Source organism: Eschscholzia californica, unplaced genomic scaffold (genome assembly GCF_041429995.1).
Source record: "Eschscholzia californica isolate CP2 unplaced genomic scaffold, dmEscCali1.0.p SCAF_2, whole genome shotgun sequence".
In the NCBI taxonomy this organism is placed as follows: Eukaryota; Viridiplantae; Streptophyta; class Magnoliopsida; order Ranunculales; family Papaveraceae; genus Eschscholzia; species Eschscholzia californica.
Genome location: NW_028238309.1, coordinates 6,795,787 through 6,867,875, shown reverse-complemented (window position 1 = coordinate 6,867,875; position 72,089 = coordinate 6,795,787). Strand labels below are relative to the sequence as shown.

The following is a 72,089-nucleotide window of genomic DNA, read 5'->3' as shown; positions in this document are numbered from 1 at the left end:
TATAAGTTTGAAGTCAAAATTTTGAGTTGTGGTGATATGAATGTTTCAATAACCGTAGTTTCTTACAGATTTATCATTTGCTTCGGTCTATTGATCAATTCTAAAAATTTACAACAAGTTAGATTATTTGGTGTAAGAATTATGGTGAATTTCAACTAAATGAAACTAGAGCCAGGTTAAACTATAAGGATTAGTTTTTCCAGCTTCCCAAAAGAAGTGGTTGGAGATACTATTAGTGATACCATTAGTTTATTTGTAAGTATAGATAATCTTAATGGATTGTTAAGACAATAAAAATGAGCTTTCGTGTCTAAAAAAACCACCCCCAAAACGAGTTGAAAGTTTTGCATTTAATCTTGGTGTACTCTAATACAATTAGTTTAAACTTGTATTTGATTATTCTCGCCCTTTATCTTTCTATGAATTTCAGGTTATGGAACTTATCCCTAAGTTACTTAAGCTAAGACATTTTTGGATGGAGAAGCAGAATTATCTGTTAAAACGGCAAAGGTCGTTAGGGAACCAATAGATAAATTCATTCTTCAGTAGATAGTTGTTTTCATTATAAAGAATCTAATGGTAGACTCAGACAACTACATTTATCACCAAATTTTGTTGTGTGAAAATTTGATTACTTGAAGAAAGCATTTTATTGAATGGGTTATTAAATGTATTTACTTCTTTTTTAAATTGGTAAGAAATGTCAAAAGTTGATTATTATTATAAGGTATTATTTTCACGGAAGAGATTTTTAGCTTTCATTTAGTTAATTATTTGTATTTTTGCGCAATTTCGTGCAATGTTTGATAGAGATGCTTGTGCGTTAGACAAAACAATAAGAGTACAATCTAAGTTCATTCAATCATAAACTTTAGTCACATCTATTTTGTGGCCAAAGTAAAATATTTCTGATGTAGCTAATTTGTTGAAAGTGTGATCCATACCAATTTTTCTAAACCTTAGTGATTACCTTGTAAGAAACATTTCATTAAATGATTGATAATCAATCAAAGGATTTGATTCAGTGTTATTTAGTATAGAAACTAGGAGGGTGTTTGATTTTTGCACTTATTAAGTGATTTTCACTTAAGAAGTGCGGACCGACAATTTTAGACCGTTTGTTTTTTCACTTAATAAGTGAATATCACTTGTAAGTGGGGTCAAAGTAAGTGCAAAAAAGTAAGCTCCAACTTGGAGCTTATTATTTTGCACTTACTTTCTAAGTGCTAAAAAAGACATTTCTATCTCTACCGGATATAATAATTACCAATATAATTATAACTAAAAAAAATCTTAAACAATTGATAAGTAAAAAAATCTTTTTATGACTTTATCAATGACTCTTTTTTCCTTCTTCACTCTTCCTTCACCTAAGCTTTTCTCTTAAATTTTTTTCACATCTCTTCCTTCATTAATCACAGAACCACCCAAACTCCGTGATGCAACGTAAGTTCTTTCTCCTTCATAATTTTTAATTACTTAAGTTTAATATTTTCAACATAAAGTATTCATAAATCGTAATTCTCTGTATCCAAATGTGCGAGCATAATTAATTAGTATGAAATGCTAATATGTAAATACTTTAAGGTCAAAATAGACAATTTCTCATTTTTATGACATTTAGAATTAATATAAAAACAAAAATCAATCACTTAGAAGTGATAGAAAACAAATGTCGTATCACTTAGTAAGTGATTATCACTTAGAAAGTGGTAGCACTTATAAGTGCTAAAAAATCAAACACCCTCTTGGTGAAAATTATTTAAACTATGAGCTACTATTTGGAACAAAATTCATTTTGAAATGTAAATGCGTGCTGACAATTATAAATACCCATATTATGTTGCCCTTTATCTTCATCTTCCATCCATCTCTCTCCTCTTTCACATCCTTTAGCTTTATGAAGATGACAAACTATTATCTATTTATGTGGTTTTTATAAAGAAGATGGAGAAACAATTTCTTAATTTAAGGCACCGACCCTTAATTGTGAGAAGGAATTCAAAGTTTCACTTCTTACTCGGACACAAAAGTTCCATTTACAGAAATCCCTTCAAAAGTAGCACAAGAATATGAAGTCGTCGAAACACGAAAACCTATATACAACAATCATTTTTACAGTAACACAAGAAGATGAAATTATCGAAACGTGAAAGCAATAGGAATAGAAAACGTAGTTACCACATGGTCACTCTATCAAAGTATTATCTTGGACTCAATTAAATATTTAATCCCTTCTGAATTTCAATCATTTTTTACTTGCCATGTCGAGTACATTTTTAGATCTGAATTTGTTTCATCAACAATTATGTAATTGTTCTTAAACATTTGATTATGATAGGTTTTAATTAGGGTTGTCATTTTCTCGTGTCATACTAATGGTAGGTTAAATCTCTGGCCCATTCTAATTCTAATCTGATTTTACTTTAAGAAGTACTAGGTTCCCGCCGCGTCATATGGACGCGATAGATTCTTCTTGGCTACGCCGGTAAACCACATTTTATCTTAAGAAAGAAGAAAAAGATAATGATGGTTAAAAAAATCTGGAAAAGAAGACGAAGAAAGATAATATATAAAGGGAGAGTGAGAAGTTATTTAGAAGTTACGTAACAAAAAGAAAAAAGAACGAAGGTAAGAAAGAGAGAGAAAGAGAAATCGTGGAGTGTTGAGAGATATTTTAGGGAAATTTTAACAGATTTAATTGTTCACACTACTTGACGCAGCACGAAGAACAAGCTTAGCAACGTAAGCTTGAAAATAAAGAAACTTACCAGCGTAAGTTTTAGAATTGATAGAATTCTGGAGTCCACCAGAGAATATAGAGTAGAAAATCAAATGATAATTGATAAAATGATAGAAATCCCCAGTACAACTTAGTAGAACTGCTTATATAGCATCAAAGGCACCTAGGGACTAATAGAAAGCAATAACTGACCTAGGGAACTAACAAACAAAACAGAAAACATAAATTCAGACTTTGGATTTGGACAACTAAAACAAAACCTTTCCAACTTCTATTGTTGTCCTACATTAGTCCCTTCCACTTCAAAAGAACTCGTCCTCGAATTATCTTCAGGATATATCGCTCTGATACTAATTGACGCAACACGAAACACAAGCTTAGCAACGTAAGCTTGAAGATAAAGAAACTTACAACGTAAGTTTTAGAATTGATACAATTCTGGAGTCCACCAGAGATTATAGAGTAGATAATCAAATGATAATTAATAAAACGATAAAAATCCCCATTACAACTTACTAGGACTGCTTATATTGCATCAAAGGCACCTAGGGACTACTAGAAAACAATAAATAACCTAGGGAACTAGCAGACAAAAGAGAAAACATAAATTCCGACTTTGGATTTGGACAACTAAAACAAAATCTTTCCAACTTCTATTGTTCTCCTACATCACTACTCCCCTTCTTTTTTCAGTCTATTTACACAAAAAAAGAATATATCATCCGTCAGATGTGGTCTCTATCAAACTCTCACAAAAGATAGACAGTCAGACTTATCCAAAATAAGCGACTCACTTGTTTTTATATTAAATGTTGGCATTGTGTTGGATTTCATTATTTCTTGAAAGTGGGTTTATCCAATCTAAAGTGAGAAATGAGAGAAATTATTGTTACAAATCTAGAATGATATAGTTACAATTTAATTATCTAATAATAGAGTATGACAATGATGAATATAATATCTTTTTTTATCTTATATGTGGTATAAATAGGTTACTGATATCTCGTGTTTTTTTTTTGAGAAATCAATGATATCTCTCTTTTTTTTTGATGAAAAATCAATGATATCTCCTTAGGAGCCCAAAAGTGGATTTTTTTTTTTGTTCCTCGCCGGAAATCAGACTCATCTCTTAGCTGGAAAAAGAATATTTTAATTTTTGCTTCTCACAACAATTTAATTAGGAAAAAATTAAGATTATTTATTACAATTTTATCTTGATTAGAAGAATTTTATTAAAACTGTGAGGATAGCACAAAGATAGCACAAAAGGCCCGAAAGAGAGGTTTTGGGCCTAGAGCTAAAAAAGGTCCTTTTGGGCTCGGATTGGGCTGAAAATTGAAGGGACGGTTCCCCTAATTGGGAAGGTTAGATCTGCCAATTTTGGCTTGGTTTGGATGTCCCCTCATCATGGAATTTAGAAAATAGCAACTAGTTTCTATTTTCGATTATTTCCTTAATCTTATTCAAAAGGGTCTTTTAGGAAACCAAATTTGAGTGGGACTCTTATTAGGGTTCTATATAATGACTCGGCAGTGAATAAGGTGTGGAATTTCTCTAAGAGCTTTCTTACTCTACAACATCAAGTACAGAGGAAAAAGTGAGCTAATTCCCAAAATCTATCAACTAGTCAAATAAAGAAGAAGTAGTTCTTCTTATCATCAAACTACCATTGGAGTTCTAGCTAGCTTACAAGGTGTGAGATTAAGTAGACCATTTGGTGTCCCAAGTAGAGGAACGACAATTGGAGCTCTTGGTCTTCTCAAAGCGATTGGAAAGGTTCGAGGGAAAACTAGCGATTAAGGTAATCTCTAAACTCTTAGTTGATTATTAGTTTATGTATGTGATCCTAGGATGCTAATGTTAGACATGTGATGTCATAGATTCCGCTAACGACATTAGTAGACACCACCAATACCCAACAGTGGCGTCAGGGCCTCTTGCAAATAACTTATTTTTGCTAAGTTTCAGACTAATCCATGATTGATCTTCTCATCAATTATCCTATCCGACAAATTGCTCACATTGCATCTTTGGTTGGAGGTCATCTCCTTCATAAGATTTTAATGGGAAAATGGATTCAAAATCAGTGGTCTTCGACTCTTAACAAGAATAGGAGCAAAAAGTTAGGAGGAGTCCTTAAAGAAAAGAAAAACATCTAGAGCTTGTTGTCTCATCATCCACTTAACATGAACAAGGATGTGAGCAACATAATCCTAGGTTAGCTCTTCTACCCTCCTTTGATTTGAAATAAGGAACAATGAGAACTGCGAAGTATTCTTTGCGGATCGATGATTCTCCAAAAATCGAGGTTAAGAAAAAGAAATGCCCCGAGGGTTAGCACCGCTTCCTTAAACAAACCTCCCATTTAGCACACCTTCCTTGAATGGAACAGTAAACAAGTACCCTTCAAAATCAAACTCGAACAAGGGTTTCATCATGAACCGGAAGAAATCAGAAAGTTGAAGAGAAATAATAACAAAGAAGAGAAACAACTTAGGAAAAGTTGTCCATAGAAAAGAAGGAAGATCAAGCAACTATTTATAGGTAGAAGTTAAAGAACAAAGATCTTACAAACAGACTTAAGGAACAAATGAGAATTCCTTGGAAACTGGCGAAGCAATTCATATGCATAAGGAAATCGCAGAAAATCTCTTACTAGTCAGATATACAATTAATGTGATAAGAAATAATTAAGGCTTCACGCCTATGAAAGAGGGGTGCGTGTACCACGCTTGATAAAAGCGGTTTCGTGATCAGTTATCCAAAGGACAATGAAGAAAGCGTGTGATTAGAAGGTCGGGATCAACCTGACGTCAGGAGATAAAAAAGAAAGAACAATAGCTGTTCTCGAAAAAAGCCTAAGGCGTTCAAGTCTCTCGCATCATAACGCACACGTAAACATCCATGGAAAGAAGCACTCATCAGTTAAAGAAAATAACCTGGTTTCATGAACAACCCTGGTTCAGGTACACCCGAAAAAAACTCAAGATTTATTTACTTAAGTTGAGTATGCATTGTTTTAGTATTTGCATAGATTTATCTATGGAAATCAAAGGGAAGACTATTAAGTTCTTCTACTCATTAGTTTATCTATTTTAACTAAGGGTGGCGGGACTCGTGATGATCCAAAAAATAGTCATTAGTTGACTACGGTCAATAAGTCAATGAAATGCCAAAAACCCAACGGGTGAGCCTATATCAAATCAACGCAGAGGTTAAATCCGAAAGAGGTCTTCTACTCAAGTCCAATACTGGGATGATCGGTATGATTGTCTTAAGAGCCTAAACCCTTCTTTGGCTCAAATACGACTAAGTCTGTCATGGGACTGAAGAGAAAATAACGGGGGTCCGTGTAAAGTGGGGCAGATACCTGAATCTCGAAAAAGAATTTGGGGGTGGGGGGTAGAAGTGTGTGAAATGCTTTACCGTCTTAATCCAAAATTTTATCAAAGAACCAAGTCGATGAGGATCTTAAGTATTTATTAGCCAGGACTACAAAAGTTCCGCAAGGAGGAAACTTCTCGTACAGAATTTACAAGATCTGAAATACGATTTATCCTAAATACCGAGTATCCTTGAATAAGGGAATTTACTTATTTCAAATATAAGGGATAATCTCAAAGAGTACCCCCAATATCACACAACTACAAAATAGTAGTTTCCATCCAATATGGTGGATCTTAAACGCCTCAATCAACATCGCCTAACAATATTCAGTCAAAGAAGTTGAAAGGTAATGAGTTTGTTTCAAAGCAGACAAGCAGCGAGTACAACTACAAAATTCGATTTCATTCAATACTAAATTATTCAACGACAAGGAAAATTTGACTTCCTTGAGCGGCTACGAGGTTTCCGAGTTCCTTGCAGGTTTTGTCACCAAATCAAGAGGTGTGAAGCGGCATTCAGCGTAACAATCTCAACATCTTGAGTGTTAGCGAAAGGACAAATTTTGACATCACCAAGTATCAAACTTAGATTCTTTGAAAATTTATATAAGAAAACTGAACGGAAAAACGCATAATGGGACAAACATCCTTTTTTAATAAAGAATATTGTCTAGAAGTCCTTCCCAAAATTTAAAATGTAGTCCTTCTTAGAAATACATAACTAATTTAAGAAAAAATGAAATAAAAAAAATTGTAAGGGTTAAAAAAAATTGAAATCTCTCTCTTAATAAAATAACTAATTTAAGAAAAAAACGGAAACAAAAGGAAATAAACAATAAGCAGAATACCAAGAAATTAAGGTATCCAGAACATAGCAATAATAAATATGGAAAATCGGGTGGTATGTTTGGGGAGAGCGCCTAAAGCAATACTACGGGCGCCTATAGAAGCATTGGGGTTAAAACTTCGTCAAATTTGAATGATACAACTGTTCGTGCCCTACCCTAATAATCTTAAAATAACATAAATAACACAAAAAACATAAGAAACAACAAATTTGAATATACATTTCCAAAAAAAAATTAAAACTCGCATCATGGTAGGCAGAACTTGAGTGGTCTACCCATATCATTGAAAACACGGGATGTTTTACAGTGTGCGATTTTTAAATCTATTCTGGTCCAGATTTTTTTTATTCCAGCTGAAGAATATTCGGCATAATAGAAGGAGAAGAAGTTTTAGTTTTGCAAATAGAGTTTGCTTGGTTTTGCAAACCCAGTTTGCGGAAAAATGAAAAAAAAAATATTGAAAATGGATTTTATTAAAGAGACAACAAAAATCTATCCTAGATATATATGTGTTATTGAAATCCGGTATCTAATTAGAAAGTTATGTGTTTAAATTTAAAGAGTAAAAAAATAGTTAAACAACAAAGTATGTTAGTCTTTATAAATATTTTGATCTAAATAATAATTATGAAATATTTTTTGTTTTTGTTTTTTACCTATTTCGAATATTATTTTAACTCAAATAGCTAAAACCCCATCTATGATCGTTCACAGGTTAGAGGTGGTTGAGTTTGAGCTTCCTTAATCTATAACATCATCTCCAATGCAAGACTCAATCTTAAGATCTTAAACATACCACTTAGGACTTCAGAGTTTTTCCTTTTTTTCTTTAAACCTCTCCAATACAAAACTCAATTGAGATCATGTGGAAGCATATAATTTTGAGATGTCCCAATTAAAAATTCTATTTTTGAGATCTCATTTGAGTATCTTAAGTATCATAGTCATTTAAAAAAAAAAAAAAAGTATCAGTCATCAAATGTTATTTTGGACCAATACAAAGTTTTTCTCTCTCAACTAGTTTTTCCTATTAAATATATGCGTGACATGTTTAACTAAAAGTGTTTTTGAATGTTGCATTGGAAAACAAATTAAATAAGAGCATCTCCAATGCAATCCTCAACAAAAACTCAATCAATCAAACGTGTCAAGCATATGAGTTTCTCTTTCCTAGGTTGCTTAAGATTCTCAATTCAAAATACTTCTCCAAGCAATACTCAAAAAATTCAACATTTACTTTAGAATTACTCGTGTGTTTTTATTTTAACATATGAAATGATGATGTAGGGCAATTGAGTGCAACAATAAATGTTGAGATACTCTAAAAAAAACTCAATAAGAAAATTCAAAATACTTGTCACATCATATTGAGATTCAAGTTGAGTGTTGCATTGGAGAGTGTTTTTTTTTAGTTTTGCATTGGAGAATCTCAATAGTAAATCTCAAAACAAAATATAAGAATGCTTTCTTATGGAGAAAAAAATCTATAATCACACAATTACAGTCTATAATCAAAACGATCCATCGGAACAAATTGGAGAGTAGCTATTGTATGGGTTGCTCAAGAAAAGAAATGTCATGGTAGGAGCTGCACGTTGCAAAGCTTGTAGTCGTTTAGAAACTTCCATCGTGCCTGGGTCGGAGTAAATTTCTACCATCTCTAGGACTATTGCCTTCTTGAGTACAATCTCAAGAATCGCGACCACATCACAATCTTCTGACCAATTAGGCTCCCGAGAAAAGATCTCAAATTTCTTTAGGTTATATAACATCCGAAGTGATGACAAAGCGTCTCCGTTACTAGTGTCGACTGGGTTACTTGAGTCGTTCTTTAATGGATCCATACATATAGTTGATTTCATATCCACTACAAGTGCCTCTATATTAGGAGAACTCTCAAGTAAGTATGCTATGGCATTGACACAATCTCTTGTAAACAATGCTGCCAACTTCAAACGTTTCAAGTTATGAAACACCAATCCAGTTCCTTGTAACAAGTTATTAGGAGCTTCTAATAAGAGTAACTGAGTAAACCAAGCTGATAATCTTAGAGTTTCCACGTTTTGAAACGCTCTAAGTAACTTATTCATCTCTTTTGAATACGAGTTTTTCGACACTTCATCAAAATCAGGATATTCCTCATATTTCTCACCGAGATCAATTTTAGCTTTAACTAAACAAGGGAAACTACCTAAATCAAACCCTTTGCACGCAAAGCCTTTACAACTGAATGATATGAGATTCGGAGCATATACCTCGATCATATATTTATATTTGTGATCCATAAAACCTAATTTTAAGTACTTAAGGCGAAGAGAAGAAATACCAATAGTGGTGTAGTTAGTTTTGCAGCAGTATACAGACAATGACTCAAGAAGAGGACAACGGGATACCATTTTCTTAAGAACATCACCAACACCACGTAGTTCAACTCCACTAAGACTTAGTTTTTCAAGTCTAGGGAAACTCATTGAATCAGGTATGTGAAGCTTACGACTGTGCGCGAATTTAAATTTTAATATTCTCAATGATTTAAAATCAAAAGGTAAATGTATTCTTGAATGACCTCCCCTAATATATAGTTCTTGAATGTTTCTGGTAATAGCAGCTTCAATCCATTTAACAAGACTCTTTCTTTTAAAATCCCAAGAAGGAAGTTCGCGATGAAGAGCACGAATATCATAAGGAAATTTGAGATGAAAAGTATGAATATCAGAAGAGTGAGACAAAAATACCTTACTCAAAAAATCTTCAAATCTCTTTTTCTTGTCAAGATCGGTAATGTCGAATTTTAGAAAAGGGTGAGATTTCCAGACATCTTTCCATCTTCTTGATAAAACGCTGGTTCGAATTACTTCTTTCATGTCAAGGAAAGAGAGAACTTGATGAAGAACATTATCTGGTAACTGGCTTATTCTACTCTTATCTTTTTGTTTCATCTTCTCTCTTGTTTTTGGTTGCATTTAGCTAGGGTTTGCATTAATATGCTTAAATAGACAAGTAGAGTCCCAAAACCCTAGTTACACTATGTCGGTCTAAAAAACATGCCATTTCAAACAAATGGGCCTCATGACAGACAAATATACCCCCTTTACTGTTTCAACGTCCTTTGTATTTGAATTATCTCTATTAAAAAGCCCAAAATCCAAATCCAATTGAGACCTAACGCCCATTCTGGATCTGCCATTGGCTATTCATATAGTAGTTTAAAATATCTTGAAAGAAGCTTCTGCAGAGAAAGAAATTTAGAGTGGCTAAATAATGTTTATTGTATAAAAAAAAGGTCGAGGCTTATTTGAGATACAAAATTTTAAACGGAAATTGTAGATTTTGTTTAACTTTCCGAGACAATAGAACTTCATCTTCTTCCTTATCTCCTTCCATCTCCTACCACCATATCCAGAACGGCTATTGTCGGCCAGAGCGGAGAAAGAAAGATTGAGTAAAAAAATTAATTTGGGTACTCAGCAATTGTGTTACCAAAATGGTGGCCTAAACAAATGACTAGAAAGCCCAACTTAAAAACACTTGAGATGATTGTTAACTTGCTAAAAACATTTGAAAAACAAAAGCTCAGAGTAAAATTCGTGGACGGCAGGATTGAAACTTGTGCGTACAGAGCCTCCCACATGATTTCTAGTCATGCCCGATAACCACTCCCGCACGTACACTGTCCATGCGCTTAACATTTCTTGTTAACTAGTTATTAGATATCTAAAGCTGATAATGATATCATGGCCTTAGATTTAGAACTCTAGGTTGGGGACTTAGTCGCATTGCTAGCCAAGATATCAGTTTCATACTCCATTACTCTTGTCAAAAGGTATTTTGGTTCTCAAATGAGCATCCGAAATGATAAATATAGTGATCGATTTATGTCATTATCATTCCAATAAGAGTATTTTTCATATGGCTCTCTGGTTTATGATCAGTTTCCTGTCTGACCTCATTTCTTTTACGAAAATACAAGAAATGGCTTTGTTATGTATTTTCAATACATTGGACTATTATGTTATACTTTGGTTTTCCAAAATTCTCTCTTAATTACTTGTCGTGTCTTGTAACTTAAGAAAAGCAAAAATCAGACACCCTCTAAGTCACCAGCCTAGAATTCTAGTTAACGAAGCATGAGTCACAATAGTTGTTGGGTCTTGTACGGTTGTACCAATACACAAGAACTGTGTGGGTCGTTGGACTTGTCAACATTGATAGTTAAGAAAGGACCCATTAACAAGAACTATTAATATCTCAATGATTTAAAATCAAAAGGTAAATGAATTCTTGAACGACCTCCTCCAATATATAGTTCTTGAATATTTCTTTTAGTTGCAGTTTCAATCCATTTAACAAGACTCTTTCTTTTAACATCGTTACGTGGAAGTGTGAGATCAAAAGTATGAATATCAGAAGAGTTAAACAACAATACATTACTCACAAAATCTTCATAGCTCTTTCCCTCGTAGTCAAGATCGGTAAGGTCGAATTTTAGAAAAGGGTGAGATTTCCTGACATCTTTCCATCTTTAAAACAAAATAGAAAAATCTGGAACAAAGAGAAGTAAGACTTAAGGAAATAGGCAAACAGTAGATACTTGAGAATTCTTTATTTCTGCTTGAAGAAATCTGAGAAAACTAACTAGATACATATCATATTTATAGTCATAAAACTAACAATAAACTCCTAAAAAGCTGCAACTACTTAGAGTACTTTCGTAATAATTATGTAACCAATACTTCATGACTTGACTGCTACTAAAAACTAGGAACCAGTTATTTGACTAAGTAAACAGAAACTTTAGTACGTAGATGCACTACTTTTAACAATCCCCCTTAGTGCATCCTTCCGATCAAGAACTCCAAGAGCTGCTCTGAGATGTTCAAACTTAGGCTTTACCAACCAAAGCCTTTGTAAATATATTTGCAACTTGATCATTTGTAAAGACTCCTATTAGCTTAATTTCTTGGTCCAATACTTTCTCTCGGATGTAGTGGTGACGAACTTCAATATGCTTTGTCCGAGCATGAAAAACTGGATTGGAGGCAAGCTTAACAGCACTTTCATTATCCCCCACATGAATGACTATTACATGTTCGAAAATCACAGCAAACTGACTGACCTTACTATGCTATAATGCAGATAGGCAATGGTTATTACGCGGAGTGTCGCTGCATCGGATGAAGGTGACTTTAAAGCTTTGAACCTTCCCTAATGATAACTATCAGGTTTACAAGGACAACAGTGAACTGTTAGTCTTGAACTGAGTCCTGGTAACTGTAAGCCAAATATAATTAACACACAACTGATTCTTTACTTGTTTAAGTTCTCGGTTGTGTGCTTTGCGGTCATGAACGTTCCTAGTTTCGTGTGTGCATTACAGAAGTCAGCCGAATACGACCTTCTTATAGAAATGACACCCCACACATATAGATGTTTCCTACTTAGGTACACTGTTATACCTTCCTTATAGAAAAATTTCTAAACTTTTCGGATACATTAAAAGTTGTAAGCTTAACTTCTGCATTGCAGACAACACTAATTTCATCCTAGGAATGGGTAAGAGAGAAGAACTCTCTTTCAGTGTTATGTTCGAGTCAGGATATAACTTCAGTTTCCCTTTGAACGTAGATCGTGGGATCTCCAGTGTTATAGGTAGGATTTCATCATGCCTTTACTCATTTACTTTAGGCAGTAAACCCATTCTCCTCGATGAAGCAATTACAAGATCTCTAGGCAGTCCCTCAGTGAAAGGATCAGCTAGGTTTTCCTTGGATTTTACATAATCTATTGTAATGACTCCTTCAGAGTGTAATTGCTTTACGGTATTATGTCTTCGATGGATGTATTGAGACTTACCATTATACATTTTACTATGTGCCTGTGCAATTGCAGCTTGATTACTACAATGAATCTTGATTGCAGGCACAGGCTTGGGCCATATTGGTATACGTTCTAAAAATTGTCTAAGCCACTCGGCTTCTTCTGCTGCTTTATCCAAAGCAATGAATTCTGAATCCATCGTTGATCTAGCAATACAGGTTTGCTTAGAAGATTTCCAAGATATGTCATCCCCCCCAGTGTAAATACATAACTGCTGGTTGACCTTATATCATCGGTATCGGATATCCAGTTTGCATCACAATATCCCTCAAGTACTACTGGGTACTTAGTATAATGGACTTCATAATCCTTTATATACCTGAAATACCGTAACAACCTTTTTGTGGCATCCCAGTGAGTTTTACTTGGATTACTAGTAAATCTGCTTAGTTTACTAACCGAGAGAGCTAAGTCCGGTCTAGTACAATTCATTAGATACATAAGACTTCCTATAATCCTTAAGTATCCTAATTGTCTTACTCCAGTCCCTTCGTAAGATGAATACTTGGGTCTAATGGGGTTAATACAGTCTTGAGATCATTTTTACTAAAAAATTTCAATTTTTTTTCAACATAGTGAGTTTGAGATAAACTTATCCCTTTACTTGTCTAAGTAAGTTTGATCCCCAAGATTACTTCTGCTTTTCATAAATCTTTCATATCAAAATTTTTAGAAAGCATTTTCTTAGTAGTGTTGATGACATCTAAGTTATTTCCCATAATTAGCATGTCATCTACATATAGACACAGAATAACACACCCTTTATTTGTGTTCTTAATGTAAACACATTTGTCACATTCTTTTATTTTGAATCCATTTCATAATAATGTATTATCAAATTTAACATGCCATTATTTTGGGCCCTGCTTCAACCCATACAGTGATTTCACTAATCTACAAACTTTCTTTTCTTGGTCAGGAACCACATACCCTTCAGGCTGGTTCATATAGATTTCTTCTTCTAGATGCCCATTTAAAAAAGTTGTTTTCACATCCATCTGGTGAATTTTTAAATTATATAAGGATACTAACATTCTTATAGAGGTTATTCGACTCACAAGAGAGTAGGTACTGAAATAGTCCAATCCTTCTCGTTGTCGAAAACCTTTTGCCACAAGTCTTGCTTTGTACTTGTCAATAGATCCATCAGTTTTTAATTTTTTCTTAAGAATCCTTTTGGAACCTAAAGGCTTACATCCAGGTGGAAGATCTACAATTTCCCATGTATGATTTTGCATAATGGAATCTATTTCACTACTCACAGCTTCCTTCCGTAATGGAGCTTCTGGGGTAACCATTGCTTCTGTGAATGTCTGAGGCTCATTTTCAACCATATAGGTGAGAAAGTCAGGACCAAAAGTCTTAGCTACCTTTATCTTTTTACTTTTTCGAGGTTGAGCCTCATTTTCTTTCTTTCTGAATAGTCTCACAGTGGAGAAGAGGTATCTATCGACCAAGCATATAATTTCTAGGTCTTCTCCACTCATTGTCAATCGATTTTGAGTTGGATGACTACAAAATTAGCGGAGGAGTTAGTCGGGTAGGCTTCTCAAGTTGTAGGTGGATCGAGCTGAGGATTAGTTTTCATAGTCTTCGCCTTTATTTGCGAGTTTCGAAATTGTCACGATCCATCAGATGTCGTACTTCTGGAGGTGTCCTGTTCTAGAAAAAAAAATCTGGGTATATGTTTACGGTTTACCCGTACATAGAATTGCTATGTCATCAACAACTCTTTCATCTGAGACAAACGACTTCAAGATAGAGAATTTTTTCTCACTATCAATGAGAAAAAGTGACGAAAGACATCTCTCCACCACTAATGAAGGGGGTGGTGATGAATCTGCGGTCGAGAGAGATAGTTGACTAATTTCTACAAAAGTCTTTTGTACGTACCCATAACAAAACCTTTTGCCCACAACAAGTCTTTTGTATATACCATCAATACCTTGATCTCTTTTCTTTCTGAATGATTGACTTGATGATCATCTGGTTTCAGGTTACGAACATTCCCGAAGTTGCATAGTCGTTGTAAAGCGTCGAGTTCTATATGGTCTTCCTCACTCATCCAAGTATCTGAAATTTTTTATATCTAAAGTTACTTAGCTAATTGCTTTCCATACTCTGAGTGATTTGATAATATACGACATCATTGACATTTAGAAACTTGAGTTGATACTTCTGATTTCATTATTTTCGTCTAATAACAATGACTTTGAACTTTTGAAATTCTAAACTCGCGAAGGCCTTTTGTGAGACTGGCTTCAACATCTACTACGAGGACAAGAGAAAAAAAATTTATCTTTATTCGTACAATTCAATAATCCAGTATTTGATTTCAATTCATCGACTTTATCGAGGGGTCATTTGCACAGGCAAGTCAATAACTTCGTATTTTTTTTCCTTCATTTCAAGCCATCTCTTGAGTTGCCTCCTCTATTTTTATCTTATAAGATTGAAATGACAAGTTGGTAAAGTGCTCCTTAGCTATTCAACTACCGCGCGATAAGTCTGAGCATGTATAATCGTGAATGTTATGTTTGATTTAAAAATTGTGATTACCGAAGTATTATTGTCTTTCATTAAATTCTAATGATATTTTATATCTCTTGTTACAAAAAAATTTGGAGAAACAAACACTTGTACGAGATTTTTTTTCTTTTTTATTAGTATATAGTACGTTGAACTCTTAGTTAATATAGATGTGCATTAGTCTGATTGTTTACTCGATGTATTACGTTAATATTTTGGTTAGTTCAATTTGAAGAATTTTTACTTTAATATTTGTACGAGAGATTTTTAATTAATGAATTGATGAAACAGATTATTGATGTCATTGTATATGCACTTCAATTTTATATATATACATAAATGAAAGATGCAGCCTGAACGTCATGATTAATTAACGTTAATAGCTATTAGGTCTTAAAATGCAAGAATTTTTGCTATAACAATTTTCGTAGCTTATGGACGTTCAACGGCTGCGAATTATTCCATCACAAATAAACGGTCACGTCAAACTTTTTTGAGCATTTAGTTAGGCCAAAATCCATAGCAGAAAGGTCTAACTAGTTGTTACGGACGAAAGCGTAGCAAACAGTTCGTAGCTAAAACCTTTTGTGACGACAATACCAATTACGAGGCGAGGGTTGTAGCAAAACATCTTTGGTATTGAATTTAGAGTAATTGCTATGGCCTATGTCCATAACTAAAGGTCGTCTGTTTTGTAGTGAATGCCACTTATAACATGTCAAAAAACCCTAACTGAATTGTTACATAGATAGATATATTAGGCCAGCGCTTTGGGGAAAGCTAAATAGTTTCCGGGGTGTGAAGACTTGGTCAAAAATTGGTCAATTTTGTTTGACAATATTATTTTGTAAGTTGCTGGGGGAAAAATAAAAAATCTCCACCTCACCTCTCTCTCTCTCAACCTCACCTCTCTCTCTCTCTCTCCACCGGCGAAGGTCGCCGGCCGGCGACCTTCAAACATAAAAAAAATTTCTCTCTCCTCTCTCTCTCTCTACAAATTTTTTATTTTTTATTTTAAGACCTTGATCTGGTCTGTTCTGTTCGTGAGGAACAGATCTGTTCCTCACGAACAGACCAAGGTCTGGTATGTTCTTCAAGAGTAGACCAAGGTCTGGTATGTTCTTCAAGAACAGACCAGATCTAGGTCTTAAAAACACAAAAAAAAAATTTAGAGAGAGAGGAGAGAGATTTTTTTTTTTCGTCGGTGAAGATGATGAGGTGGCAGAGATAGAAGATGAGATGGAGGAGAGAGGTGAGGTGGAGAGTTTTTTATTTTTATTTTGAAACATATTCCCCATAAAATATGTTTTCCCGGACTTTGCATATTCCTTTTAAAATTTCACACCCGGAAATTATTTAGCTTTCCCCAAAACGCTGGCCATATATTAGTATAACATATATATTTGTTATACATACAATATTACATACAAACACACACAATATACATAGGTATTATTGGATATATTGAGGATATTATTAGCAGGATATGTCTGGCAAATATTAACGTGTCGTGTTCGGGTGGGATGTCGGGTAGCGCGGCCAACCCGTTTATTTCACCGGGTCAACCAGGCTAACCCCGCCTTCGGATTACAAGGTCTTTGTGGGCTTTAACGGACTCGACCGTCCATGACGGATTGGTTTACAGTGAATTCACAACCTCCTTCACTTTGAAGAATTTTGATTTTTGTAGAGAAACGATTATCTACAACAGATTTAAAAATTAAAAATCACTCAATAACTTGGATTTTTATTTTCTTTTGAAAATTATACTTCACAAATGAATAATAATTTTGGCTCAAATAGCTAAAACCCCATCTATAGTCATTCACACGGTAGAGGTTGTTGAGTTTAAGCTTCCTTAATCTGTAAGGGTCAATATCTTCAATAATAAGTCCGACAAGAAAATACAAGATGCCATTTCTTATGGAACTTAATCTTTCTATTTGAGATGAGATACCCCCGAGATCACACAATTATAAGTGCATGTTGAATAGAGAAAAAGCAATCAGAATGATCCATCGGAACAAGTTGGCGAGTAATTACTAGCGCATGAGGTTCCAAAGAAATGAAATGTCATGGTAGAAGCTGCACGTTGCAAAGCTTGTACTAGATTAGAAACTTCCCTCATGTTATCTCTGGAGTGAATTTCAACTGTCTCTAGGACTATTGCCTTCTTGAGTACAATCTCAAGAATAGAAACCACACTGCAATCTTCTGAACTCATACGGTGTCGAGAAAAAATCTTAACTTTCTTTAGGTGATATAACATGCGTTGTAACGACAAAGCTTCTGCGTTACTTGAGTCGTTTCGGTTACTTGAGTGGTCCTCGACCACGACATATGGCATATCTCTTGTTGATTCTATGTCCAGTACAAGTTTCTCTATATTAGGAGAACTCTCAAGTAAGTATGCTATGGCATTGACACGATCTTTTGTAAGCCATGTTCTCAACTTCAAACATTTCAAGTTAGGAAACTCCAATCTAGTTCCTTGTAATAAGTTTGGAGCTTCTAATAAGAGTAATTCATGAGTGAACCAAGCTGATAATCTTAGAGTTTCCACGTTATGAAACGCTCTAAGTAGTTTAATGATCACTTCATCAAACTCTTGATATTTATTACAGATAACAATTCTAGCTTTTACCAAACAAGGAAAGTTACCCATATCAAATCCTTTCAATTCAAAGCCTTTACAACTCAATGATATGAGATTCGGAGCATATAACTCAATCATATATTCATATGTATCGTTCATATTATGTAATTTGAAGTACTTAAGTTGAGGAGAAGAAATGCAAATGGTGGTGCAGTTAGGTTGGCATTCAGTTATAGACAATGACTCAAGAAGAGGACAACGGGATACCAATTTCTTAATCACATCACCAACACCACATAGTTCAACTCTACAAAGAGTTAGTTTTTCAAGTCTAGGTAAACTCATTGAATCAGGTATATGAAGCTTATGAGTATAATAGCCATGACCCTCTAAGTCAAGTTCTAATATTCTCAATGATTTAAAATCAAAAGGTAAATGAATTCTTGAACTACCTCCCCTAATATATAGTTCTTGAATGTTTCTTGTAATAGCAGTTTCAATCCATCTAACAAGACTCTTTCTTTTAACATCGTTATTAGGAAGTGTGAGATCAAAAGTATGAATATCAGAAGAGTTAAACAATAATACATTACTCACAAAATCTTCACAGCTCTTTCCCTCGTTGTAGTCCATATGGGTAAGGTCGATTTTTATAAAAGGGTGAGATTTCCAGACATCTTTCCATCTTCTTGATAAAACGCTTGTTTGAATTACTTCTTTCATGTCAAGGAAAGAGAGAACTTGATGAAGAACATTATCTGGTAATTTGCTAATTCTACTCTTATCTTTTTGTTTCATCTTTTCTTTTTCTTTTGGTTGCATTCTAGGGTTTGAAGCAATAATATGATTAAATAGACTCGCTAAAACCCTAGAACGGAATTGCTTTCACCGCACGGAAAGTAGTACGGTATGATTTTGTAGGACAAGTATGTCCTCATCATTTCTGCAATATAACACTAATACCCTAACTAATTAGCACAGGTCATTGATCTCTTCGCACATGGGAGAGTTATCTTTTATAGGCAGCCTGCTTAGTTAAGGGAGAGGCTAATAGCACTTGTTCAAAGTGTTGTTAGCCCCCTCCCTCTACTAGCCTCCCATACGGAACGCTAGGTGGCACCCCAAGAGTACCCAGAAATTCTGACCCTAAGTCAACACCCATCTCGCGTCCAAATATATATCTCCTTTGTGATTTTTGCCCTAGTTTCAAGGGTAGAGACCGAGAGAGAGAGAGAAAACACCCATTCTTGTACACGATTTCTTTATCTTCTTCCCTAATTTTTTTTCGGGATAATTTGACATACACCCCCACTAATAATTTGACTACACCCCCACTTTTTGAAAACTTTTGATATATACCCCCACGTGGATGGAAACCGTGATATCGCTGTTAACTTCACCGTGTGCGAAAGGCACGCGTGAAGTATGACACTTTTGCCCCGCTCAATCGAACGGATATCATCTCCACAGATCCAACGGTTGGAACTTAAACCTAATTTTTAATAACTTACCGTCAAATCGTTTGTCTTTTCAACTGCTACTTACCCGTTACCCGCGTTTTTCTTCTTGAGGTTTCTCCATCGACAACTAGGGTTTCTTGCTTCTGAAATCGGTCTCCATCGACAACTAGGGTTTTCTCTGCATCACAAGACAAATATGTTGATTTCTTGAGCAAAAGAGTGTATTTTCCCTCTCTAAAGTTAGCAACATTAGGATATTTGGTTGAGTGATTTGGAGTTCCATATTTAGGTTTTCTTGTGAAAATACCATTAATGGCTGAAGGAGGGAGTTCTGGTAGTTATCAGTAAGTTATTCCTAATTTATTTATGTGTAAAGTTAACATAATGATGAACTTTTGATCTAGTTCTGCATATTTAGGGTTTATGATTTGAAATTCAGACCATAAAATCAATTTTTTTGTGTTAATCTTAACCCAATTCTACTTTATCAATGTTTTGTCAATGAAGATTTGATGAAAACTAACCAATGTCTTTTTGCAAGCATTTTAGGGGTTTATTCATTGCATTCAAGCCTTTCTTAGATGGTTTTAAAAAGGGGTGTAGACCAATCATTGGGTTGGATGGTTGTTTTCTCAAAGGAAAGTATGGTGGTGTTTGCTTGTCAGCAACTGCATTAGATGGGAACAATGGCCTGTACCCCCTAGCCATATACATTTGCAAGTCAGAGAACTATGAGAATTGGTTCAAATTTTTGACTCAACTCAGTGACCATGTTAAGCTACACCCAAATTTGCCCACATTCATTTCAGATAGACAAAAGGGCTTGATTCAGGCAGTTGCACAGATTTTTCCTAACAACCATCATAGATTTTTCTTTCGACACATGTACAAGAACTTCAAGAAGAGTCATCCTTCTGATCATCTTAAGAATTTAGCTTGGGGAGCAGCAAAGGCATACAAAAAGGAAGACTATCAGTTATGGGCAGACCAATTGATGAAAGATGACCCAAAAGCATACCATTGGTTACATAGAGTTGAAGTGAGTTCTTGGGCAAGATCCTTCTTTGATGTAAGAACAAAATGTGAGCATATAACCAATAATTTTTCAGAAAGTTTCAACAGTTGGATCACTGATCTAAGGGACATGCCAATATCATCTATGACTGATAAATTTCACTTAATGATGATGTCTTTGCTCTATGAGAGGAAGAAGATAGCAAAGACATTGGATGCAAGTGGAATTGTTCCAATAGCTCAAAGGGTCATTGATGGGTTCAAGAAGGGCATAAGTAATTTCAGAGTGCAAGGGCCAGTGATTTCTTATTCAATATTTATGAAGTGAATAGTACTAATATATGGACTGTGAACATAAGAGATATGACATGTTCTTGCTGTTTTTGGGACATAACAGGAATCCCTTGTATGCATGCTGTTCCAGTCATCTTACCAATGAGGAGAAAATGGACAGAGTAAGTTTTCTTTACTCTATTTAGATGTTATTACCTATATTATGTTTTCTAATGTTCTAATTATGTGAGTTTGTGATTTCATGGCCAGATTTTGCAGTGATTTTCATAAGGTTAGTACATATCTTGAGGCTTATGGAGGGTATATAACACCTATGAAGCATATGAAGGAATGGGGCAATGTAAGTACTCTATTTAGATGTTATTACCTATATTATGTTTTCTTTCGTTCCTTTGTACCTTCTTATTGAGCATTATATATGAATATGACTTATCCATGGTTAAGAATTGAATTATGTTTTGGTATGAATTATGTTTTTAATTTGCTGTGATTGTGATTGTGAATGTTGTATTTTTCTTTTCTTATTGATGCAACCATTATATGAAGTTCTCCCTCCTATAATAGTCAGACCAGCTGGGAGACCAAAGAAACAGAGGAGAAGGGATATGGATGAAGAACCTTCAAATCAAAGAGTTGGAGAAAATGCAAGACTTGTCAAGGGTTTGGCCATAACAGCAGAACTTGCAAAGGTGCTGCACAACCAAAAATTGCTCAAACAAAGCTGCCAAGAAGAAGAAATGGTGCATCTACCTTTACTGTTGCAACCACTCAAGCAGGAAGTTCGATGAATCAACAAAGACCTACAGTGACTCAACCAAGAACTTCCCAACCTCCTCCAATTTTACAACCTGGTACCCAATCTTTCTATGGTAGGTCCCCTATAATCCCACCTAGTCAAGTGTTTAAACCAACCAAATACCAACCAAGAAAACCTAGTAAGAAGTAGGAAAACATAGCTTTTTGGATGAAACTAGACATCTTTTGATCATTTAGTCTTTATTGTTTCTTTTTGTGATGTTTTATGAATGGAAATAGCTCAGTGATGATGTTTGGCTTCTTTTTGTTCTTATTTTGAATGTGAAGATGCTCATTGAGCTGTTTTTTTGATACTTGATGATAGATTCTGTTTTGTTAAGGAATAGAGTTATAAACATTAACTATATTTTGTTAATATGCTTTGTTTTGTTATGGATGATCTTTTTGTCATGCAATCTGAATTGTGACAGGAAATAGGAGCATTTCATTGATGTTTAGGTACATAGATGGATAGTTAAAACCAGACAAGAAGAAAGTGTTACAGAAACTTTCCAATGCTATTTTTCATTACATATTTGGTTATTAGAAATTCATCTAGTTAATGCTATTTTTACTAAAAGTTTTACAGAAATCTTCCAATGTAGTCTTGATTACAATATGAGGTTGAGAATTATCCCTTTCATTGGTTCCGGATTTTATCTCTTTTGGACAATCTTTCTTCCAATGGCCAGGCTGACCACAACCGAAACATCCTAGCGTACGATGTTGTCTTATCCATTGTTTCTCACCTGTCAAGACCTCTGAAATGGCAGCCATTGAAAACTCTCACAACTCAGATACTGACATTTCAAAAACTTTCGTCCAGAATTTCTTGAGGTGTTAGACACCATTACTTTCCGAATTCCGTTGCACTTTCCATTCTTACAAGATGAATATAAAAAAAGGACATTTGATAGCCAAATGTGTCTCCAATTCACAAATTTGGCAACTCATTTCCTGCCAAAAAAGTAATACAACTTAGAGTATGAAATAAGAACCTATTAACGAAAAAAAAGAGTATAAAATAAGATGTAATTTACAAACCAAACTAAGATAAATACCCCCACTGTTTTTCTATAATTAGGGAAGGACCCCCAACTGTAGATCAATTAAAACAAGCAAGACAAGACGAAAACCTGACCAATTGATCCCTTGTTAGCACCTCCTCCCATCTTTCCAAAAATTTGAACTCCCAAATACCATTTTCTTTCAATGGAAAAGGTACCTTATAAAGGCAACAAATCTGGAGATGACCGTTGGAGGATAAAATTGGGAAAAAAATTTCAACAGCTGTTAAAGGGGCAAAAGTGTCATACTTCACGCGTGCCTTTCACACAGGGTGAAGTTAACGGCGATATCACGATTTCCGTCCACGTGGGGGTATATATCAAAAGTTTTCAAAAAGTGGGGGTGTAGTCCTAATATCGAATTATTAGTGGGGGTGTATGTCAAATTATCCCTTTTTTTTCTCGAAGAAGAAAATCCTTCACATCTAGACATTTCTCTTGCACACCTTGCTTTTTTTTTGTTTGGATTTGTCTACGGGTTAAGGGCCCGACCCGAACAAAGAATACTAAATCAAATAAAAAACAAATAAATAACTCTCGGAACTAAGAAACTAGAATAAAAAACTCTAACAATCAAGAAATTAAGCATGCCGCACTCCAATGACACCCCTTTTATCATCCTGCACAATCTTCTCTAACTCAGCTGGTAACGTGTTCAATCTCATTTCTCTGTAGCCTGATATTGGTTTCATCTTTGATAGAAAATTCGTTGCCTTGTTTATTTCGCAATAGATATGAGAACAAGACCATTCTTCCAATTGCGACAATAATTCCCGAATTTCACGAACGATTCTGACTATCTGCCACGGTGGACTCTTACCCTCCGTTGTCAATATAGAGACTGCTCTTAATTAAGGAATCAGTTGCAATTCTCACCCTCATCTGACTCGAAGTAGTTGTTAACTGTAGACCTAATTTGATCCCTTGCATTTCATGAAACAACATCGACTTCCTCGGCATTTTGGACGTTGCAGCTATAATTGTATCTCCCCAATTGTCTCTTAAGATTGCTCCAAAACCCCCTGAATCAGCATCATAGGCCCCATCGGTATTAATTAGGATCTGATTTATCGATGGGCCAGACCATCTACACGTTTTGGCTACCTTTACCCGAAGTGGGATAGACAAATTCTACCGGTCCAGGATTTGTTGAGACCCATCCAGCCCATTGGGTTTCCGTTTCCATGTCAGCACTTTGATTTTGATTTCGCTAACGACCCACCTGGAATAGTTCTTGGACTGCCCTGACCTTCCCTCGAAACACTCGGTAATTTCGCTCGGACCATATATGATATATGAACCCGCAAAAAACTAGACCTCGGAGCCTGCCTAGTATTGAATTACAATGAAATTGGGTGATACACCACTCTATTTCGTCCAACCAACAACCTATGTGATTCCTGCTAATACCGAGTAGGACTAGCAAATCTGACCAGATTTCTAACGAATACGAGCACGGGAAAAAGATATGTTCATCCGTTTCCGGTTGTCCCTGACATAATGGACAGATTTCATCAATGTTAAGACCCCAACCCTCAACTTAGTTTTTTTCTTTGAACCTCGCACTGTCCAGGCAATAAAAGATTGCTTAGGAATCCCCTCTGGACACCAAACAAGTTTCCACCACTCTACTTGCCTCCCTTTCCTCCGAATAAAATTATAGGTATCCTTCACTGTGTAATTTCCTGAAGTAGTAATCTTCCAAACCACCGTATCCTTATCCAGACCCCTACTTCAATCCCATTTAGGTTATTAAATACTTCACCGAATGCATACCTATTCTCTTATGAGAAAACCCACTGTCCATTTACAAGAAAATCTGAAACCTGTGCATCCTCCCTCATACTTGAATCGAGACTCCGATTAGAGTTGAAATAGTCAATGATCGACCCCATCGGATGTCAAGGGTCACGCCAAAAGAATATATCAGCACCATCCTTTATTAGATATTGAACCATACCTTTTGCTAAGTCCCGACACCAAAGAATTCGACGCCAACACCAAGAACAGCTAGTTGGTGTATTCGTCGTCCAGAAATTTTGTCCCCTGATAAGATACCTCTTAACCCATCACACCCAAAGTGTACTCTTCTCGCTGATGATTTTCCATACATGTCTTAGATTCATAGCAATATTCATGGTTTCGATATCCCGTAAGTCAAACCCTCCTTCACTTTTAGGTAAGCAAACGTCACACCAATTTACTGATGGTCTATTACTGCCTTCCTCGAACCCTTTCTAGAGAAACCGATTAAAGATGCTGTTAATTTCTCTATAAGTTAACCCTTTTGGGGAGGACAAAGACCGAAGCCCAAAAGACAAGCATGCTGTCCAAAACTATTTTAATAAGGAGAAGTCGTCCTGCATAAGATAAAAATCGAACTTTCCATGATTGCACTCTGACCTGAATTTGGTTGATTAGCGGTATGCAGTCAGTATACGCCAATCTAGATGTTAACAAAGGAAACCCGAGATAACGAATCGGAAAGACCCCAATTGGAAGCCAAGTATAATCTGGATGACCTCCTTTTGATTCTCATTCACACCTGCACAATCAATAGAGTTCTTTCCCACATTTACTGCAAGTCCAGTACCCTTGTACAAATTACATAAGGTTGTCTGAAGTGCGTTGAATGAACCGGTATCGCCTCTCATAAATACCATGTGGTCATCTGCAAAACAAAGATGAGTAATAAAAGAGTCCTTACAACGAGGGGTGTAGTTTAATTGGGGGTTATTCGTTCAGAAATTTTATCAAATATTCAAAGTTCTTAAGACCTTTGAAGTTTGGCGTTATTGGTTTCGACCTTTTTTTTAAGAGTTATTCATTATTTACGAAAAATTAAGAACTTTTAATCAAAGGTCTGGCCTAAGGACTTTTCAAGACAAATTTACTCATAAATTAGTCAAATTCAAAGATCCACACCTAAACAGGTGGATCTTTGAAATTCGTACTTTGAGTGTACCTAAAAATTATTGTCAAGCCCGTTTGTTGGGGGTGCGGGGCTTTCTCATTAGTGTTTTTTCTGGATTGATTCCTTATCTCGCTTCACATAAATGTTGTTAGTTTCTCCTTATCTCAAATATCTCTTTTTTCCCCTCGAACTCCTAATCCAATTTGTCTGTCTCCGTAGCATCCACCTCTTATGAAAAAAATGATTTTTTCATATAAATAATCGATTTTTTCCTTTTAATTCTTTTTACGCGAGTCGAATAAGTGTATGTGTTTAGTATTTATTTTGGGAGTCTACCTTTTTATTTTCTTCTTAAATTCTAAAATGACACTTTGTACATAGAAATTAAGTTTTATTTATTGGAAAATTATACGCCAATGATATAGGAACGTCCCGAGCTTTCATTCTAAAATAGTACTTTAAAGTTTAGCTCTTAAAATAATATAACGTTCGTTGTAATCTCAACCATTAGTTTGGACGACTTAGATTTGAAATAATATAAGTTTGATTTTAACAAAAATTATGGATTTTCAAAGTTTCAATAAAAAGGTTCCGAACTTAATGATCAACGACATTAATGTCCCGGGCCTTTAAAAGTTTCAAACTTTAAAGTTTTCGAACCTTTAAAGTTTTGAACATTTATGTGCCAGAACACTTAAAAGTTCTGAGATCTTTGGAAGTCCTGAACAAAAAAGATCTAGTAAAATGGTCTTAACGAATAACAGGCCCTAAAAGCTCCAGTTAGTTGTTGTTTGCCAATAAGAACCGAAGAAACTTCCATGACCATCACAAAGAGATAGGGAGAAAGAGGGCAGCCTTGCCTCATACCTTTCTTTCCTGCAAAATAACTGTGGGAACCACTATTTACCATAACAGAAAACCGAGGGGTGTACATTCTTCAACCCACTTGACAAATCTAACTGGAAGGCCAAATTTCTTGAGACTCTTTAACGATGCCGACCAACGAACCGTATCATACGCCTTCCGTAGATCAATCTTCATTGTGCACCTGTCTGTGCCTCGTTTTCTGCCATAATCTCTGACTAATTCATGTCCAAGCATAATATTATCCTGATGTAGACGCAGCGGAAATATAAAAACGATAAATAAAGTAAACGAAGAACGGTAAAATAGCTTAAGAAACTTAATAAACTATAAACTTTGATTTGGTTTTCTCTTCAATATGTCATAAACAAAGACTGGACTCCCTTTTATAGATTACTAGACTTTCCTAGATAGACACAAACTGGACTTTCCTAAATAATAGAAACACTAAAATAATGAAACTTCCTAAACCTAGATTCATTATGAATCATACTTAAATTAGGACTCTTATTAAACTGCTAATATTTGACCGACTAGGACATGTTCGTGTGGGCTTGTGGGGCCGTTTGGGATGCGCCTGCATCAGCTCCCCTTTCCCCAGAAGGTTCGTCCCGAACCTTTTCGATGAAGAAAACAATTTGATGCACCCGCAAACGATGAGTTTTGCCATACCGATCCGTAATGCCCACTTTTCACGAAATTTCTTGGAAATACGTAGAGGACAATGATGGACTAGTGAACCCACTAGAACCCGGACCCTTTGACGCGCCAAGATTCGCAAAATCAACAATAGTGAAGAAATATCCAACAAATTGCGACATCGACCATCATCTTTGAGTTTCAGGAAAAAAATCACAAATACGACCTTCTTTATTGGGAAAACAACAATGAATGTCGTCTTCAATTCTGATAGGCCTAAAAATAGGTCTATTCCCGCAAGTATACGGGGTCAAGTTATAGTATTTATAATAAGATCGAGTATCGTCCCAAGGGATAAGTAGGCAACTTTAGACATTGACGGCGAGTTTAGCCCAATAATCAAAATGTCAATAGCTAACTTAGACTACACACACACCCCACATAAAATTGATGATTGACATATGAGAAATAAGAAAACAAATAAAAGTAAATAAACTATCTAAGAGAGGGGAGAAGAGGATATCTAAGGTTATAAAATCCACCACATAATTTCACTTTATAAAACAAGCACTTAATTACTTAAATCTCTTTTGTATTTACTCGGGATCCAATATAATGAACTATTTGGATTCCGGATAATATTCTAGATAAAACAATTTTATAATTAAGAATGTATGATTGACTACCATATAAAACTAATTTCCTACACTATCATTCAAGATCTAAAAGGCATATCTCATCTAATAAATCAATAAAAGCATGAAATATCTAATTATAATACATGAATGATAATAAGGTTATAGAATCAACATGAAATGACAATCAATAGGCATTGAAGCACATCAAAGGATTTAATTAATCAAGAACAAGTATTATAAAGATCCAAAATGGGTTTCATTCACAACCTTAGATTGCTAAATTAACTATACATGAAATCTAGAATAACATTCATTGACATTGTAAAATAAATGAAAATACTAAGAAATTAATGGAAAGAAATCACCAAGAATGCTCAAATTCCATATCCCCATGTATCTCCAATTTGTCCAAGATTTGCTCCATTTATGCTCAAGAATGTTACTCCAAGAAATCCAAGTAATAGCTATTTTATTGCCACCCAAATAAGAAAAAGAAGGAAAAGAAGGAAGAAATTAGATGTAGAAAGAAGTTAGAAAGAAGAGATGAAAGGGGATAAAGATGATGGAAGAATATGGAAGAAAGAAGGAGATGACTATTAATGGTAGAGAAGAAAGTAGTAGTATTAGTAGAGAAGATAGAAAAAGAATGGGAAAAATGGATTAGGTTGAAGAAAGAAATAGGTAAGAAGAGGTAGAAGAAAAGAATGGGGGATTAGGGTTAGAAGATAGAAAGAGAAGTGGCTTAGAAATTAGATAAGGAAGCCATTTGAGAGGGTTGTTGAAGTCTAGGTTTTAATGGAGGAGAAAGGGATTTATTTATAGGTGGGTTTTGGTTTTGGTTGGGTTAAATGGTAAAAAAGTGGAAATATGAGGGTTACTTTTGGAATTCTAGGGATTTAAATGAGAAAAACGCCAAATTAACAAGTGACCCCGGCGGCTAGGGTTTGAAATCCGGATTGAGTGGGACACTTGTCGGCTGGAGAATGGGTGAGGCAAGCTTGGGAACAGTAGCCGTCGGATTAAAGAAGTACGCGGATCTGGATGGTTCGGGAAGGGACGCGTGGCTGGGAGCACGGCAGCTAAGCTGCTACGGGTAACACGGGATTAGAACAAGGACGGGACTTACGGAAGCCGTTAGATCTGGGACACGCGGAAGGGAGCGGCTAAGATTAAAACGTTGCTTCCGGGTGCACGGAGTTAAGTTGCAACGGGCTACACAGAAGCATCAATTGAGAAGGACGCTCAGCAACCGTCGATCTGGGACACGCGGAAGCGGACGGATAAGATTAAAACATGGGATATGATGCACGAAATTAAGTTGCAAACGGGTGTACTGGATCACGCTTGAAAGCTCCTTTTCGCTGCTCAGCGCAAACACGGGAATCTCGTATACCGGCTTCCTTCCTTCGCCACGTGTCTGTGGGTGTACCGCGCGCCAAATTTGTGCCCGACACTGTCCCGCTAGTCAACCTGATTTGACTCCATCTTTGACTTTGCCTAGTTCGCTCATCCGGACTCCGATTTAACTTCCGTTTTCTCCTACGGACTCGTCTCGACCTCTACTTTTCAACCACGCACTGACCTTATCCAAATTACCAGAATGTCCTTGACCTCAAATGACCAAAATACCCTTTATGCATATTTGTCTCGTTTTTAACCATTTTCACACCTAACTTCACAAAACACACCTAATCAAGAAAACCAACCATTTTATTATAATAAAGACTCGAAACCGACTAACTTGGCTAAATTAAACGACTTAGATGGGGCATTTTCATGACCCATCAAATTCCAATATGAAAACCACCTTGTTTCGTTTCATAACCACCTGAATTAATTGAACAAGGTGTCGACTATCTTCAAACCCGTAGAAGAAACTCGTAGAAGCATAACCAAGTGCGATTAAGATATCGATCTGGAAACATGTAGCGTTGATATGATACTCAAAAACTACCTTCCCACGTTCATCTTCGTGAATTTTATAAACCCGAACTCGATAATCACGTGGAAATTTAGTTACATTCCGAGCCCACATAATTCCAAAATTTATATGTTTGACATAAGCTCTGCTAGAAGGTATTGTAGCAAAATTACCTATCGCATGAATATTTCTAAGAAATTCCTTATCGAACACATTAGAGACGTGAAGGATCAGTCCCATCAATTTGAACACTTCAATAGAATTTGGTTTATCAATACCATGAAACCTCCCCAATACCAGAGTCATTGGCTTTCTTGTATCTATAAGATATAATTGACACATACTAGCAACACAAAAACTAAACCCATCATAATTAAGCCCAAAAGTTTTTATCTTCTCACCAAGAACAATATGTGGTTGTAGATCTTGTATCATAACAAAAGATGGTTGCTGAAGATAACCTCTATTTGATGGATTACCCATTAACGTAACCCATAAATTTGATCCTTGAAAGATATTTCCAAAAGGAGAAACGCAAGAAGCCGAAGTTCGAGTTTGTGAAACTGTGAAGGCTCCTGGATCACAAACAAGGTAAAGAATTTCTTCGTCGAGAGAAAAATCATAGTCTTCACTGAGCAAAGGAATGCCTTCTTTAGACAATGATCCAGAATAGAAACTGTACGACTGATTCAAGGGTGTTGTGACCGACCTTCTGTTATGAATATAGTGAGTACGTTTTTCTTCATGGTAGTTATAAATTAGCCTCAAATTTCCTTGCCCAACTTCTATGGTGTCATATTCACTTCCCTTGGAAGTATACATGGTGGAACTGGCAAAAAAATTAAGCCAATACTTTGGAGCATCTTTCTGGGATTTACCCAAGTATGCCTTAGCATAAGAATTTCCTAAGGGCAAAGAAACGTTGACTAAGGGTAATATTTTGGACTTGATTACGTTGTCGCTTGAATCCCGAAAAGTAACTAAGCCACTGATAACTTTTTCTTCCACCAAATTCGAAAGAATTTTGTTATGTTCAAAGTGAACGCCTTTATTGGTATCATCTTCTTCTATTATTTCTTTGTAGTTGGAATCATCTTTTTCCCAATCTCCCTCTTCAACTTCTTCATGATCAACTTCTTCTACTTCTCTGTATTCTTCTTTTTCTTCTTCATGATTGAAAGATAAAATCGACGAGGAATATGGTTGACGTATTAATGTTCTGAGGTCGTCACACATATCTTGAATCTTAGCTAAATCGGATAGTAGTGATTGAACCGTTTCGGCAGACGTCGTTTGTGGTGGCGGTGGTGGTGTATAAGAAGATGGAGGTGATGGTGAATATGGTGGTGAGTACGGTAGTGGTGTATACGAGGACGGAGGTGTTGTATAAGAGTAATATGGATGTGAAGTTGTATAAGACAATGGTGGAGGTGGTGACGGTGATGATGAATACGGTGGTGAATTCGGTGGTGGTGAATGATTAGAGTACGGAGGTGGAGTATAAGAGTAAGGTGGCGCTGTATAAGAGTACGGAGGTGGTGGTGATGGTGGTGGTTCGGTGTTTGTCGGATAATAAAAGGATAAAGGTTGCGATGAGTTTTCTCGTACGGTTTCTCTCGGATTCCAATGATAATCGTACGAATTCTTATTCTCATACACACATGATGCACATGAACATCGATTCGTTATCCCTTGATGAGTATAATCTGATTGAATATAATCATCTTGACGAGTAGAATACGATTGATACGGATTTAACAGGTCTGGAAAAAAATTTCCAGAATCATTATCCAAAAACTTTGGTGGCTCTGATACCACATGATGTAGACGCAGCGGAAATATAAAAACGATAAATAAAGTAAACGAAGAACGGTAAAATAGCTAATAAACTTAACAAACTATAAACTTTGATTTGGTTTTCTCTTCAATATGTCATAAACAAAGACTGGACTCCCTTTTATAGATTACTAGACTTTCCTAGATAGACACAAACTGGACTTTCCTAAATAATAGAAACACTAAAAATAATGAAACTTCCTAAACCTAGATTCATTATGAATCATACTTAAATTAGGACTCTTATTAAACTGCTAATATTTGACCGACTAGGACATGTTCGTGTGGGCTTGTGGGGCCGTTTGGGATGCGCCTGCATCATATCCTGTACAAGTCGCCCTTGAATGAAAGCCGATTGGTTTTCGCTAACAAGGGAGGCTGCATACCTCTTTAATCTGCATACCATCTGGACCAGGACACACCTTGCTTCCTTCGTGGTGTAGAAGGAGAAATCTGGGACCTTCAATCTTCAATTAGGTAAGATTATAAATTCTTAGTTTTTCTTTGAATCATCTCTGTAAAGAAAGCTTATGTGATTTATATCTTCATAATACTAGGAAGCACTTGTGTGATTTATGTTTATGGAAGATTTGTAGTGATTTGGGTTGCCCTAATTTCTATTGTGAATCTGCCTAAGTTCGGGATCGAACCGGTCCAAAACTATACGGACTATCCAATCCAAAACTATTCGGACTATCCAATCCGAAACGATTCGGACTACCCAATCTGAACACTATCGGACTTTGCAATCAGAACTTCGGTGAACTATCCCATCCGAACAGTCCGAACAAGCAATATAATATTCTTTCCCTTATTTGTTTTTCTTAGTTGTGTTTATTCTCCACACATTAGGTTATTCCTTTATTTCCATGGCTGAGAATGTTCATTATACCAGTTGCGAGAGTGCTTGTAACGTTTATAGTCGAATGGGGGTTAATACTTCAGTTCTGGGAAGAGACAGAGAGAAGGGATCAGTAGTGTTGAACCTAGGCAGCATACGCAATAGAAGGAACCTAGATCAGACCCTTATCTTGGAAGTCCGTCAGATCGCTCTTTGCTTCGAGGGTTCCAGAAACACATTGCGTTCCTAATAAACTGGTAAGTTTAGTCTTGACATTTAATAAAGAATTTAGTTTTTTTTTTTTGTTAATGTTTTTTTTTCTAGGGAGAGACTGCCTTCGAAATTACACAATCATGCTTCCGCTATTCTCACCGGATCTCTATCCAACGAGACAATGTATGAAATGAAGAAATTGCAAGTGTAGTTTTTAGAAACGGGAGTGCGACGAAGGTCAGGCAACCGTGCAGAAGACGGGACTGATTCACATTACCAAGTATTTGTACAAAAGTTGGACCGGATCATACTTTCAGGATTTGTGGAGTGGTGATACGAAGACACCAAGTAATGACTAACACAAAAGTTTAACATGGTATTTTACTATTAATATACTCATAGTTGTTTCTACATAAAGATTTTTCCCAAGTACTGCAATTCCGTACCAAAACTAACATATACATGCAAGTGTTGTGGACATATCTATTATATAAAACAGAAGGGAAAACGATGACTGGGACAAACATCCCTTTTTAATAAAGGATATTGTCTAGAAACCCTTCAAAATTTAAAATATAGTCCTTCGTAGAAATAAAGTTACCTATTTAACAAACAATAATCGTTTCCTTCTTAGAAATTAAAATAACTAATTTAAGTAATAAAGAAACAAAATAAATTTCAAGGGTTAAAAAAAAGAATTGAAATCTCTCTCTCTCCCAATAGAATAATAACTAATTTAAAAGAAAAGAAACAACAAAGTAATACAAAAAAATAATAACTAATAAAAATCTCTCTCTCTCAATAAAATATAACAATAAATTTCGTAACAATAAAATATAACAATAATAAAAATCTCTCTCTCAATTAAATAATCTATTATATAAAACAGAAGGGAAAACGATGACTGGGACAAACATCCTTTTTTAATAAAGGATATTATCTAGAAGCCCTTCTCAAAATTTAAAATATAGTCCTCCGTAGAAATAAAGTTACCTATTTTTAAAAAATAATCATTTCTTTCTAAGAAATAAAATAACTAATTTAAGAAAAAAAATTTCAAGCGTTAAAAAAAAAAATTAAAATCTCTCTCTCTCTCAATAAAATAATAACTAATTTAAGAGAAAAGAAACAAAAAAATAATAACTAATAAAAATCTCTCTCTCTCAATTGATTGATACAAGTGTCCGTTCCCTAGGGCACGAGATATACCCTAGTCTATTATATAAAACAGAAGGGAAAACGATGACTGGGACAAACACTCTTATTTAATTATGCATATTGTCTAGAAGCCCTTCTCAAAATTTAAAATGTAGTCCTTCGTAGAAATAAAGTTACCTATTTAAAAAACAATAATCTTCCTTCTTAGAAATAAAATAACTAATTTAAGAAAAAAAGAAACAAAATATATTTCAAGGGTTAAAAGAAGAAATTTAAATCTCTCTCTCTCTCAATAGAATAATAACTAATTTAAGAGAAAAGAAACAAAAAAATAATAACTCATAAAAATCTCTCTCTCTCTCTCTCTCAGTAAAATATTTATATAATAAAACAGAAGGGAAAACGATGACTGGGACAAACACCTTTTGTTAATAAAGGATATGGTCCAGAAGTCCTTCTTAAAATTTAAAATATAGTCCTTCGTAGAGATAAAGTTACCTATTTAAAAAATAGTAACCAATCCTTCTTTGAAACAAAATATATTTCAAGGGTTAAAAAAAGAAATTTAAATCTCTCTCTTTCTCAACAGAATAATAACTAATTTAAGAGAAAAGAAACAAAAAAATAATAACTCATAAAAATCTCTCTCTCTCTCTCTCAGTAAAATATTTATATAATAAAACAGAAGGGAAAACGATGACTCGGACAAACACCTTTTTTTAATAAAGGATATTGTCTAGAAGTCCTTCTTAAAATTTAAAATATAGTCCTTCGTAGAGATAAAGTTACCTATTTAAAAAATAATAAAGTTACCTATTTAAAAAATAATAACCAATCCTTCTTATAAATAAAATAACTAATTTAAGAAAAAAAACAAAATGAATTTCAAGAGTTAAAAAAAGAAATTAAAATATCTCTTTCAATAAAATAATAATTAATCTAAGGAAAAGGAAACAAAAAAAATATTACAAAAAAAAGGGTATCCGGAATATAACAGTAATCGTTTCCTTTTTAGAAATAACATAACTAATTTAAGAAAAAAAACAAAATAAATTTCAAGGGATAAAAAAAATTAAAGTCTCTCTTTCTATTTCAATAAAATAATAACTAATTTAAGAGAAAATAAACAAAAAAATAATACGAAAAAATAATAACCAATAAAAATCTCTCTCAAATAAAATATAACAATAAATTTCTTAACATTTGATTGATACAAGTGTCCGTGCCCTAGGGCACGGGATATACCCTGATATACCCAAGAGAGATGAGACAACAAATAAAAGAAGTAAAAGAAACAAATAAATTTCAAGAGTTAAAAAAGGAAATAAAATCTTTCTCTTTCAATAAAATAATAACTAATTTTAAGAGAAAAGAAACAAAAAAAATAATACAAAAAAATAATAACTAATAAAAAATCTCTCTCTCGATAAAATATAACAATAAATTTCGTAACATTTGATTGATACAAGTGTCCGTGCCCTAGGGCACGGGATATACCCTAGTAATATAATAAAACAGAAGGGGAAACGATGACTGGGACAAACATCATTTTTTAATAAAAGATATTGTCTAGAAGCCCTTCTCAAAATTTAAAATATAGTCCTTCGTAGAAATAAAGTTACTTATCTAAAAAACAATAATCTTTTCCTTCTTAGAAATAAAATAACTAATTTAAGAAAAAAAGAAACAAAATAAAGAGTAGGTGCTGAAGGATTTATCGAAGAGCTTTGTCATCATGTCATGGGTTCAAATTATTGATAGATGAAGAAAAGGGTTTGATCACATTTGAGAGCTTGAAGCGAAACTAGGCTCTTTTATTATTAGGAGGAGGGAATGAAAAATTATTGGAAGATGATGAAGTGAAATGGATGTTAAGAGAAGAAGATATGGATGGAGATGGAGCTTTGGATCAGACGGAGTTTTGCATTCTCATGTTTAGATAAAGTCCTGGTTTGATAAATAGTTAAAGATTATATATTAGTGCAATGACCTAAATATATACAAGGAAATCGAGCCGAAATTTTTATTGGTCTTGGTTACAAACATGTCAATATTTCCATATAAAATAACTCATAAAATGAAATCACTTTTATTTCCCAAAGTGAGCCTAGACTTAAAACTTTTTTGTATGACAATGTTACTAATTCCATTAATGAATGAAAGAGATGTGAAATTTGAGTCAAAATACCAAGTATAGATGTTGTTGGGGTCCCTCCTTATATGAAAAGGATTCCTAGTTGGAATAGGATTTCCCTTATTCCTTATTTGGCGAAAAAAATAGAAACTTCTATTTTTTTCAAGCCTAAAAAGGAATTCCTTTTTCTATTGGTAAGCCTCCTTATTTGTCATTATAAATAGGGAATAAAAGGGATGGAATTATTGATACTTTCAGGTTAGAGAGTATCATACTTTCAGTTCAGAAAGTATCCTCCCAGTTGGGAGCTCCCAATTGGGAGAGTTACTAGAGAATCCTCTCAGATATATCTTCTCAAGTTAGAGAGAGAGATAAGAGAGATGAGGCTTTGCAGAACAAAGAGAGGTCAGAGAAAGAGGTTTCTGAAGTGGTTCTTTCAAGAGAGATTGAAAGAGAAGAATATTGGTTTGAAGAAAAGAAGATTATTAATCTTGTGAAGCAATTTAGTTTGTGGTTATCTTCTTCAACCTTTAGTAATCTAGGATTTGTTCAAATCCTAAGGAGTAAGAGGTTTCTATTCTTTGTTTCTTTGTTCAGTTTATCCACCACAGTTTTGGTGAAGAGTCGGTTAATCCTCTATTTGTTTAGGGAAGAATTGGTTAATCCCCTATTGTGTTTAGGGAAGAATTGGTTAATCCTCTATTTATTTAGGGAAAAGTTGTTATCCAAGAGTGTTTTTCCACACATCTTGAAGAATTGGTTAATTCTCTATTAGTTTAGGTAAGAATGAATATCCAAGAGTGTTTCCACACATCTTGAACAATTAGTTTATCCACCATAGGTTTGGTGAAGAATTGTGTAACCCATTATTTAATCATAGTGGAAGATTTCTGGACTAGGTCCTGTGGTTTTTTACCTTCTATCTTGGAGGAGTTTTTTACCACGTTAAATAATCTTTGTGTCTCTGCTTTTACATTCACATCTTTTATCTTCATATTCTTGGACTAGTTAATTAGGTTATTTTTCCTAACAAGTGGTATCAGAGCAAAACTAGATTTATCGTTCAGAAATATGGAAGTAAAACAGTAGTGTACTTTACACATGATTCAAGTGAATTCGTGAATAATAGATGATTACAGATGGAATGTGAGATATCAGTGGACTCAAGACGTTATTGAAGAAAAAAAAGGTGTTGAAGATAAAGAAAATCCATATAGAATACAATACTTCAGATATGATGACAAAACCATTGTCCAAAGGAAAGCATGAGCTATGTAGTAGTACTAGGTATAGCCCGTGCCTACGGCACGGTAAAAATAAAATTTCAAACATAAATGTAACTTCTAGACACTCGAAGAAATGCATACATTTTTTATGATGATTTTTATCATCCATTCAATAATATCAAAATGAAGAAAAATCTTAATGAAACACAAACATGATTATGAGAATTTCATATTTAAGATTGTAAATTAGGGATAACTGTACCATTAAGGCCCAAAACGGATGAACTTATTGTACATTAGTTGATGAGATTACACCAACCGGAGCTAAACCTTAACAAAGCTTTGATATAGTGATTGCCAAAATCAAAAGTCTCATTTTCTTTCAATCCATGTAACCCGATGGAACATAACCGACCTTCTTTAGACGAACATTGGATGATTCCTGATCAAATTTGATATGTCAATACCCCACCTCCTAATTACCATGAACTATTATTTTCCTTCACATAACTTTGTTCTTAGTAAGAACGAAGTAATTCAGTGATCTTTTGATTCAAAGTCTTCTGCCCCACGCATTCGCTTTTTCAACAATCCTTCTTCCATTGTCTCCTTGAATCGTTAACAACCTTTGCATCACAACTGGTAGGTTCAGTTTTCCCACTTTACTAATATCAGATTCTTCTTTATTCAATTAGTAAGCGTCAAGCATTATCATGATCCACTTGTACAAATCTTTCCGACTTATGCATCACGACGACCCAAACCAGAAGGTGAAAAAAAAATATTGAGATTCTTTTATTGCAGTTTCGTCACCAAGAGAAGAGCAGTAGCTTTATCTCTTTTTGCAAAACGCTCTCAAGAAAACTCTTTGTAAATGAAAACCACGAATCACAACAATATGTCTTTTACCTGCAAAACCGAGAATAAACATTAGAGAGCTTTAACATATGTTTGTATCTGAAATAATTTCAAAAGCTTCGAGGCTATACATTCTTAGTTGTTAGGTCAGATTTCCCTTGATCTTTTATTCTTTATAGTTGTAGACTCTTGAGGTGCAACCCAAACACTGAAGATAGATTTCTTTTGTCTTCCATTCTTTGATCTTTTCATAATGTGTTTGAAACAATGGTCTTCGGATTTGAGGGAAGTTGAATAGGAAAAACCTTCAGAAACACAAGAATTCACCCATTGGAGTTAATATACTAATTCCTTTACACCCATAATTTTTGTCAAAAAAATTAAAATAAGACATAAGACCCTAGCAAAAGGGGCTTTGGCTATCTATCTGTCTCTCTTGGTCAATTTGAGATTGTTTCCGAACTTTGTCTATTTTTATAGATACAAAGCAGATCGAGTACGTTTATAGCTATCTACTCTTTGAGTGCTTAATTCGTATTAAGTATTGTAGTTTTCGTCCATAAACCTAAATTAAACCCTCCAATAAGAGGTTTTGGGTTTGACCGTGCTTGCGGACAAGTAACCATTTTCTTGACATACAACCATTTTCCACAATTCTAATGAATGACCATTTTGTTAGATGAACAACCATTTTCAATATTATGATAGCTACTTCAATGATCGATTTGCGACTCCACTGAAATAAAATCGCGGTTCAAGTGTTCAACCACTACCTCTACTTTGTCTTACTTTCACAATATTGGTATCTCTAAGTATTATTATCTAAACGTGAGATTACTAAATGATGTTTCATACTAATAAGAGTGAAAATTTGTGCTTCTTAAAGCAATATAGCACAACACGCTATAACTGTGTTACTCTGGAAATCAAAATCAAAACTAACCTTTCCTTCAAAAAAACATGGCTGCAATATCTTGTGAGTTCACTTCAGGGACAATATAACAACAATCTATACACAAATTCATGGTAAGTGTATTGTACGACTGACTACCCATCCTACGAAAAAGGGTACCTGAACCTGCACAAACTTGTGAAAATTACGTAAGAAACCACAACGATAGATAACTTTGTTGGGAAGATAAATCTGCAAAAATATGCTTAAATCTATGTTTCAGCATACACAACAATAAACAACAAATGACTAATTTACAACTCAAGAAAGAAATCTTACTAATTACTAAGAAATAGAGAAGAAAAATATAGAACGTCGAAAAAGTGCCTACGTTGTTGGAGAGAAATAGGTCAATGAATTTTATGCCTCAAGGGCTAAGAGAATTTTCTGGAATTAAATGGAAAAATTTGTCATGAAGTGAGCTGAGGATAAGAACCTTCGGGAAGCGGCTTAAGGAGAAAAATTGATGCATTTTTCAAGGAAAATAATGCAAGCAAGAACTCAGTAGTACATGAAAAAATAGAATATTTCACATTCCACATCATAGTTCTTTCAACATGCACACCACCTGCACAATAGAAATGGGCAGTGAGCGATTTAAGCACAATCATAAATTATTTTCAATTCAAATTCTTTTCATGAATATGTCTGATCACAATTCTCGAAACAACAAAAAATCGCCAACCATAAGTCCAATGCTAATATACTCTGCATTGATGTTTTTGTTGTTGTTCATAGTAATTCTCCGATTGTCCTCATTTAACCAAATTATGTTGAACCAAATTGGGAAAGAAAACTTCGGTTACCATGAATCAATTATACTGTCATGGGTATTGAAGCTCTCACTCGCTCATATCGTCAAGCAGATCCTCATAAAATCCTATACGAATGATTAAGAAACAAAAATGATTTTTTCAACATGAAAAAACGCAATTTAGCTATCAAATTCTCACTCAAATAGATCCCATCACAAGTTCTAATTTTTCTCATTGACTGAAAAGGATCGAAATAATAATTACATAGAAAGAACGAAAATAAAATGGAAGAGAGATTCATTTTTCATTGCATTATAATGTAGGTTTTCATTACTGGATAACCTTAGGACTTCTATCATCATATAAGTAAAGGAACAAAGAATTCTTTTGTTATCTGCAAGAGGAATTGGAGGTTATTTATTTTTTACCTATTTGAAGAATTACATTTTCTTTTGCGCGCATCATAAAATGCATTTATTTCTTCCACATTGTCCTAAGTGTGATGGATTATGGGCAATCACTCGTTTATCCAAGTCAAGTGCCTGCAAAGATGACCAGATCAGAAATGTTTACAAACATAAAATGGGTTTCTCAAAGAAGAAAATCACATAAAAGTTGAGGTAGTATATGTTTCTTCTCTCAACGCGATAGTTGAGGTAATGTATGTTTTTTTCTCTCAACCCGATATAAAATTTGACTTGAAGTTTAAAATAACTCATGAAGGAGGGGCGATAGGTATTTAATTAAATCTGAAAAGAACCTTAGATAACAATTAACAATTTCACTCAAAATAGGGTATACAAAATATAATCTAATGTTTCTGATACAAAATTTTGTATCCCTACTTTTCGGAAACAGTGAATCCTATTTATTAGTTAGATCATGATATAAGAGAGAGTGACACTTGAGTTTAGTTTGATCAGTAATGAAGTAGAGCCTGTTGAACTTACCCGTTCTTTTCCTTTCAAAGATTTACCTCCTAATTGTTCCATCAAGAACGACATCACGAAAACTTCATAGAGAACACTGTTTCTCATTGAAAATAAATATTGAATCTTGTGTATCATAATATATCACTTTCCATTTGGGCTCTTCTCAATTGGGTAGCACTGCTTGGGTAGCAATGGTGATAATATTTGAATATATGAAAATGAAAAAAACCAAAAAATTCTATCAATAAAAATGTTCGCCTCGCATACATGAAATTAAATTGGAACAAATCCACAATGGGTCAGAACTTCAAAAATAATTACTAAATGAGATGAAAGTAGATTTGGTAACCTGTTAGGGGAATACAATCAGATGCGCGACTAACGTGAGTTCTCTTCTGTGCAACATGAAATGGAAATCCATTGACCCAAGATGCTTTCGGTGTAAATATATCAAGTAAACCCCTGGATATATGCATTGATCCATTTGATGTCATCTAATTGACCAGATTACAATGAAATTCAAAGTCCCCATATTTTTGAGAACCCATTACTGAACACTCAGGTTAGAAAAAGAAACCCTATAAAACTTCAAATAAAGAGAAACTTTATAAACTAATTCGACACTTACCAGATTTCAAACTCCATTGTAACTTCGCCACAAAAAAATGAACTACGAACCCCAGGTAGGAGTTGACATGAAAGATGGTGACTTTACAGATAGAGAGATTTGCTTCGCATACAAACACAAAAACGACCAATTTTGGTAACAGAAGTCTTCGATTGAGGATGAGTAAAGATTGTAACGACACTATTCAATGGGAGGATGAGGAAGGAGCCCTTAAAGTTGCTAGGGATAAACGATCCATATTCGAGGCCGTTGAACCTGCTCTAACGATCCATATTCTTGGTCGTTTAAAGCTACTTCAACGCTGCAGATTAAAAAATAGAGAGGAATAAATAGTCCTGATTCATCGTTTTGTTTACCCTCTTTCTTTGAGTGGGTGATCGAAAATGTTGTCCTAGTCACAAGCATTTATTTTGTCCCAGTCATCACTAAGAAACCCTGTTTTGTTATATAGATTGTTGGCTTTGGAATGGTGGGTCCTTTTCATATGTCGGGAGGGGGGAGTTTGTTGGGGTCCCTCCTTATATGAAAAGGATTCCTAGTTGGAATAGGATTTCCCTTATTTCTTATTTGGGGGAAAAAATAGAAATTTCTATTTTTTTCAAGCCTAAAAAGGAATTCCTTTTTCTATCGGTAAGCCTCCTTATTTGTCATTATAAATAGGGAATAAAAGGGATGGAGTTATTGATACTTTCAGGTTAGAGAGCATCATACTTTTAGGTTAGAGAATATCATACTTTCAGGTCAGAAAGTATCCTCCCAGTTGGGAGAGTTACTAGAGAATCCTCTCAGATATATCTTCTCAGGTTAGAGAGAGAGATAAGAGAGATGAGACTTTGCAGAATAAAGAGAGGTCAGAGAAAGAGGTTTCTGAAGTGGTTCTTTCAAGAGAGATTGAAAGAGAATAATATTGGTTTGAAGAAAAGAAGATTATTAATCTTGTGAAGCAATTTAGTTTGTGGTTATCTTCTTCAACCTTTGATAATCTAGGTTTTGTTCAAATCCTAAGGAGTTGGAGATTTCTATTCTTTGTTTCTTTGTTCAGTTTATCCACCACAGTTTTGGTGAAGAGTCGGTTAATCCTCTATTTGTTTAAGGAAGAATTGGTTAATCCCCTATTGTGTTTAGGGAAGAATTGGTTAATCCTCTTTTTATTTAGGGAAGAGTTGTTATCCAAGAGTGTTTCCACACATGATTTGTTATCCAAGAGTGTTCCCAAACATCTTGAACAATTAGTTTATCCACCATAGGTTTGGTGAAGAATTGTGTAACCCATTATTTAATCATAGTGGAAGATTTCTGGACTAGGTCCCGTGATTTTTTACCTTCTATCTTGGAGGGGTTTTTTGCCACGTTAAATAATGTTTGTGTCTCTGCTTTTACATTCACATCTTTTATCTTCATATTCCTGAACAAGTTAATTAGGTTTTTTTTTCCTCACAGATATGTTATAGAGACTATATTAAAATGATAATCTGAGGTAACAAACCAAAAGTGTCAAACCATTTACTTCATGTACACACATCAAAACTGACCAAACTAAGAACAAAACTATTCATTTGTCTTTTTTACTTCCTTTCTTTATTGTTAGTTTGGATGTTTGTCCAATTACCAAAAACACCAAAACAAAAATATTGGATTTGAAGGTTCCTTGTTTTGACCTAGTGGTCATGCTATGGTAGTTAAGAGAGCGTGAAAGCCGGTGTTCTTCATAGGGAGTTGGTTGAGACTCGTGCAGTGGCAACGGTGGAGTAGTAGAAGAGGCCGGTGATAATGGTGTTAAGGAGTTTAAAGGGGACAACGAGGCAGTGATTGAAGATGGATGTTCGAGAGGAGCAGTCTCTTTGCAGGAGATAGAGATGGACTATGATTTGGTGGTAGAGGGAACAATAAGTAATGGTGGATTTGTCTCAAGAAATACTCTTGAGGGGCATCACATATTTTGATTTCCTTAGAAATGCAAGCTAGCATATGGAAATAGATGTTCATCAAATAGATATACAAGTATAAGCTGTATTGGGATCAAAACATTTATATCCCTTGTGAGACTCATTGTACCCAATGAAGACACGAGAATTTTCTAGTCGAGTTTGTTTTCGCCGTGTAGTGTTACAAGAGGGTAACAACGACAGGCACTTAGAAAATCATACTTGGGTTTGCGGTGTTAGAAGAGAGTAACAACGACACACACTTAGAAAATAGTAATTGGATTTGTGTTTTAAACATAAGTATGCAAGGTGTTTGATTTTGTAAAACTTGAGTTAGAACGATTTATCAGAAAGATGGATGGTAAATGCTTCAGAGCAAAATTGGTAACGTAAATGTCTTTGATGGACCAAAGCAAGGACAGTTTCAACATGTCTAATTGTTTGTTCTGCACCCTTTTTTTGTTGTGAAGTATGTGGAAACAATAGTTGACGAGAGGTCCCATTTTGAGTAACAAATTGTTTGAATTGGCTTGAAGTAAAAACCTCTTGTCACTTTGAAGAATTTTTTATTTTTGTAGAGAAATTATATCAGAAGGTATGAAAAGAATCCCTAAAACCAGTTCCAAAGTTATGGATTCCTAATACTATAAAAGTTGAGGTTTTGATTTTCGCTTGTAGTATGTGTGATTTTCAAATTTATTTTGGTCTAGCTCTTTTTCGTGGTTCCAATGATATAACGATGACGAAATCGGTGAAGAGTACTTGACGGAATAGAAAGAAGAAGTTTGGCTTTGCAAACTAAATTTGCTTGGTTTTGCAAACTTAGTTTGGTTGGTTTTGCAAACCAAGTTTGCATAATGCAAATTGAGTTTGTAATTTACATTCTGCAATCCAATTTTGTAAGATTTGCAACCCAATTGGCAGAAAAACGAAGAAAAAAAAACGCAGTTTTTCTGAGATTTTTTTTCATAAAAAAATATATTGAGTAATAAAGAGGATAAAAATTTAACATCTAATCTTTTATAATATTTTGTTTTCTTTCGCCTATTTTGAATAATATTTTGGCACAAGTAGCTAAGACCCAATCTATATTAATCGTTCACATGGTAGAGGCGGCTGAATTTGAGCTTCCTTAACTTATAAGCATCGATATCTTCAATAATAAGTCTCCAAAGAAAATATAAGATGCCTTTTCTTATTGAACTTAATCAATATTTCTATTTGAGATAATATACACCAGAGATCAGACAAATTACAAGTTCTAAACAGAGAAAAAACAATCAAAACGATTCATCGGAACTTAAACAGTAGTAACTACCGGGTGTGTAGTTATATAAAAGAAACGTCATGGTAGAAGATGCATGTGGCAAAGCTTGTACTCGTTTAGAAACTTCCTTCATCTTGTCACAAGAGTGAATTTCAACCTTCTCTAAGACTATTGCCTTCTTAAGTACAACCTCAAGAATAGAGACCAAATCGCAATCTTCCGAACTCGTACATACCCAAGAAAGAATCTCAAGTTTCTTTAAATGATATAACATGCGTTGTAACGACAAAGGGTTACTTGAGTCGTTCTCTACTGGCTCCATATATTGCTTTGGTTCTATATCCAGTACAAGTTCCTCTATATTAGGAGAACTCTCGAGTAAGTATACTATGGCATTCACACAATCTCTTCTATACGATGCTGTCACCTTCAAAGATTTCAAGTTAGGAAACTCCAATCCAGTTCCTCCTTGTAACATATTAGGAGCTTCTAATAAGAGCAAGTGAGTGAAAGAAGCTGATAATTTTAAAGTTCCCACGTTACGAAACGCTCTAAGTAGTTTAATCATCTCTTTTGCGTACAAGTTTTTCGTCGCTTCATCAAACTTAGGATATTCATCAAAGAGATCAATTCTAGCTTTAACTAAACAAGGAAAACTACCTATATCAAAGTCTTTCAATCCAATGCCTTTACAACTGAATGATATGAGATTTGGAGCGTATAACTCGATCACATATTTGTACTCGTGGTTCGTAAAATGTAATATCAAGTACTTAAGTTTAAGAGAAGAAATGCCAATGGTGGCGTAATTAGGTTTGCAGTAGGATAAAGACAATGACTCAAGAAGCGGACAACGGGATACCAATTTCTTAAGAACATCACCAACACCACGTAATTCAACTCCACAAAGACTTAGTTTTTCAAGTCTAGGTAAACTCATTGAATCAGGTATATGAAGCTTATGATAACCATATGACCGCTTATACCGGGAGTCAACTTTTAATATTCTCAATGATTTAAAATCAAAAGGTAAATGAATTCTTGAACTAGCTCCCGTAATATATAGTTCTTGAATGTTTCTTGTAATAGCAGTTTCAATCCATTTAACAAGACTCTTTCTTTTAACATCGTCATGTGGAAGTGTGAGATCAAAAGTATGAATATCAGAAGAGTTAAACAAAAATACCTTACTGACAAAACCTTCACATCTCTTTTTCTTGTTGGTAAGGTCGATTTTTATAAAAGGGTGAGATTTCCAGACATCTTTCCATCTTCTTGATAAAACGCTGGTTTGAATTACTTCTTTCATGTCTAGGAAAGAGAGAACTTGATGAAGAACATTATCTGGTAATTTGCTAATTCTACTCTTATCTTTTTGTTTCATCTTTTCTTTTTCTTTTGGTTGCATTCTAGGTTTTGAAGCAATAATATGCTTAAATAGACAAGTAGAGTCCCTAAAACCCTAGTTACTTGCAATAATATGACGGGCTAAACAATGCCTTTTACCCCTTTCACTGTTTCAACGTCCCGTGATTATCTCTTTTTAAAGCCCAACTCCGAATAGAACTTAGAAACATTCCTTGCAAATCTTTTTTGGTGCACATCCAGATTTTAGTAAGTTTCTCTAGTTGTCCCCAGATTTTACCACTTTCACTCTCTTTTGAATCACTAAGGTAGTGTTTTATTTTTCTCTAAGTCAGGTATGGAATTTGGCTCGAGGTCCGAATTGACTCGAGTCGAAACTGGAATGTTGGTTTTTGTTAGACTATTGATGTTTAACAAATATGAATGACTGATTGGAGTCAATTTTAGGTTTATTTAATTCATTAAAGATCGATTTAGAAAATAAAAATAAACACTACCATCAATTTTATTTTATGTTTAACAAATAGTGAAGTTATTAACAATCTAGAAAATTACCTAGCCAAGGTACCATATTTTTTCTTATGCCAGATATAAAATCTGACCGGAGAACTGAATTGATTCGAGTTAATTAGACTTCAAAATGTTTTTTTTTCTCTAACTCAGTGTCTATGGTCTATGGACCCACTCTAAAGGTTTTAACACTTACTATAATTGAGCTCCCATTATAGCCCAACCTCTAAGTCCTTGGACCGAGTTCATGTATGTATGAATTATTTACAATTGGAACATCAATAAACTCAAACTTTAGGTTTAGGTGTTTCTTTTCATGGCTGAATCTGAATTGGCTGAATGACATGACATTGACTGAATTATATTGGGAGTTAGATGTTTGTTTTCTAAATTTTAATTTAGGTCTCAGCTACAATTTTGACATTTTTACCCTTATCTCATATTTTAGACAAACAAAAATCTAAACTCAAAACCTAAACCCTAATTTCTCTCCTCCCATGTATAAAACTAGGTATAACCCGTGCCTCCGGCACGGGCGCTCTTGATAAATATATAGCTTTATAATATTTATCAAGAGCGCCCGTGCCGGAGGCATGGGTTATACCGAGTAGAACATAAAAGAGGAAAGCTTTGCCATATTTTAACTTTAAGGGCCCCACTTTTCTTCTACTCACCTTGTATCAGTTTATCATCTCCACAAGTTAATATTGTGCAGAGTACTACTTCAAACATAACATATTGATGCTTTTCGCATAGATCAGTTGATGTTCTTATAGGGATGGATGAAAATCTACGAACAAAGTAGACAATAATCGAGATTCATAAACATAAATCCAATCACTCTCGCCGCAATAATTCTGAGTGGTAGATATGAAAATGGATTAGAACATATTTCACATTCATTTTTCGGACCATTTTGGTTGAACCCACTCTTGAAGAATTTGGTTGTGGAAAAACAAATTACATAGCCATCATAGAAGCCAACAAAACTGAAATATTAACATAAGAATAAAACATTCTAGTTATGATATTCTTCCTAGCAATTCGAAGTCCCAACTTTCTGGTTTGTAATTCACTCTCTATATTAACTGGTCATTTTCACCTTACAATAAGAACAATTTATGACCCACAGAAGCAACCCGAAATTCCAAATAAGTTAATAACTGTTCTTGTTTCGGAGCTAAAAGAGTTTGACAATTCTCCTATATCAACAAACTACTAAAGTTTGTATAGAAATCATTTCATGTGAATATATATGCAAGAAAGGAAAAACTTGTGTCAATGACAGACATTAGTAACAATAACATAGTTGTTTTTTTTGTTGCAACAACAACAAAAGAGCTTAAGAGATTATAGATAATTAGATATAATCATCAAAATGCACCTTTCTTCAACAATATCATTAACGTTAAAACGTATAAAATTCTAAACTGAATCATACATAAATACTATAAAATTCTAGATACAGTTAAAACACTATCAGTTCTTATTGATCGTTTTTTTATATTCGTTGGCCAGTAGAATATATGTATGTATAATTGTCATAGTTTCGTCCGACTTTGCTCCATTATAGACTGAATAAATCTTACCTTGAAGCAGTGTGACCTGAACCACGTTAGAACAGAATACAAATATAAAATTCACACATTATAAAATTCGCACGGAGACTAAAGTTAAGCACTTTACACGTTTGCGGATGAAATTAAAAAAGAAATACATAAAAGAAAAACACATGAGATAATGTCATCAAAGAAAAATGAAAGATAATACACTGCTTATTTGTTTAATAGTTAGTCCATAAATGACAGAAGAACTCATTTGCTAACAATTTCTATTCTATAAGTACCTTCGTACGTTCAATCAATCTTTGAGCGTATCACAAACAACTTAAACTATAATTAGGGAAACATACATGAAAAATCTAGCTTTTTGAAGAACTGGAAAAGCATTTTCCTTGCACTTTTTGATCTTCAACACCTCCATGGTGGCACGGTGTTCCACTCTTCCAAAACAGCTGGATGATGATACCGCATACATAAGCAACGAATTTAGCTCAAAGCAAGTGTTAACTGCACCCTGTCTATGAAAAATACATATACGATTATCAATACAAGCCCTGTTTGTAAACAATCTACACTTCTTATATTCAACAAATCATAAGTGATGCATTTAAAATATAACAAATATCATTTAAGGTAATATACACAATTTGCATCTTGTTCTAAGATATATAAACAACAAATGTGAAATTTGAGAACTACACAGTTGAACGTAGACGTCACTTGCTTGAAATCATAACGTCCTACAATAGTTTATGCAAATATCATAATAACATAACTAATAAAGAAATTTGAGAAAACTATTATTTATTCAGCAAATGATTCAGCACCATCTCTACAAAGTTTAATATCGTTTTGGTTCATCTTACTTGCCTATATACACATATGAAGTCAACAATTCAGTAACTGTGTATAAAGTACTTCGCAAATTCTACTATTGCTATGAATTTAGTAACTGGGAGTATAGAATGCATGAGTTTACCTTGATAAGGAACTCTACCGGTCCGAGGAGAGTAATGCAACTATTCAGCTTAACGGAAACTTAGTCAAATTGAAAACGATATTGACAAAAATCAAATCGAGTAATAGAGAAAAATCCAAAATGAAAATAACACCACCTTTCTCTCAGTAGATAAGGCACTTTACCGATCTAAGGAACATTTAATGGAAGACTTGATATATCTTCAACTGTAGTACGAACGTGGAACAACAAACAAACACAAAAACAGACTTTTAAATTTATTTATCAAAGAAAAGTACCTTGAATGAATCCTAAGTTTTAGCGAAAATCAGCAAAAACCTGCCTATATACTGAGAAAATTAGCAACAAAATTAAAACTTAGGAGCTTATTTCGAGCATAAATAATATGAAACAAAACCGCACCTGAACCGCATGTGAAGGGTTATATTTAGATATTGGGCTTAACTGTGAGATGAGAACACAACAACCTGGAGAAACCTTATAAGACACATTATGTAACAATGTCTGGTTTTAGCGAGATTTGATCAATTTTACATGAAAACCAAATTATAGGAATTAAATTGATAGATCTTAAAGAAATGATGATAATGAATATTTGAATTATGCAAGTGTAGATAATTAAAACATACCAAGTGAAATGGCCCACAATCATTCTCAGATGGGGATCATATCGACATTATAAAGACGTGGAGACAATTTGTGAACCCATAACCATTCACATGCACCGACTGTTTGTCACTTTTAAAGGATTGAAAAAGGGCCACAATCACTTTTAATGGTTCGTCACACCACATATTGCTTTTGCTTTTTCAGCTTTACTTTTTACACATCGGATCTTTAGAAAATGAAACATAGTAATTATAATAAAAAGAGTGATAATAAAATGTTAGAGTAATCCTAAACTAATTTAAGAATACGATTTCATCATTGTAAGGAGAGAAATGCAACTATTCAGAAAATAGAGTGATATTTCTAGGAGATCCAACGGTGATAGAAATGGTCAACCCACTTTAAGTTTTACTATTAGTCTCTTAGAACTCTCTTAAACATTTCAACAAGCATCTAAGCAGCAGCACAATACTGGAAAATTCATCTAACAACTTAAATGAATCCAATAAAAAAAATTCTTACCCAAGCAGCCATATCACTGGCTGAAATGTGCTTTTTCCTTTGAAATGGATCTAAGAACGATTTCGGCTGTCTCATTTTATTCTGAGAAAATCTAAGAGATGAAGGAAAATGTATGAAATAAGAAAATCTACTGAAACACGGAGAAGAATGACAAGTTGCAGAAATAGACCTGGACTCCATTTAAGTCATTATTGTTAGAGGATCCCAAATTAGGGGAACTGATAGTTGAAGAGATCATTGTTGTGGTTTGAAGAAATGGGAGATTCAATGCTTGGAACTGTTCCTTCTTCTCCGATTACTCAGAACCACAAGCCAAACCCTAATCCTAAATCAAGATGAATACCAAAACAATGAAGTACACCTTAAAACTTGTGTGGTTAAGGAAGAGGAAGACTTGAAGAAAGGAAGAGTGGGAGAAAGATGAACAGAGGTGAACTTAGAAGATGAGTTAGTTTAGAAGGGAGAGGAGGACGATTTGGGTAGTCCTTGTAATACGAAGATGAAGCAAACAGTGAATGAAGAAGTTTCGTGGGAGAGAGAGAGGCGGAGGGCGATGAAGATGAAGTAGTGGGAGAGGAATCGAACTTGAAGCCTTGAATGAGGGAGACCCATCGATCTTCAATCAGCCGTTTGAATCGAAGTTCCAATTACACATGAGATTCATTTGAACGACAGAGATGAAAAGAGAGCCGGTTGTGATTCTCAAATACATACGTGGATGTCCAAATCAGCTTCCAACTCATCACCTAGCATTTATTTTGTCCTAGTCATCAAAAACCTTCCCTGTTTTGTTATATAGATAAAAAGAAAAACCTAAATCTAATTTCTCTCTCTTTCTCGTTTTTCTGCCGCCTCCTCTCTCCAACATTCTCCCTCTCCAATAGAACAAGTCCTGCGACGGAGGTCTGACCATGGAGGTGCGGCGAGGGATAAACTCTCTCTCTCTCTCAATCCCTTTCTCTCTCTTTCTCAGTCATGTTTTTCTCACCAGCAGATTGCCGAAGTAGAACCCTCGCCAGATCCAACGAGGGTTCCACTCCGTCTCTCTCTCTCAGTCCCTCTCTCTCTAATCGATCTTCGGAATAGTTAAGGATTTGGAAAGGATTCATGATGACCCTCACAAGATCTATTTGTTTGTGCTTTAGTGGTGGTATTTTGTGGTGGTCGTCGGTTTCTAGTGGGAGGTGGTAGTAGGGGTTTGTACCTATGGTGGAGGTGGGATTTGTGGTGGTGGTGGTGGTCTGGTTGGTGTTGGTGGTGGTGATTGTGGTCTGGTTGGTGTTGGTGGTGGTGATCGTGGTTTGGGTGGTGTTGGTGGTGGTGGTCCGGTAGTGGCCTCGGTGGTCGTGGATCTAGGTGGTAGTCTGGTTGTGTTGGTAGCGGTGGTCTGGTTGGTATTGGTGGTGGCCCGGTTGGTATTGGTGGTGGTGGTCGGGGTGGTGATCGGTGGTGGTGGTGCTACATATAATATTGACCAAAACTATATATAATATATGAGGGCATAAAAGGTATTTAACTCATTCAACATTGAACCTCTATTTTCAGACTTGTTTTGAAGTCTGAAAAATGTGGGCTATTTTTCAGTCAATTCAGACCATGATTCAATTCAGACAATATTTTAGATTTTCTTAGATAAAAAAACAAAATCTAAAATCCGAATTGATCCCAATTCAGATTTCAGATATGAAAAATTAGAAAAACGAACAACACCTTAGTTTCTATCTCAAATTAGGAATTTAGAGGCGAATTTAGGCACTTTAGTAGTAATAATTAATAAGAATATAAAACAGAAGGGATATCGTCTAGAAGTCCATACCACAATTTAAGATATAGTCCTTCTTAGAAATAAAATAACTTATTTAAAAAAACCTTCTTAGAAATAAAATATCTAATTTGATAAAAAAAAAAGATATTGCATGAGTTAAAAAAAAGAAATTGAAATCTCTCTCACAAAATTACTAATTTAAGAAAAAGTGAAATAAAAGAAAATAACCAATAAGTAGAATACTAAAAAATTATGGTATCCACTATATAGCAATAATCTATTATATAAAACAGGTTGAAGAGTGCTGACTGGGACAAACTCAAAGACAAACCAAAGACAAACAAAAGATAAATCTAGCCGTCTGTTATCTTATGATAAATCTTGACCCTCTATATTTATTTAAGATTCACAAAACAAATAGTACGTGCATAACTCTAATTTATTGCTAATAAAATTAGCTATTTAATGGGTTATAATAGGTTTTAGTAATAAACTATTTATTATATCTTACCGAGAGATAAATCTGGTCGTTGGTTCTGTTTGATCTTAAATCTTGATTGTTAGATCTATTACCTACCTTACAAATACAAAATTTGTTGACCCTCATAAAATCTATATAGCAAGGTAACAATGTACATGATAAATCTTGACCACTCAATTCTCAATCTTTGAATTCTAGCCTTAAATCTCCAAATTAAAAGTTTGGATAATATTGATTAATTGTGTATTAATTATAAAAAAAAAACGTTTCTTATTCTTTTAACTCTCAAAAAAAATATTGTATTCATTTAGTTTTGTATTAATTGTCATAAATCTCCATTATACATAAAAATGGATGTTAAGGGTGTTGGAAAAAGGGGCTTTAAACCAAATTTGAAGTTGGGCCTTTTATGGAATATTATGTGGGCTTGGAGTTTGAGTGTGGCTTGAGTACTATAGGGTTATCAAATAGAAGTGTGTTGGAACAAAAAGTGGGTGCAAGTAAAAAACGTGTTTGTGCCTTTTTGAGATTAGAAAGTATCCTAGTGAGAGAAAGTAAAAAAATGAGATAGAGTTCTTGGTGGTTCTTTTGCAAGAGGATGTGCTACTTTAAAGAGATAATCTAATGAAACAAGACTCTTTAGCTTAATGGTATTTTGTGTTGTTTATGTCAAAAGGTTAGTAGTTATCTATGAGTATTTAACTTTGTTGTAGAAAAGATTTGAGTTCATATTTGAATCTAAGTTTGATGAGATTTAGTTGATTGATAATTTTAGGGTTCATTACTTGAGGTTTTTATTTGTGATTAATCTTTTATCATCAAACAACATGGTATCAGAGCCATAATGCTTTAGCATTTTAACACTTTGAGAATCTAGGGTTTGTAAAAAAATTGGGGATCTTGTAAGAAAGATGGCAAATATGGTACAATCTCAAATACCTAGATTAACAAAAGAAAACTATGGACATTGGTCTATCCAAATGAGTGTGTTGTTGGGTTCTCAAGATTTGTGGGATATTGTTCAAAATGGTTATGTAAAACCAAGTTTAGAAGAAGAGGATAGTATGAATGATTTACAAAAAAATGTTCTTAAAGATTCAAGGAAGAATGATAAAAAAACTTTGTTTCTCATATATCAAGGGATAGATAGTCCTACATTTGAAAAAGTATCCGAAGCAAAATCATCGAAAGAGGCTTGGAATATTCTCAAGAATTCTTTTAGAGGAGTTGATAAAGTAGTGAAGGCTCGTCTTCAAATTTTGCGCGGTGAATTTGAAAGGTTGAGTATGAATGAAGGAGAACTTGTTTCCGATTATGTTTCAAGAGTATTGTCTAATGTTAAAGAAATGAAAAGGTGTGGTGAAAAATGTGATGATGTTCGGGTGATGGAGAAGATTTTACGGTCTTTGACACCAAAATTTGATAATGTGGTTATTGTTGTTGAAGAATCAAAAGACTTGGAATCTATGACGGTAGATGAATTGATGGGAACATTGCAAATCCATGAACAAAGGGTGAATAGAAATGTTACAAACTCTTCAAATTATTCGGTTGATCAAGTGCTTCAAGCAAAACTAACTTTAGAAGAAAAACAATGTATATCAAAAAAGGAAAAAGACTATGAGAGTTATGGAAGAGGCTATGATAATCATAGAAGGGGCTTTGGAAACCAAAGAGGAAGAAATCCTTTTAATAGAGGAAGAACAAATGAATCAAGAGGAAGAGGTAGAGGAAACTTTACAAGACCTTATAATAGTCAAGGTAGAGATAAAAGGGATATTGAATGCTACAATTGTCACAAACTTGGACATTATAGTAATGAATGTTGGTATAAAAATGAAGTGAAGGAAGAATCAAATCTTGTTGAGAACGATGTAGAAATTAATGTGGATCCTACATTGTTATTTTCTTGTGATGGGTTTGATGAATCTCAAACAAATACTTGGTATTTTGATACCGGTGCAAGTAATCATATTTGTGGGAAAAGAGAATTGTTTGTTGAAGTAAATGAAAATGTAAAAGGGAATATAAAGTTTGGCGACTCTTCAAAGATTCCGGTGCTAGGAAAAGGTAATATCCTCATTCAACTAAAAAATGGCAACCATAGTTATATTTCCGATGTTTATTATGTTCCCGATATGAAAAATAATATTTTGAGTTTGGGACAACTTTTAGAGAAGGGATATGATATTAGATTGAAGGATCTTCATCTCACATTAAGAGATAGAAGTGGAACTCTCATTGCCAAGGTGAAGATGGCGAAAAATAGATTATTCCCTTTGAACATTCAACATGGTGATGTAAAATGCTTAAACTCTATTGTGAAAGATAAATCTTGGTTGTGGCATTTGAGACTTGGGCATCTAAACTTTGATGGGATGAAGACTTTGGCAAGCAAGAATATGGTAAGGGATTTACCATATATTGATCACCCACATAAAGTGTGTGAAGGATGTATCTTTGGTAAACATCATCGAACAAATTTTTCGAAAGAAGGAAGGTGGAGAGCTTATAATCCATTGGAACTTGTGCATACCGATGTTTGTGGTCCATTGAAGCCGATGACAAATGGAGGTAATAACTATTTCCTTACTTTCATTGATGATTATAGTAGAAAAACATGGGTATACTTCTTGAAAAATAAATTTGAAGTATTTGAAGCATTTAAAGAATTCAAGAATATGGTTGAAAAACAAAGTGGTTATGTGATCAAGAAATTAAGATCCGATAGAGGTGGAGAATACACTTCAAGAGATTTTGATATGTTTTGTAAAAATCATGGGATTATTCATGAACTTACTCCATCATACACACCACAACTAAATGGAGTGTCCGAGAGGAAAAACCGCACCATATTAAATATGGCAAGAAGCATGTTAAAAGAGAAAATGTTGCCTAGAAATTTTTGGGGGGAAGCCGTGGCATGTGCCGTATATTTGTTGAATAGATGTCCCACAAAAAGTGTGTATATGAAAACACCGGAAGAGGCATGGGGCTACTACAAGCCAAGTGTGGCTCCTTTAAAAGTTTTTGGGTGCATTGCTTATGCAAAGATACCGGAAGCAAGAAGAACAAAACTTGATGACAAAGGTGAAAAATGCATATTCCTTGGTTATAATGAACAAACAAAATGCTACAAGTTATTCAACCCTATTGCCAATAAAGTTCTCCTTAGTAGAGATGTTGTATTTGAAGAAGAAATGGCATGGGAGTGGAAAGGAAAAGAAATTACTCAAGTTGAACTTGAGCTTGAAGGGGAAGAACATGAAAAAGAAGAAGCACTAAGAGAAGTTCAAAGAGAGCCACAAACACCGATGTATAGAGAAGCATCATCATCGTCATCACCTTCATCCTCGTCTCCATCATCTTCATCATTGGGGGGAAGTTCTAGTGAAAGACCAATGAAGACGAGAAGTTTGAGAGAAATTTATGAAGTTGTAGATAATGAAGAAGAATTGAACTTGTGTTGTTTTCTCATGGATTGTGATCCTATTAGTTATGAAGAGGCCATCCAAGAAGAAAAATGGGAAAATGCAATGAATGAAGAAATTAATGCAATTGAAAAAAATGATACGTGGGAGTTGACAAATTTGCCAAAGGGATACAAAACCTATTGGCGTGAAGTGGGTGTATAAGACAAAGAAGAATGCAAGTGGAGAAGTCCAAAGATACAAAGCAAGACTTGTAGCTAAAGGTTACAAGCAAAGAGCCGGCATTGATTATAGTGAGGTATTTGCTCCCGTTGCTCGTATGGAAACAATTAGATTGTTAATCTCTATAGCGGCTCAATATTCATGGAAGATTAATCAACTTGATGTCAAGTCGGCATTTTTAAATGGTATCCTAGAGGAAGAGATATATGTTGAACAACCTTTGGGATATGTTAGAAAGGGAAAAGAAGATAAAGTTTATAAGTTGAAGAAAGCCCTTTATGGGTTAAAGCAAGCTCCACGTGCATGGAATGCAAGAATTGATAAGTATTTTCAAGAAAATGGGTTTGAAAAGTGTCCTCATGAGCACACTTTATATATGAAAGTGAAAGAAGATGGAGGCATGTTATTTGTTTGTCTCTATGTTGATGATTTGATATTCACCGGTAATGATTCAAAACTATTTGATGAGTTCAAGAAGAGCATGATTAAGGAATTTGATATGACCGATATTGGGTTGATGGGTCATTTCCTTGGTATTGAAGTGAAGCAAATGGAAAATGGCATATTTATTTCTCAAAGTGGATATGCCAAGGAAGTTCTTAAAAGGTTTAAAATGGAGTCATGTAATCCGGTAAACACCCCTCTTGAAAGTGGAGTGGAGTTAAGAAAATGCACAAGAAGAAGTGATGTCGATCCTACATATTTCAAAAGTTTGATTGGAAGTCTACGTTATCTTACATGTACAAGACCGGATATTCTCTATGGAGTTGGGCTAGTGAGTAGGTACATGGAGACACCGGATGAATCTCACCTTAATGTTGCAAAGAGGCTCCTTCGATATGTTAAAGGTACGCTCAATGATGGTTTATTTTTCTCTTGTGAACAAGATTTTAAGCTTATCGATTATTCCGATAGTGATTGGGGTAGAGACTTAGATGAAAGAAAGAGTACATCCGGATTTGTATTTTTCATGGGCTACACGGCATTTACTTGGTCTTCTAAGAAACAACCCATTGTGACTTTATCTACTTGTGAAGCGGAATATGTAGCCGCTAGCTCTATGGTTTGTCATGCAATTTGGTTAAGAAATATGTTGAAGCATCTTCAATGCCCTCAAGTTGGTCCAACCGAAGTGTTCCTTGATAACAAATCGGCTATTGCTTTAGCCAAGAATCCCGTTTGTCATGAAAGAAGCAAGCACATTGATACACGCTACCATTTTATTCGTGAACATGTTAAAGAAGGTGATATTGAAGTGATGTATTGCAAGTCTCAAGATCAAATAGCGGATATATTTACGAAGCCTTTAAAGCATGATGTCTTTGAAAGATTGAAGTGGATGTTAGGTATGAGAAGCTACGGAAATTTGGTTTAAGGGGGGATGTTGGAAAAAGGGGCTTTAAACCAAATTTGAAGTTGGGCCTTGTATGGAATATTATGTGGGCTTGGAGTTTGAGTGTGGCTTGAGTACTATAGGGTTATCAAATAGAAGTGTGTTGGAACAAAAAGTGGGTGCAAGTAAAAAACGTGTTTGTGCCTTTTTGAGATTAGAAAGTATCCTAGTGAGAGAAAGTAAAAAAATGAGATAGAGTTCTTGGTGGTTCTTTTGCAAGAGGATGTGCTACTTTAAAGAGATAATCTAATGGAACAAGACTCTTTAGCTTAATGGTATTTTGTGTTGTTTATGTCAAAAGGTTAGCAGTTATCTATGAGTATTTAACTTTGTTGTAGAAAAGATTTGAGTTCATATTTGAATCTAAGTTTGATGAGATTTAGTTGATTGATAATTTTAGGGTTCATTACTTGAGGTTTTTATTTGTGATTAATCTTTTATCATCAAACAACAAAGGGAAGGAGATATGGATGGAGATGGAGCTTTGGATCAGATGGAGTTTTGCATTCTCATGTTTAGATTAAGTCCTGGTTGGATAAATCATAAATGGTTAAAGAATGCTCTTATATATTAGTGCAATGACCTAAAATATATACCAGGAAATCGAGCCGAAATTTTTTATTGGTCTTGGTTACAAACATGTCAATACTTCCATATAAAATAACTCATAATGTTACTAATTCCATTAATGAATGAAAGAGATGTGAAATTTGAGTCAAAATACCAAGTATAGATATGTTATAGAGACTATATTAACAATGATAATCTGAGGTAACAAACCAAAAGTGTCAAACCATTTACTTCTTCCTTTGTTTTGTTAATTTGGTTGTTTGCCTCAATTACAAACAACAGTAAAACAAAATATTGATTTTGAAGGTTCCTTGTCTAGACCTAGTGTTCATGCTTTGGATGGACTGAAACGGTGGCAGGTTAGGTGGTTCAAGAGAGCCTGAAATCCGGCGTTCTTCATAAGGAGTTGGTGGATGCTCGGGCAGTGGCAACGATGGAGTAGAAGAGGCCGCTGATGTTGAGGAGTTTAAAGGAGACAACGAGGCATCGATTGAAGATGGATGTTTGAGTGGAGGAGATATAGATGGATGATGATGTGAGGTGGTAGAGGGAACAATAAGTAATGGTGGATTAGTCTCAAGAAATACTCACGAGGGGAACAACTTTGATTTCCTTAGCAATGCCATTGAGCTAGCATATGGAAATAGACGTCCATCAAGTAGGTATAGATGTATTTTTTTTTTTTGAGAAGATAAAATAGTATCATTAATCAAAAAACCAATGCAATGGCAGAAGCCTAGATGGCTAACCATCCAATACACAGACAAAAGACAAGAAAATATAGGTACATTAGGCTTATAGCCTAGATAAAGCATCCCAGTTCCTAATGTATTGGCTAAAAGGGGTCGACTTGCTCCATAGTTGATTGGTTGCCCAATAGTGAATTAGGCTCTTAGCTTGAATGATGATATTATCCCGTGTAGCTTCTCTGTCACTTTCTATCTCCATAACTCTATAATTACGCTCTAACCATATAACCCAGATGATTGCCGGAGGGATACAAAGATGGAGGAAGGATTTTCTATCTGTTACTTTCTTTGGTTTCCATTCTATCAAGAAGTTGGAGATTGATTGAGTGCTACTGTTTGTATCATGAGAGGGGATTAAAGCTTGCCAAATCTTAGAAGTGAAGGTGCAATTAAGGAATAGGTGATCAGATGATTCACAATTGGACTTGCACAAAGAGCATCTGTTTGGAGTTATAAAGCCTCTTCGAATAATCTTGTCCATGGTTGGAGCAGCTTTATGGATGATAGTCCAGAGAAGAAAAGAGACTTTCGAAGGAATACATTTGTTCCAAATCCAACTTGCAACTGGTTGTTGTGAGGATGCACCTTGATGTTCTAGCTCTAGATATAAAGATTTGACCGAGAAACCATGGTTCAAAGGGAACCACTTACGTGAGTCAATCGAGGAATTGAGGGAAGATGAAGCTTCCGTTGTGGACTCAAGGAGAGAAGTAAGGGGATTAATCTCTGAAGTAAGGGGAATTGAGGTATAGATGTATTGGGATCAAAATATTTATATCCCTTGTGAGACTCATTGTACCCAATGAAACACAAAAAACTTTTCTAGTCGAGTTTGTTTTTGTTGGATGGTGTTAGAAGAGGGTAACAACGACACCAAACACACTTAGAAAATAATAATTGGATTTACGTTAAAAAAAAAAGTGGGTAAGGTGTCAACTTAATTTTGTAAAACTTGAGTTAGAACAATTTATTACAAAGGTGGATGTGGCAAGTGCTGCAGACCAAAACTGTTAAGATGAATGACTTTGATGGACCAAAGCATAGCCAGTTTCAACATGTCTAATCTTTTTTGTTATGGATCCCATTTTGAGTAAGAATTGTTGGAATGAAGCCGATTTTGGATCGATCTGGCTAGTGAAACTCAGAAGCTGAGTGGGCCACGCGTTCATCTCGTCGAATTCTTCAATTTAGAGCCAAGAATCACTCGAATCATATTCCGGATGAATGAGAAATTCAAAGTTTAAGTTTGGACGAAGTTCGGTTAAATTATGGACTAAACAACAAATAAGATAAGTTCGTTTGTGGACCATTTGCGCACATCTAGATCTAGACTGCTCAGGTATGGTACCAAGGTCTCCAAATCGAGTTTATAGGGTTTCTCCACCTGCTTGGTAAAAGAGTTTATGGGGTGACCTTGGTGCATCGGTGACCCTCATTCACGAGTTTTTGGGAATTTAATCTAAACATTAATACCCAAAAGGATCTAGTAACTCTGGCTCGAAGAGAATGGAGGCTGTGAATGAATGATTTCTTTATGAAATTGAAGCCATATCTGAAGCTATGAAAATGATCCCAAAAAGCAGATGCAAAGTTGTGAAATCTTAATACTATGGAAGATTGATGTTGAGGTTTTCATTTTCGCTTGTTATATGAGTGATTTTCAAACCTATTTACGGAGTAGAAAGAAGTTTTGGTTTTCCAAACTAACTTAGCTCGGTTTTACAAATCGAGTTTGCAATTTACGTGCTGCAAATCAAGTTTTACAATTTACGAAAATTCAATTTTCTCAGTTTGCAGAAAAACGAAAAAAAAACTTTTTCCTTCCAAAAAAATGAGTTATATTGAAAATGAACCTTGTTAGAAAGAGAATCAAAAATTCTTTTCTAGATATCCAAGTTTTATTGAAATCTGACATCAAATGAGAAAGTTATATGTATGTAAGGTTTCAAGAGAAAGTAAAAAAAAAATAGTTACGAAAAAATTATTTTAAGAATTTATAAATATTTTGACCTAAATAATAATTATGAAATATTTCTTGTTCTTTTTACGTATTTCGAGTATCACGAATATTATTTTGGTTATAATAGTTAAAACCCTATATGTACTCGCGCACATGTCAGAGGTTGTTGAGTTTGGGCTTCATTACCTATAGCTATAAGCCTCAATATCTTCAATAATAAGTCTGGAAAGAAAATACAAGATGCCGTTTCGAACTTAATCAATATTTTTATTTGAGATAATGTAGCCCCGAGACGGCACAATTACAAGTTCTGAATAGAGAAAAAACAATCAAAACGACACATAGGAACTTGGACGGCAGTAACTAGAGAATTAGGTTTTAACTAAAAAAAACGTCAGGGTAGAAGATGCGTGTTGTAAAGCTTGTACTCGTTTCAAAACTTCCCTCATGTTGACAGAACTGCAACTGCTGAAACAGTGAATTTCAACCGTCTCTAGGACTATTGCTTTATTGAGTACAATCTCAAGAATAGATACCACACCCCAATCTCCCCAACTCATAGGCAGCCAAGAAAAAATCTGAACTTTCTTTAGGTGATATAACATGCGTTGCAAGGACAAAGCTTCTGAGTCGTCCTCCAATGGCCCGATATATCTCATATCTATTGATTGTATATCCAGTACAAGTTCCTCTATATTAGGAGAACTCTCGAGTAAGTACACTATGGCTTTGATACAATCTCTTGTAAGCCATGTTGTCAACTTCAAGTATTTCAAGTTATGAAACTCCAATCCAGTTCCTTGTAATAAGTTAGGAGCTTCTAATAAGATTAACTTAGTGAACCAAGCCGGTAATTCTAGAGTTTCCACATTATGAAACTCTCTACATAGTTTAATCATATCTTTTGCATACGATATTTTCGTCACTTCATCATCAAATGTATGATATGAGTCACAGAGATTGAATTTAGCTTTAACTAAACAAGGAAAACTACCTATATCAAAGCCTTTAAATGAAAAGCCTTGGCAATTTAATGATAAGAGATTTGGAGCATATATCTCGATCGTATATTTATATCGGTTGTTCATACCATCTAATTTCAAGTACTTAAGTTGAGGAGAAGAAATGCAAATGGTGGTGCAGTTAGGTTGGCATCGGGATATAGACAATGACTCAAGAAGCGGACAAAGGGATACCAATTTCTTAATCACATCACCAACACCACATAGTTCAACTCTACAAAGAGTTAGTTTTTCAAGTCTAGGTAAACTCATTGAATCAGGTATATGAAGCCTATGAGTACAATAGCCCTGACCCATTAAGTCAAGTTTTAATATTTTCAATGATTTAAAATCAAAAGGTAAATGAATTCTTGAACGACCTCCCCTAATATATAGTTCTTGAATGTTTCTTGTAATAGCAGTTTCAATCCATTTAACAAGACTCTTTCTTTTAACATCTTCATGTGGAAGTGTGAGATCAAAAGTATGAATATCAGAAGAGTTAAACAATAATACATTACTCACAAAATCTTCACAGCTCTTTCCCTCGTAGTCCATACTGGTAAGGTCGAATTTTAGAAAAGGGTGAGATTTCCAGACATCTTTCCATCTTCTTGATAAAACGCTGGTTTGAATTACTTCTTTCATGTCGAGGAAAGAGAGAACTTGATGAAGAACATTATCTGGTAATTTGCTAATTCTACTCTTATCTGGTTGTATTTTGCTAATTCTACTCTTATCTTTTTGTTTCATCTTCTCTTTTTTTTTTTTTTTGTTGCATTCTAGGGTTTGAAGCAATAATATGCTTAAATAGACAAGTAGACTCCCTTAAACCCTAGAACGGCTTCTGCTAATTGCTTTCACCGCACGGAAAGTAGTACAGTATTATTTTTTAGGACAAGTATGCCCTCAACATTTCTACAACATGACACTAATACCTTAACTAATTAGGACAGGTCATTGATCTCTTAGCACATGGGAGTGCCAAAGCCAAACCCTAGAGTGAGAGAGTTATGTTTTCTAGGCAGTGTTCTTTGGTAAGGGAGAGGCTAAAAGCACCCGTCCAAAGTGTTGTTAGGCCCCTCCCTCTATTAGTCTCCGATACGGAAGGCTAGGAGGCACCCAAGGGCACCCAGAAATTCTGACCTTAAGTCATAACCCATTTCGCGAATAAATATCCTGTTTCTCATTTTTGTGCTAGTTTCAAGCCGAGAGACCAGGAAAGAGAAAACACCGGTCCTTCTACACGATTTTTTCATCTTCTTCCCTAATTTCTTGTTCAGAAAAGAAGATCTTTCACCTCTCGACATATCTTTTGCACATCTTGCTTCGTTCGTGGTGTAGAAGTAGAAATCTAGGACCTTCAATCTTCATCTTAGGTAAGATTATAAATTATTAGTTTTTCTTTGATTCATCTCAGTAAAGAAAGTTTATGTAATTTATATGTTCATAATACTGGGAAGCACTTGATGATTTATGTTTATGGAATATTTGTAGTGATTTGGGTTGCCCTAATTTCTATTGTGAATCTGTGTATATTCGAGATCGAACCGGTTCGAAACTATACGGACTATCCGATCCGAAACTATTCGGACTATCGAATCCCGATCTGAAACGATTCTGAGTATCCAATCCGAAACTATTCGGACTATCCAATCCGAAACGATTCGGACTACCCAATCTGAACATTATCGGACTATGCAATCAGAACTTTGTCGAACTATCCCATCCGAACAGATTCGGATAGGTCAGTCCGAACAGACAGTATAAAGTTCTTTCCCAAATTTGTTTTTCTTAGTTGTGTTTATTCTCCACACATTAGGTTATCCTTTATTTCCATGGCCGAGCGTGTTCATTCTACCAGGAGCGAGAGTGCTCGCAGTTTTTATAGTCTAATGGGGGTTAATACTCCAGTTCTGGGAAGAAACATAGATAAGGAATCAGTAGTCTTGATTCGGACTATCCAATCCGAAACTGTTCGGACTATCCAGTTCGAAACGATCCGGACTACCCAATCTGAACACTATCGGACTATGCAATTAGACTTTTTCGAACTATCTCGTCCAAACAAATTCGGATAGATCAGTCCGAACAGACAGTATAATGTTCTTTCCCCTATTTTTTTTCTTAGTTGTGTTTATTCTCCACACATTAGGTTATCCTTTATTTCCATGGTCGAGCGTGTTCATCCTACCAGGAGCGAGAGGGCTCACAGAGTTTATAGTCGAATGGGGGTTAATACTTCAGTTCTGGGAAGAGACAGAGATAAGGAATCAGTAGTGTTGAACCTAGGCTGAATACACGACACATTGCGTTAGATCAACCCTTCATCTTGGAGGTCCGTCAGATCGATGTTTGCTTCGAGGGTTCGAGAAACACAATGCGTTCCTAATAAAACCGATAAGTTTAGTCTTGACATTTGCTAAAGAATTTAGTTTTTTCTGTTAATATTTATTTTCTTTTTGTCATTTTATTTTTCAAGGGAGAGACTGCCTTTGAAATTACACAATCATGCTTCCGCTATTCTCACCGAATCTCTATCCAACGAGAAAAGGGTTTGATCAACAACTGATATCTCTTTCGAAGCCATTAGCAATTAGTACAATATTATTATGAAAACCTAGCTTTTATTAGGGTTGACAAAACCAAACCATGGTGGAATCATCTAGTAATAAGGTTATTTTTTAAGATATATTTCCATTAATGGTGGAAAGATTAGATGCTGAAGGATTTTTAGAAGAGCTTTGTGATGGGTTCAAATTATTGATGGATGAAGAAAAGGGTTTGATCACATTTGAGAGGTTGAAGCTAAACTCGCTCTTTTGTTATTAGGAGTAGGACGGAATGAAAAATTATTGAAAGATGATGAAGTGAAATGGATGTTAAGAGAAGGAGACATGGATGGAGATGGAGCTTTGGATCATATGGAGTTTCGCATTCTCATGTTTAGATTGAGTTTGTGACGCCCCAAACCCTAGATGTTGCCAGTTTTATTCTTGGCGAAGGCTCCACGAGCCCCCCAAAAGGCCTCGGTACTTACCAAGCTTGAGCGTAAATATATAGGCAAGGGCTCTGAACACTCTCGTGAACGATGTGAGACTATCACAATCCTTCACCCTCAACAAAGAGTCGTCTTCGGCTCTGATACCACTTGTGACACCCAAGCCCTTACAGTTGTCGATATTGTCTCCGCTATAACCACCTCACACAGGTACGAAGTTTTGTTCTTGGAGAAGGCTCCACGAGGCCCCCAAAAGGCTTCGGTACTTACCAAACTTGAGCATACACCTATAGCCCATGCTCCAGACACTTTCGTGAACGATGTGGAATTATCACAAAGTCCTGGTTTGATAAATGGTTAAAGAATGCTCTTATATATATATATATATATATTAGTGCAATGACTTAAAATACATAACAGGAAATCGAGCTGAAAATCTTATTTTTATTTGTCTTGGTTACAAACATGTCAATATTTCCATATAAAATAACTCATAAAATGACGAATTTTTTATTTAAGAGCCCAAAAAATGGGGTCAAATACAAAATTGGGCCCACCATACATTAATAATTCCTACAAAATCGATTTTTTTAAAAAAATAAATCAATGTCAAACCCAATTTCGGATCCCCATGTGCATTTTCCCACCTCTAGGAACCCATTACTTTAGATAATCCCTCTTCTACCCTTTATATATAAAGCCCAAGTTTCGCTTAAAATTTCAGTATAAATTTTCTTTCCCTCTCCACAAAATTTGTTTCCTTCCATTATTTCCCTCTCTCCTCTCTCTCTCTCTCGATTTCTTAACAGCAGCAAAAGATTTCACCAGAAATCGTACACCGTCATCCCCAGGGCCGGCCTTGAGCCCAAAGCAGGCAAAGCCTCGCTTTGGGCCACAACATGATAGGGCCACATTTTATGCCAGATTTTTAAAAGCGCTCCAAATCTTATAACTTTTATAGCTAGATTTTATGGGTCCCCAAAAATTATAAAACAAGAGAGATGGGCCACATTTTAAAACATGAGATCATATAGACCATCACCTGTTCAACCCACCTATTGTTGACCCATTTGGAAATTTAAACCCTAGTATTAAGTTGGCCCAGCCCCCAAATACTAAGTCCCTCTCTTTCCATTTCTTCCCATATCCCTAGTCTCTACCCACAACCCACTACCGTCTAAGACAGCAAGAGTGCAAGACTCCAAGTTCTACCCCACCACCATCCAACCCATCACTCCCCAGTCCCCACATCAATTTCAAGTCTTCAAATTCCCAATTTCAACCCCCAGTTCTATTTCCCACTTTCCATTTCTGGTCACGACTCTTGCTTATTGATCTAAGTTAATAGAAACGATTTGCTGGGGTTTTTTTTGTGCAGGTTTAGCATATAAAGGTAACTGATATTAAGAGTAGGATGGGAAAATCATCGCATCATTTTCTAATCTTTTTTTTCCGATTCTTTTGCTATAAAACCACAACTAACACTATCACTATAACTACCAAAAAAATAAAGCTAAAATTTCTTCGGTTTTTTTTCTCAGAAACTAATGATTTATTTCGGTCAAGTGACTCGGCGAGTTTTAAACTCGCTGAACCACTTAACTTGAACTTCTCTGGTCTCTTTTCTAATAAAATAACTTTTTAATGTTTATTTTGGTTTAAAATAAAAAGAAGGAAACCAAACTGCATAATTATTAACACAAATTTAATGTTCAAACCTCACATTATGTGTAAGGAAAAGGTAGAGAGTTTAGATTTAATTTTTTTTTTGCTTATGAAACGTGCGTGGGCCACATTATTAAATCTCGCTTTGGGCCTCCAATATCTCAGGACCGGCCCTGGTCATCCCCTTCATTTCGCCGGAAATCTCTTTCCATCCATCTATAGGTAATTGTTTCCTTTACATTTTCATCTTTATTCCATTGTTTTTTCTTTAAATGTTCTCTCTCTAGATTCATCTTTGTCGCACCTTCCTTTCATGCTAACCATCTCTATCTATTTCTGTTCATCTTTATCATCAACAACATGTTTTGTTCATCTTCATTTAAGCATCTTTCTTTCTCTCACTCTTCTACAATCAACAAAATTTTTCAATAACTTTGTTGATCATAATTTTTTTTCTTCTGAAATTTCGTTTTGATTAAACTTTTTTGTTCTTCTGTATTTTTTCGTTATGATGTTTCATGTTCTTCAGATTTCATGTTTTAGTTTACTTCTTGTGATTTAATGTTTTTTCGATTTCATAAAATTTGTTTAGTTTTGAAACCAAACTTTCGATACACACAAAGTTCTGTCATAAGCAAAAACTAATATGTTGTGAGTGTCACGTTTAAACACTTTACTTTTGTTTATAATTTTGAAGCAACACAGAAAGTTACTTCTTTATTTTGCATAAATGTCATGAAACATGTATACACTACTCCGAACACAAACATGTTTGTTTAGATTCTATTTTACTTTCCACAACATATATCGTTGTGTTATAAACTAGAAAAAATTCTATAAGGTTTTCACTAAAAAATTCTTCTTTTCATAACATTGTTTTTGAAGCATTATGCATAAAATATAAATATGTTACTTACTTACTTCTATTATTTGGATAAAATATTTCCGCCAAATCATTTCCACCGCCGACGGTGAGTAAACTATTTTCCGTCGGGAAAATAGTTTCCAGAATATTTTCCCTCCTGAAATGAATTTGTAGTAGGTTTTCACAACCGGGAAAATTCGCGCCATTTCTTTATTTCGGCCAAAGTACTTCTACCGACGATTTTCCAGGGCGTCGGCCAAGTTGTCGGTGAAAGTTGGTACCGAGCTGTTAATTGCCGACGGTTTTCTGTAAAAACCGTCGGTGGAGTGCACTACTGGCGACGACTAAATAGGTAAGCCGTGGGTGATACTATTACCCCTGGCGGCATATGTCTATTCCGTCGGCAAAGGCCGTCGGCAATAGAGCGCATTTTTGTAGTGTACAACTTTACGATCCCTAAATCAATCGGACTTGATGATCTTCCACATCAATTGTCCTATCCGACAAATTGTTTGCATTGTCGCCTTGGTCGAAGGACATCTGCTTCAACTCCTTCAGACACCCCTACAGATCCGGTAACTGTGTTACCCTGTAGGACATATAGACCATTCTTTTTCAACCCCTTTATAATTAATTGTAAGACTCCCCTTAGAAACCCGAAGAACACCACCTTCACCAACATATTTTCAACCATTATCATCTAGAGTTCCCAAAGAGATTAGATTTCTCTTCAAATCTGGAACGTCTGATGTCTGTTATAGTCCCCACAACACCATCGTGCATCTTGATCTGAATAGTACCAATTCCAACCACCTTACAAGGAGCGTCGTTTCTCATTAACACCTTACCGTCATTAATGATTGTGTAAGTGGAAAACCATTCCTTATGAGGACATACATGGAATGTACAACCAGTATCCGAAATCCACCTATCTTTAGCGAAGCCGACATTGATTGTCAGAACCATAGCTTCATCACATTCTTCAATGATTGCCAAGACACTACCATAATCTTCTTCGATGACGGATGCCTCTGCTGGCTTCTTCCTAGGTTCGGGACAATTCCTTTTCAAGTGCTCCGCCTTCTTACAATTAAAGCATCTGTACTTCTTTGGTTTCGATTTAGACCGAGAACGACCCTTCCTATCGACCACATGCTGCGTCCTTTCCCTTACCACCAAACCATCACCTGAGCTGCTTTCTTCCATTGACCTCCGTCTCAACTCCTTCGAGTTCAATGCTGCTTTAACATCCTCAAAGGTTGTAGTTGTTTTACCAGACATAAAAGAATCAACAAAGTTTCTATATGATGGTGGCAGGGATGCAAGCAATAGTACTGCCTTATCTTCTTCTTCGAATTTGACATCTATGTTTGCCAAATCTAAGAATACTCGGTTGAGTTCATCCATATGGTCTTTCATCAATTCCCCTTCTAACATCTGTAAACTAAATAATTTCTTCTTTAGATACAAACGATTAGTTAGAGATTTCGTTATATACCTTGTCTCCAGCTTACTCCATAGCCCATCGGCTGTAGTTTCCGTTGCTACTTCCCGCAAGACCTCATTGCTCAAACAGAGTAGAATCTGACCATGAGATCTTCCTTCTGTTCTTCTGAAAGTGATTCAGCGAGTGCAACCTTCCCATTCAACGTCTTCAGCAGACCTTGTTGAACTAATACTACTCACATCTTAATCTTCCAAAGATTAAAATCGTTACTCCCATCGAACTTCTCTATCTCGTATTTCGCCATCACAGAAACCTCAAAACCACAGCTCTGGTACCAGTTTTTCATAGCAATCAGGGTTAATGTGAACAATACGAGTAATCCAAGACAAGCAATAGGAATAGTAAAGAACAATCAAGAACAGATCACAGAGATTTATGTGGTTCGGTTGGTGAGACCTACTCCACGGCGACAACGGCGCGATGATTTCCACTATGATAAGCAAACAAGTTTACACAAGAGATTCGTGAGATTGTGTCTTACTGATATCTCCTTAGGGTTTAGTTTATATAGCCACTAAACCCTAATCTGACCGCCTCACCGACTCTCTACAACCGACTCTCTCTACAACCGACATTATACACAGATAACAATAACCACTGACATAAGCCTAGCTTCCGCATTCCAGCTCTGTCTCGGAGTCCAGCTCTGCCTCACAGCCCTGCTTCGCATACCAGCTCTGTCTCAGTAATCAGTTCCGCTAACGGGTCTAAAATTCGGCGGTCTGGCGGGTCGTAAACCGGGTTCGATACCAATCCATGTTCGAGTCACTTCTAACAAGTTTATTAGAGATTCCTTATGATCCTACAACTTATACACAAACCTCTAAAAGTCCTGCTTGGTGACAGGCAATGCAAGAAGAGTATGATGCCTTACAAAAGAATGGTACCTGGAATTTAGTTTCTTCTACTACTTCCATGAATATTTTGGGTTGCAAATGGGTCTATAAGACTAAGCTTAAGGAAGATGGGAGTATTGATAGATACAAGGCCAGATTAGTGGCCAAGGGGTTTCATCAGCTATATGGGTTGGACTACTTTGAAACTTTTAGCCCAGTGGTAAAGTCATCTACTATCAGAGTAGTTCTTACCTTAGATGTTACTAATGGCTGGAGCATTAGGCAAATAAATGTGTCCAACGCCTTTCTTCATGGTGTTCTTGATGAGGATGTGTATATGAGCTTGGTCAATGTCCTCTTTGACTAGCCCGGGTTGCCCCGTGATAAGTCTAGGACATAGCCCTAGCACTTGGCCAGATAGGAACGGCACGTTCCAAACGTGTCGGTCCGGACGCCTCTTGGCCCTAGGCCAGACACGTCCTCAGGCCAAGGACGCGTCTTGGGGCTCCAGACGCGTCTCCGAGCCAAGACCTTCTCGAACTAGGAGTCCGAGAAGTCCGACCTATCCTCAGACGCGTCTTGTCTGGGAGGCCAAGTCGGTCGCGTCCCAGACGCGACTGGATGGAGCTCAGACGCGAATCCATCGGGATTCTCGTCCGAGAGGACAGGACGCGATTTTGTCGTGTCCTGGTCGCGCCAGCGTGTCCTGGACGCATCTTGCGGCCGCGACCAGCTTCTGTTCGGACAGGAGTTTAGAATTTTCTAAACTCCTGTCTTTTTCTTCCTGTTTTTCAGCTTTGAGCTGTTGTTTTTTGTCATTCTTGATCTAAAATAGTAGTTGTTGTTAAATTTTATCAAAAATTCATCAACTTTTAATCCCCTTTTGAAAACTATTTTCAAAAAACGAAGATTTTTACAGTTTTATGCATTGAAACTCTTTCAATTTATATCCGATTAGGTTCAAATCTAATTTAAACTAATCATAAACATCTAATCATTCAAGTTCGAATCTAATTCGTCTAGTCAAAGTTCGTTCATGCAATCGGCTCGTGATGTCACTGTAGGGTTACATGTGTATCTAATACACTAACTAGTGTTGTAAGCATAATCTTAAACATCTAATGTCTAACACTAATTATCCAGGATCATATGCAAGAACTAATAAGAACTAGAATCGGGAAAAACTAATCTTTGTCGCAATTTTCCCCTCGAACCTTTCCAATCGCGTGTGAAGATCTAGAGCTCCAATTGTTGTTCATCTACTTGAGACACCGAGTAGGTTAGCTTAATCTCCCTTCCTTAATGTCTACTAGAACTTTAATGGAAGATTGAGAAGAACCTTTCTTCTTGACTAGAAAGATAGAATAAGAGCTTTTTCTCTTTTATCTTTTCACTCCTTTTGTGTGAGAGAATTGATTATCTGAGAGAAAATTCCACCCCTTTTTTGAACTCTTAATGGGGCTTTATATAGGCATTATTTTAGTAGAGTCCCACTCAAATTGTAACATCCCAATTTTTCGGCTTAAATAAGATAATGTATAAGGTGTGATGAAGGACTATTTGACAATTGGGTCGGGTCAAAATAAGGGCTAAATCTGCAAACCGTGCAAGTTTGGGGGTGTTTTGCAATCTGGACAAATCGAGGGACTGAAGTGAAATTTTGGCTGTTTTAGAGAAGAAAACAGAACAGACATCTTTCTCTATTCAGCTCATTCTCAATTCTAGGGCTGGCTTTGGGAAAGAAAAAATGGATCAAGTGGATTATTTCAAGTGCAATTTAAAGGGAAAATCTGTTTTTTTTTAATTTAAGCTTCATGATGTGATCTAAGCATGGTTTTTGTGAAATTTTGGAAGCTTGGGAGGAATTGATGAAGATATGAACAAACAAGAACAGTCAAATTAAGGTAATCTCTAACTTTATCATGATGTTGTTTCTTAATTGTGGATTCTAGGGTTTATGGGTCTGAAATTTGGGGCTTTCGGAGTTCATGATATTGGGGACTTATGTTGATGTGATTTTGGTTAGATTACTTAGTCTAGAGTATGTAATGGGAGAAATTAAGGGTCGAAGTGGCGAACCTAATTAAGCTGAAACAGGGGACTGCGCAATGCAGTCTGTTGCGATGCATTTCTGTGTTATTTGAGTATCCAGATGAAGTTTTACATAAGACATTAGTTGTATCTTGAGATGTTAGCTTTCCGAATTGATATGTATATGTCATTTAGAGTTCAGATAAAAGATATATGACTGTTATAGCGCGCCGCGTGCTGTTAGGAAATATCAGTTTGCTGCTGCCTGCATTTAGGTATTTGGAGGATTAGACATTGGGAATTTGGTCGAGACACTAAAGTAATTAAATGTTAGAAATTAAATTAGCTTTCCAACGATATATGGTATGATCGAAAATGATCGAAATTGTTGTCGGTTTGAATCAAAGACATAATAAAGTCACTCGGGGTCTTCCGACGTTAATGTGAGTCAAGTCTCTTTTGTCCTTCTTGTCGTATTGTCTTTCAGAGTTATTTATGTCATTTAAAGATTCTCCTCGAGGAACCTAAGTTTCATCTATGTCTAGGAGGTCAGAAGGAAAACCGAAACGAGTGGGAGCTAGTTGCTCAAGGCGAAGCGAAGGGGGACGGAGTCCTGGATCGTTAGGTAGGGGTGATCTCTTGTTTCCTTTTATATTATCGTCTAGATTTATGCTAAGAGTGGGAGATATGCATTCATCACTATGCTTAGATGGATAGACGATCATGGTGCATGATTTATACCGTTGATTTCATTG

At 35.3% G+C, this 72,089-nt stretch overlaps 5 protein-coding genes and 1 long non-coding RNA gene across 11 annotated transcripts; 1 reads left to right on the top strand and 5 right to left on the bottom strand.

Annotated features, from left to right (window-relative positions):
• Positions 1-8,421: 8,421 nt before the first annotated feature.
• On the bottom strand, positions 8,422-11,601 carry LOC147555744 (putative F-box protein At1g49610). Its single transcript, XM_086662975.1, has 2 exons — positions 11,413-11,601; positions 8,422-10,206 (listed from the first exon to the last, which is right to left on the bottom strand). Exon 2 carries the CDS (start codon positions 9,938-9,940, stop codon positions 8,489-8,491), a length of 1,452 nt encoding a protein of 483 aa, XP_086519101.1. The 5' UTR covers positions 9,941-10,206; positions 11,413-11,601; the 3' UTR covers positions 8,422-8,488.
• Positions 11,602-17,110: 5,509 nt separating this feature from the next.
• LOC147555743 (putative F-box protein At1g49610) lies at positions 17,111-18,794 on the bottom strand. The gene has a single exon (XM_086663356.1). The coding sequence runs from the start codon at positions 18,775-18,777 to the stop codon at positions 17,389-17,391; it is 1,389 nt and encodes a 462-aa protein (XP_086519482.1). The 5' UTR covers positions 18,778-18,794; the 3' UTR covers positions 17,111-17,388.
• Positions 18,795-19,965: 1,171 nt separating this feature from the next.
• On the top strand, positions 19,966-21,854 carry LOC147555742 (uncharacterized). The gene is made up of 4 exons (XM_086658523.1): positions 19,966-20,728; positions 20,851-20,908; positions 20,997-21,087; positions 21,783-21,854. The coding sequence occupies exons 1-4, from the start codon at positions 19,966-19,968 to the stop codon at positions 21,852-21,854; spliced, it is 984 nt and encodes a 327-aa protein (XP_086514649.1).
• Positions 21,855-37,206: 15,352 nt separating this feature from the next.
• Positions 37,207-41,384, bottom strand: LOC147555741 (uncharacterized). 6 transcript variants are annotated; one of them, XR_015234974.1, is made up of 8 exons: positions 41,119-41,384; positions 40,840-40,952; positions 40,509-40,667; positions 39,987-40,100; positions 39,240-39,371; positions 38,795-38,929; positions 37,983-38,156; positions 37,207-37,902 (listed from the first exon to the last, which is right to left on the bottom strand). It is a non-coding gene; the product is annotated as an uncharacterized LOC147555741 (long non-coding RNA). The 6 variants fall into 6 exon arrangements; XR_015234975.1 differs by lacking the exon at positions 41,119-41,384 and adding an exon at positions 39,610-39,683 and having other exon boundaries at positions 40,840-41,109; XR_015234977.1 differs by lacking the exon at positions 40,509-40,667.
• Positions 41,385-44,218: 2,834 nt separating this feature from the next.
• On the bottom strand, positions 44,219-45,714 carry LOC147555740 (putative F-box protein At1g49610). The gene has a single exon (XM_086663406.1). It carries the CDS (start codon positions 45,692-45,694, stop codon positions 44,324-44,326), a length of 1,371 nt encoding a protein of 456 aa, XP_086519532.1. The 5' UTR covers positions 45,695-45,714; the 3' UTR covers positions 44,219-44,323.
• Positions 45,715-60,674: 14,960 nt separating this feature from the next.
• On the bottom strand, positions 60,675-62,206 carry LOC147555739 (putative F-box protein At1g49610). Its single transcript, XM_086663404.1, has one exon. The coding sequence runs from the start codon at positions 62,180-62,182 to the stop codon at positions 60,800-60,802; it is 1,383 nt and encodes a 460-aa protein (XP_086519530.1). The 5' UTR covers positions 62,183-62,206; the 3' UTR covers positions 60,675-60,799.
• Between the last annotated feature and the right edge of the window lie 9,883 nt (positions 62,207-72,089).

Excerpts from the sequence above, each read along its gene's own strand:
- LOC147555744 (XM_086662975.1), bottom strand. The coding sequence starts at position 9,940 with ATGCAACCAAAAACAAGAGAGAAGATGAAACAAAAAGATAAGAGTAGA.
- LOC147555743 (XM_086663356.1), bottom strand. The coding sequence starts at position 18,777 with ATGAAACAAAAAGATAAGAGTAGAATTAGCAAATTACCAGATAATGTT.
- LOC147555742 (XM_086658523.1), top strand. The coding sequence starts at position 19,966 with ATGTCTTTTTGCAAGCATTTTAGGGGTTTATTCATTGCATTCAAGCCT. Across the intron at positions 20,729-20,850 it reads TGGGTTCAAGAAGGGCATAA|GAATCCCTTGTATGCATGCT; the intron begins GTAATTTCAGAG and ends GGGACATAACAG. Across the intron at positions 21,088-21,782 it reads ATATGAAGGAATGGGGCAAT|CTCAGTGATGATGTTTGGCT; the intron begins GTAAGTACTCTA and ends GAATGGAAATAG.
- LOC147555740 (XM_086663406.1), bottom strand. The coding sequence starts at position 45,694 with ATGAAACAAAAAGATAAGAGTAGAATTAGCAAATTACCAGATAATGTT.
- LOC147555739 (XM_086663404.1), bottom strand. The coding sequence starts at position 62,182 with ATGAAACAAAAAGATAAGAGTAGAATTAGCAAAATACAACCAGATAAG.